Genomic DNA, 72089 nt, shown 5'->3' with positions numbered 1-72089 from the left:
CAGTAATCTCCCTGTTACTGCGTACACACTCCTCCAATCACCCAGCCAATCTCATGTCCTTATGTAATCATTGCGCCAAAACACAAGCACTTATAAATTCACCACGCACTCTCATTGCAGTACTCTAATCATGCAGTCAGTATTCATGCAATGACCCAGACACTAACTCATGCACTTCCACAATCCCTTGAGCACTACCTATACAGTGCAGTAATCTCCCTGTTACTACCTATGCATTCCTCCAATCACCCAGACAGTCTCATGTCCTTATCTAATTATTGCGCCAAAACCCAAGCACTTATAAATTCACCATGCACTCTCCTTGCCGTACTCTAATCATCCAGTCACTACCCATGTACTCATGCAATGACTCAGGCACTAACCAATGCACTTCCACAATCCCTTGAGCACTACCTATACAGTGCAGTAATCTCCCTGTTACTACCTATGCATTCCTCCAATCACAGAGCCAGTCTCATGTGCTTATCTAATCACTACGTCAAAACCCAAGCACTTATAAATTCACCATGCACTCTCCTTGCAGTACTCTAATCACCCGGTCACTGCTCATGCACTTCTACAATCCCTTGAGGACTACCTATACTGTTCAGTAATCTCCCTGTTACTACCTACACACTCCTCCAATCACCCAGCCAGTCTCATGTCCTTATGTAATCAATGCGCCAATACACAAGCACTTATAAATTCACCACGCACTCTCATTGCAGTACTCTAATCATGCAGTCAGTACCCATGCAATGACCCAGGCACTAACTCAAGCACTCCCACAATCCCTTGAGCACTACCTATACAGTTCAGTAATCTCCCTGTTACTACCTATGCATTCCTCCAATCACCCAGCCAGTCTCATGTCCTTATCTAATTACTGCGCCAAAACCCAAGCACTTATAAATTCACCATGCACTCTCCTTGCAGTACTCTAGTCATCCAGTCACTACCCATGCACTCATGCAATGACCCAGGCACTAACCAATTCACTTCTACAATCCCTTGAGCACTACCTATACAGTTCAGTAATCTCCCTGTTACTACCTATGCATTCCTCCAATCACCCAGCCAGTCTTATGTCCTTATGTAATCACTGCGCCAAAACACAAGCACTTATAAATTCACCATGCACTCTCCTTGCAGTACTCTAATCATCCAGTCACTACTCATGCAAGGACCCAGGCACTAACTCATGCACTTCTACAACCCCTTGAGCACTACCTATACAGTTCAGTAATTTCCCTGTTACTAGTTATGCACTCCTCCAATCACCCAGACAGTCCCATGTCCTTATCTAATTACTGCGCCAAAGCCCAAGCACTTATAAATTCACCATGCACTCTCCTTGCAGTACTCTAATCATCCAGTCACTACCCATGCAATGACCCAGGCACTAACTCATGAACTTCTACAATCCCTTGAGCACTACCCATGCAGTCCTCTAACCACCCAGACAGTGCTCATTCACAATCTTGCAATCACTCAACCATCACTTATATACTGCAATCACCCAGGCATTATCAATCCACTCATGCAATAACTCAGGGATTACAAATACACTTGTGCAATCATGCAGGCAGTACTCATGCACTCATACAATCACCATGCACTACCCATGCACTCTTTGAATAAATCTTGCTCTACACATATACTCCAGCAATCATCCAGACATTAGCATGCAGTTATTTCTCTTTTTAAACCAGAAAAGGTAGTTCTGAAAAGAACTCTTTTTTTACTTCTTTTTTGTTTTTACATTTTTTGGTGTTTTTGAAAACTATTTTGTAAATTTTTGGGGTGTTTTTAGAAAACCGAATAAAGCAACAGGCAAAAATCGTAACTTTTGGAATTGTAAAGTAATTCCCAAAAAATTTTTACAAAAATTGCAGCGATCGTTCCTTGCTGCAGAACAAATAGCATCCACAGATTGTTCGCCACAACATAGTATGGCTTTGCATTTTATGCATTGCTGTTTTAAGTTTGCAAATTCTGAGCGTATGTCCGGCCCTCGAGATGATGTAGTTGATGCTCCTGAAGTTCTGGGACCAGCTCCCTGGTCACCTTGCTGCATATTTGTTGTGCACGTTGCATCTGCTCTCATGCTAAATGTCTTAGATGTATTGTCTGGAAGTGTTTGTACATGCTGGATGTACCACAAGAGTATTTTTTGTCACTCCCTCTAGACAAAATCCGTGGACAGAGAGTACAGTTGACCTTCCTTGCATTCACTTTCTTTTCACCATCTGGGATGGTGAAAAACTTCCAGACGATGGATTATGGTCTCTTTTTGGGAGGTGGTTCTTCAATCTCTTCTTCATCAGATGTATGTTGTTACTCGGTATTGGAAGAAGCCCTTTCCAAAAATTTCAAATAAACACCCCAAAAATGTACAGACTAGCTGCAAAAACACAATAGGTGTCTCTCCAGTAAAGCTACAGAAAGAGTGACAAAAATGGGTGGGGTCCTTGAACTGCTAGAATGGGAAACCTTGTGAACCAATGAAATGCTTTCTTTAAAAGTCACATGGGAGTCGCGCATCCATCGCGCGACCAGCGCGCACCTGATGTTTATTACAAGATTAGATAATCTCTTGCTCTCAAATACACATTAAAGTTACATACATATAGTTTTAAAACATAAAAAAATAAGTTGCGGGAGTCGTGCACCCGGCGTGATCCTATACGCATATGACGTTACGCGGGGCCTGGCACTGCGCGCCAGTCGCATACCAAACGTGCACCTGCCGTGATACCATACGTATATGATGTTACTTCTGGGGCCGGGCACTGCACACCCGTCGCACACCAAACGTGCACCCTTCACGACTTTAGCAATATGGCGGTTTAAATCTGCACACCCAGCGAGATGGGTACACAATGGGTACGCGACTCCACTTTTTCCTAAAAAAAAAGAAATATATATATATTTTAGAACACACAAGACATTACATAATTTAAAAAACTAAATAAATAATAATTGAAGGACATTACAGTTCCAAAATATCACCAAAATATGACCCCAAAAAAATCAAATTACAGAAAAAAAGGTTTTATAAATATTATAAACTAAAATTCCAGTTTGAAAAACCTTTGAAATTCACTGAAAAAAACATAGGTTTCTGGGACGTTATAGTTAGAAAAATTTTCATTTAAAAAACCTTTGAAATGAACTGAAAAAACCATAGGTTTCAGGAACGTTATAGTTAGAAATTAGCATTTAAAAAAGGTTAGAAATTCACTGAAAAAAACATAGGTTTCAGGGACGTTATAATTAGTTGGACATTTCACTCTTACAAAACCATAGAAATTCCGCTGTTATAGTTAGTTCAGGTAACTAGAACTTGCTCCCCCACAATGCACTGCTGATCACGTCACATATTACATCAATCATGACATGGTTAGTGACATCACTGATGACATCACTGACGCATAAGCAAGAAGTACAGTCATATAACAAGCTCAAAAGGAAACATCTAAAAAGTACTAATGAATGAATATACCTAAGGATGGTTTGTGAGAGAGAAAAAGGTAATGGTGCATCTACATCTGCAGCTACTGTGGCTACCCCATCCACATCAGCCACCATAACTGTTCTTGCTTTGTGTCCTAATCTGGGACACATGACTACTCACTGCTTGCGATGCCACATGCCCGTTGGCCTCAATGTAACATCTGTTCAATAATACTTGCATGCAATCAGCAACCATTCATGCAAGACCTTTTGGGGTGGACTATTGCAGTTTGAAAGCCTCTTGCTTTCTGTAATGGTTATGTTTGTTTAGTTGTGCACCTGTTTTTTTTAATGGTGTCTTTGTCAGCAAAAAAAAATCAACCCAAAAAACAAAACTTGTTTATAAGAACGAAAAAAAAGTTATTTTTAGAACCACCCCATCGACTCATATGAAGAGCTGTGTTTGTCTTTTTATTTCATTGAAGTAAATTCGAAGTTTTCATAAATCACGTGGTGTTTAAATGCATACATGTGTTTCTGAATTGGTGTGTCAATATGTGCATCAGTGTATGCCTGGTTGTTCTAAAATATGCATCACTGTGTATCTGCTTGTGGCAGTATAGGGAACAGTGTGCACTTGACTATGTTAGTGTGTGCATGAGTGTTTATCTGGGTATGTAAGTGTATGCATGACGGTGTGCCTAGGTGTGTCAGTGTTTGTATCAGTGTGTGCCTCGGTGTCTCAGTGAATATGTGTCAGTATGTGCCTCTGTGTATCAGTATCTACATCAGTATGCCTGTGGGAATAATAGTGTATGTATTAGTGTGTTTGTGGGTATGTGATCATATGTATTAGCGTGTGCCTGGGTGTGTCACCATATGCATCAGTGTGTGCCTGGGTGTGTTACTGTTAAGGGTGGGCAGAATTTGCGAAATTGACTTTTGCAAGTTATCGCGAAATTGCACATCTCCGCGAGCATGCAAAACTTTCGCGAAGATGCGGAGATTGCTTTTCCTGTCCGTTCGCGATGTGTTTTTGCGTGCTCGCGGGGAAATATATCTCAAACTTGCCTGGGTATGTCAGTGTATGCATTACTCTGTGCCTGAGTGTGTTGTTGGATGCATTATTGTTTGGCTGGAGTCTCTGTTTGCACTACTGTATTCCTTGGTGTGTCAGTGCCTGTATCGGTATGTCCCTGTGTGTATCAGTGTATGCCTGGATTTCTTATTGGATGCATTAGTGTGTCGATGGGTGTGTCAGTGTCTGTATTGCTGTACGCCTGGCTGTGTCAGTGCCTGCATTGGTAAGTCTTTGGGTGTGTCTGTGTGTACATTAGTGTGTGCCTGGGTGAGTTACTGGATGCATTAGTTTTGAATGGCTGCATCAGTGTTTGCATTTCTGTATGTCTGAATTTGTCAGTGTCTGGATTGGTAAGTCTCAGTGTCTCTCAGTGTGTGCATCAGTGTATGCCTGGGTGTGTTCTTGGATGCAGTAGTGTTTGGATGGCTGTGTCAGTGTCTGCTTTGCTGTGTGCCTTGGCATGTGAATGTGAATGTCTGCATTGGTAAGTCCCTGGGTGTGCCACTATGTACCTGGGTGTGCTATTGAATGCATTAGTGTTTGGCTGAATGTGTCAGTGGCTGTATCAGTGTGAAGTTGGGTGTGACAGTAACTGTATCAAAGTGTGTCTAGGTGTGTCAGTGGCTGTATCAGTGTGAGCATGTGTATGTGAGTACCACTATCTGTGTGTATCTGGTTGTGTGAGTTGCTGTACTGATGTGTGCCTAGGTGTGCTAGTGACTGTAGCAGTCTTTCCTTGGGCTTCATCCTCAAAATCTAAAGTTATGGAACAACACTGCAAGAACTAATTAGTAAAGTACATTACCCCAATAGATGGTGCCATTGATCTGCATGAAAAGAAAAAAACTAAAATATTTCATAGTTTCACATTTAATAGAATTACAAAAGTAACTTACGATTTAAACAATGCATAAAGACAACATTCTAAGAAATAAGTAGACATTTATCATACTGTAAAGGTATGTATTAACATAAATAAGTCTTTAATTTTCAATTTGTTTAGGGGTCTCATCTACTTTACTCATACACAGTAAATGATGTACTTTTTAAGCAGTCATCATTGAACAGTGGGGACAGTGGGGAAAAAAGTGATTGCAAAGATTGCAGATAAAAAAAATAATTTGCACGATATCTCATTGCAAATAAGGAACACTGTACATTTAACTCACTACAAATAAACATAACGCAACTTATTTAACTATTTACAAATATGGCTTTATTTACAACCACGTAAAATACATTCAAGTATATCTTTACACCAGCAAGCACAAAAGAAACTGATGTCTACAAGAATTTTACAATAGCTTCAGAGGTAAAGATTACACCTAAATATGTGCAGTGTAATATTTGCAGAATCCAGTTACCTAGCATTACTGCCAAGTAGTGTTCACATGGAACAAGTTCCAAATGAATCAATGTGCAAATATAGGGGTTCCCCTGAAAATGAATGCAGTTCCTAAGCCAGGGTCAAAAGAGAAATTGTATTAAAAAATACTTAGGCAACTATACGTTTAAATGTACTCTTAAACAAGGGAGACTACAAATCTTTAATGGCCAGAGATGACTCAATACTAAAATTAATTTAGTAGGTTTACTGTTTCAAAAAAATAATAAATACATATGTATCACTCTATAGTGTATGATGCATGTGATTTAAAAATATATTATCATTGCTAATAGTAAGTCAAATCCGTTCATACATCCTCATTTATACTACATTGAATGATTAATTGTGTAGTATTACAGTATTATATCCTCATCATAATATGCTATTCCGTCATTTAGACATTTTTGATCTTTACATGCAAGGTATAGCCTCCTACATTTAATCCAATACGATTATTTATTCAATTTAACAGGTGTTTCATCATATATTCTTTAATGGAACAAATCTTTTTTATTGATTTAGTTGGTAGATGTCTCTTCATCTGCACACAGCCATTCGCCTTCAACCACAGGGGCCGGTGGCTAAAGGACAATGTATTGAGGGTATATATCTCCACCGCATTAATGCTGACATCCCGGAGAGTGGTAGCACTCAAAGTCACACCTACCAAATAGGAGTAGCATAAACTGTCAAAAACAATGCAGGTATCAGAACGCGAACCCACCATAAAGGGAGGACAACACATATAGTAAACCCACTCTCCCGACAGCCCCCCAAAGGAAAAGTGAAAACAGAGGGGGACCCGTACCAAGGTCTTTAGGAGTTGTATAGCGACCCGTACCACCCATCAAGCCCAGCCCCGGCCCTCTTGCTCGCTCAGATGGGACACTACTTATTCTGAAGCTGGAGGTATTAGACATAGCACTTGCAGGAGTTTGGGTAAGTGACCTCGCAGAGGTCCTTCGACAGCAGCATTATGAAAGGATCCCAAAGTTCTGCGTATTTCTCACCCTTCTGATCTTGACTCAGCGAGAGTCGTTCTATGGCAAGGGTCATCCAGAGCCTATGGAGCCAAGCTGTGTGATCCGGCACCATGGCAGTACCCCAAAGAACTAATATCACCTGCCGCGCTGCGAGCAATGCTAACGCCATCTGCCTGCCTCGTAGTGACCTCAATGGGAGAGTGAGTGGGTTCAAGAGCCCCAGCAGGGTGTAAGCTGGGAATCAAGGGATCTCAGTGTCAAATGCTGTGTCGCTGTCATAAAGCATCTGCTCCCAAAATCTCTCTAGCCTCGAGCAGTGCCAAAGAAGAAGCTCAAGGGAGCCTGACAGGCCGCAGCCTCGCCAACTGTCCTCCGTGTGATTCTTGTCCTAATGGTGTATCCTAGCTGGCATAAGATACCAATAGGATACGACCTTGAACCCGAATTTAGTCCCAGCAGTGTTGTATGCTGTGTGGTGAGCTCTGTAGTGGATGTTGTCCCATTCCTTGTCTGTGAAGCCCCTTCCCAGTTTTGCCTCCCAATCGGAGTTGACCGCGAGTGCGCTTCCCTATCGTGTGCACGGCAAGGAGAACATAAAAGGAAGGTCAAGGTCTTGGCGAATCCGCTCAAACGGGATGATGCCCTTGAGATCGAATAAATGGCCCAAGCGCTTACAACCAACTTCTCTCCATCTCAGGGCAACCACCATCCAGGTTGTCAACCATCGGCGTCATCAGGGAGGGGAAGGTAGTAAGGCCTCTCGAGAGTGCCACCGCATCCCACACTTTCATTGTAACTGCCGTGACTGGGGAAGAGTAAAGGCCCCATGAACGTGAGCGGCAGGGAAGCCCGATTTCCCGCCCGACATTCGCACAGGCTACCGCCTGGTCCATGAAGGTCCAGTGCTTTTCGGAAAGTGGACGGTTCCACTCCAGCACATAGCGAAGGTGCGCGGCCTGTAGGTATCTGTGGATTAGCGGCAGATTCACCCCTCTGTCACTTTTGGGACGCGACAGTTGCGCTAATAAGTGTCGTGCCTTCTTTTTGCCCCAAAGGAATTTGTTCATAGCAAGCTGCAAGGCTCGCAGGGCTTTAGGTGGTGGTGCTAACGGGAGGGTCTGGAACAGGTAGAGTATTCGCGGCAGGATCCTCATTTTAACCGTGACGATGCGCCCGAACCAAGATAAATTGTTTTTAGTCCACCCGTCCAGAGCCGTCCGCGTCTGAATCACTAAGGTCACGTAGTTCAACTCCAACGTGTGTGGGAGTGAGGGGGTCAGGAGGATGCCCAAATAGGGCATGGGGTTGCTAGACCAGTGCAGAGAGAGAGTCTGCTGGAGGGCTTCCACCTGTGCGTGTGCGGGAGGGACAAATTGAGGACCTGGGACTTGCCAAGGTTGACCTTGAAGCCAGAGAGCCATCCAAAAGACTTGAGTTCTCACACCAGCGTGGGGAGGGAGGTGAGAGGCTGCATGAGGGAAAGGATGACATCATCCGCATAGAGGCTGATCTTATGGATGTCGCCCCCGAACTTGAGACCCTGGATGCCCGGGTGATCACAAAAGTTCTGCGCGAGGGGTTCTATGTAAAGTGCAAATAAGAGAGGTGAGAGGGGACACCCTTGCCTTGTACCCCGGGCGATCTCAAAAGAGGACGAGGACATCCCAATAACTCTAACAAATGCCCGGGCAGCACAGTAGATGCACTGCACCCATTGGATAAAACAGGGGCCAAACCTGATGCCCAGTAAGACGTCAAAGAGATAGTTCCAGCAAACTCTATCAAAGGCCTTTTCGGCCTCAACGGAGAAGAGCACAGCTCCTACTTGGGAGTGATGAACACTGCCTAGAAGGTGGAGAAGGTGATTGGTATTGTCGCCGCCCTGGCGAGTGGGAATGAATCCCGCCTGGTCTGGATCAATAAGACCCACCATTAGGGGATTCAGCCGAGACGCCAGTATGCCCGTGAAGAGTTTCGCATCAAAGTTAAGCAGCGAGAGCGGGCGGTAGGAACTACATAGTCCTGGGTCTTTGTTAGGCTTAAGGATTACAGAAATTGCCGCCTCGGACATAGAGTCTGTAACCGCCCCACTGTCTAGGAAAGAGTTGAACAGACGGGTGAGGAGGGGAGCCAGTTCATGACAGAATGTTTTATAAAACAGAGCAGGATAGCCATCGGGCCCGGCGATTTGTCAAGTTTCAGCCGCAAGATGGCTGAGATCACCTCCTCTAATCAAATGGGATCTTCCAGGGGTTCCGCTTGCGTCTTAGGAAGGCGAGTAAAGTTGCTGAACTCCAGGTAGTCTGGTGCATCAGAGGGACTATGTGCATCCGCGCTATAGAGAGATTGGTAGAAGCGTTGGAATTCCTCCACAATCTGGGAGTCCATGTGGATCTCCTCACCTGTATGCCGCTTTAGGGAGAGGATATTCCCTGCCACTGCTCTGACACGTAATTTCTGTGCTATCATCCTCCCACATCTGTCACTACCCAGATAGAACTTATGTTGGAGGCGAAGCAAAGCATATTCCCCCCTATCAAGGTCCAAACGTTTAAGAAGCAACCGCTTCTTCTCTAATGACCGCCAAACCCTCGGGCCCCATGCGTTTATGTATCGCTTCCAGTTCAGTCACTTCCTTTTCAAGGCCCAGACGGGCTTCCTTACTTCACCGATTGTCTGCGAAGGAGATGGCCATAAATTCCCCGCGGATCACCGTTTTGAGGGTTTCCCAAACAGTAGCCAGGGATGTCTCGCCAGTGTCATTGTGTTGGAGGTATTCTAAGAGCTTGGCACGCACACTCTCTACAGTGTTAGGGGAGTGTAAAAGACCTACATGCAGCCGCCATCTAGCAGGGCATGCCCAACCCCTTTAGGTCACAAGGAAATAGAGATATGTGCATGGTCAGAGAGGGAGCCTGTGGCTATAGAGGTATCACTGATCCTGGGGAGAAACGTATTAGAGACCAAAAACATATCTAGACGTGCGTAGGATTTGTGCGCCGCTGAATAATGGGTGTATTCGCGCATGTCCGCATGCTTAAGGCGCCAGACATCGTGAAGGCCGCTCTCGGCCAGCCATTGCTTCCCTCCGGGGAAAGGGCTCCTACCTAAGTGTAGCGCTACCCAGAGCGGTCCCAGTCGTGGTCTATGACCAACTTTAGGTCCCCACCCACCACTAATGCAGAGTCCGGGAGGCCAGACCCTCTGCGATGTGCCGGCGAAGAAAGGGCTCTTGGTGTGCATTGGGTGCGTAAATATTAATTAAAGTGAGACTAGTAGACCCCCATTGAATCTGGAGAGCTAGGACCCTACCCTTGGACTCATAAAAAGTAGACAGAACCTTGCCCTCGAATTTAGCTCCTTAAAGGATGGCTATTCCATTCTTTTTTTTTGCCCCAGAGGACCATTATTGACGAGGGAAGCTCCGTGTGTACATGCAGCGAGTTTCTTTAGCAAGCAGATGGGTCACTTGAAGCAGACAGATATCTCCTTTGGGCTGCTTGAGTAGGGAGAGGATCACTGCGTCCTTCGTAGGGTGATTCAGGCCCGAACATTGAGGCTCACAATTTTCAGGTTTCTAGTCATAACAGATGGGGGTTAGCTAGCAAAGGCAACCATAGGATGGAGGGTGGGAAGCGCAAATGACAGGCCGGAAAGAGTGTGGGCTGATGAGTAGGAGATGAAAGCGCAGGGCCTGGTACAGGAAACCCCAAGAAAGAACACCAACAAGCACACATAAATAAACAACCCACAGTAACTCAACACCAGAAAGGAACAAAAGACCTAAGTCCGTCTGCAAGGAAAGACCAAAAGGGAGCATGATCCTGGCGGCAGACCACAGATCAGAGTACCTGGAGAACCCAGAACTGCAGAGGGGCATTCCGCTGCACCAGGAAAGGTAACCGTCCCATGTGACCCTCCGGCATCGCTCCGTGACATCCATCCCCTCGCTCTTGACTAGGGTGCTCAAGGGGAATACGAACGGTCTTGGGGATGAGAGAGAGAGGAGATCACAGCCTCCCGTTCCTTCACCATCTCCTCCGGGTCTGGTTTCGCAGAGGCCGAAGGCTTACCAACAGGTTGCCACCTTGGAAGCCTTCGAATCGCTCGGTCTTTTGGGCCTTCCCTCCGCTCCATGTCCACAGCTTTGTCCAACCCCAGCAGATCAAGAGCCTCAGCGAGTGAACGAATCTGTCGCAATTTTCCTTGATGTTTAAAGATGATGCAAATGAGATGGCCCCATGAGTACGGAACTCCATTGTCGCGAAAATAGGAGGTGACCACTCGGAATTCTCTCCTTTTGGTTAATGTGGACGCTGCAAGATCCTGAAAGAGGGCCGGTGAGTGCCCCTGGAATTGGATCGACTGAGCTGCTTGAGGTTTGCTTAGGATCTGCTCCTTGAGCTGGAAGTCGTGCACGCAAACTAGTATGTTGGGCGGGAGGGCCTTCCCTCCCCTGGGGAGACCCACATGGTGTACTCGGTCCATCTGAAGTTCTTGCGGGCTGTCGTCCCCCAGCACCTGACGGAAGAGAGACAGGACGTAGGATCGAAGGTCATCACCCTCTGCATGCGGATATTGTTCCTCCGTGAGCGTCTCTCTAGATCCTCCTTGTGGGCCTGTAGGTCTAGGTTTTGATCCCTCAGTCAGAGGACTTCCTGTTGTAGCTGGTGAAGGTCTTCTACTTGGTTCAGCTCATGCTCTCCAAGGACAGCCACCCATTTGCCCACTTCGTCTATGTCCTGCTGGACTTCCTTGAGATCTGCAGGGAGTTGACCCTTCAGGTCCAGAATGTCCTCTTTGATGGCGGAGAACAGCTCCATCATGAAGGCTTTCATGGCCGGTCCGTCCGCCCCCTCAAGTGACTCAGAGTGCCCCTGGTCCCGGGGTGCCACGTGCGCCACGTTGGATCCGCTGGACTGCTTCAGCAGCAGGTCTTTGAGGGTGTTCTCCCTTTTTGCTCGGGCCGAAGCAAGAGCGCCATGTTGAGGCCGAAGAGGTGGCTAGAGGAGGTCCAGAAATCAGTAACTCCATGGGCACACGGCACCCAGATACACCCCAGTTCCGGCCCCTTAGCTGGAATTAGCAAATAGGAGGTCAATGGCCTGCCAAAATGTGCCTGTGGTATACAGCGAGATGCGCCCAGGCCTACCTCTCTGCTGCGGCGGGATCTCGCACTGTCCAGGCCATATTTTGGGTCACAGAGATCCCAGCTCCTGTGGGGTAAAATGGCATGTGGAAAGGCCTAGGCAGCTCAAGCCCACAGCCAGATGGGGTGTTCATAGCAAGTATCGATGAAGGCGCATTTGTGCAGAGATGCACCAGCTGCATGTGGCCCCCCTCTGGAAACAGCTCAGTCGTGCAAAGGCAGCAAGCGCGGACCCTCAGTCTTCGCCCCTTATCAGATGACCAGAATGGGGCTCACCAGGCAGTCCGTAGTGTCGTTGGGCGCCAGTTCTTGCGCCAGGCTGGGCGGGTGCTAGGCCGGCTAAGAGGCCTCGGTCAGCTCTAACCGACAGCCGGACGAGGTGCCCAGACCTCAGTCCTTCATAGGCAACAGTCAAAAGTACTGTTGAAGGCGTGTTCATGCAGGGATGCACCAGCTGCATGTGGCCCCCCTCTGGTATCAGCTCAATCATGCAGAGGGAGCAAGCGCGGGCCCTCAGTCTTTGCCCCATATCAGATGGCCAGGGTGGGGCTCACCAGACAGTCAGTAGTGTTGTTGGGTGCCAATTCCTACGCCAGGCTGGGCGGGTTGCTAGGCCGGCAGAGAGGCCTCGGTCAGTTCTAGCCGACAGCCGGGTGGGGTGCTCAGAGCTGTCTTTCACAGGCCACAGGCGCAAGCCCACAGAAGTGGCCCTTATTAGCAGCGGGGGCCTGGGGGGATAGGGGGGCAACTCAGCTGGACTATTACCTCCGGAAAACGCCTGTCTTCCAGAGCAGCCACTGTAATGGTGGGCAGGAGTCAGGCAGGGTTGCTGATGGCATGTAGGTCCCACTCAACGGATATCAAGATGGCCAGTGCTAGGCTCACCAGACGGTCTTGAGCGTCGTTGGCCGCCAGTTCTTGCACCTGACTCGGGCTGATCGCTAGGCCGGCTGCTCTCCCGGACCTCGTGGATGGGAATCAGAAGGCTCCAGGCCCAGCGTCTCCTGTACACCGGCCCGGTCAGTGCAGGGAATAAGGCAAAATGGTGGGCACCCCGCAGACCTCCCTCCGGGCCACCACTATAGTTCACATCACGCTGTCAGTTCTCCAGCTGCGAAGCGCCGCAGGCTCCTCAGGCAGCTTCCGGCATTGTCGCTGGCTCCGGGACTCGCCCGCACAGCGCTGTCGCAAATCTCTCACGAGTCTCAGCAAAGGCACAGCCGTGTCCACCGCCGTGCTCATCGCAGTTCAGTTGCGTCCCGGCTGGGCACCCGGCCAGGAGCCCCGATGCGGCAGCCAGAGACCTCCACACCAGCCCCGAAGAAAGAGCAAGCCGATGCCAATCCGTGTTCGGCTATTTGGGGACCGGGGATAGGACTAATACAATGCTGAGAAACGGCGAGGCCGGAGGGATGGAGTTTCATGTCCTACCGTGCCACCATCTTGGATCATGTATACTGTTGCTGTCATTTTTAAATAAAGCTCTTCCAAATTGAGAGGAAAGTGAGAATAGATCTTTTATGAAACATCATGGCTGTGTGCTCCCATTTCCTATGCGCGTTTTGGCTAAAAAGTCTTCATCAGGAATCCATGTACAATGGAACAAATCCTATATAAACACATATAATAGAAAATTGGGTCAGCATCACGTAAAATGCTACTATTATTTAGTTTGTACATCCAGTTCATAATGTGCCACCTTATAATCCAAACCTGTGTAGTGAAAAAATTTTAATAAATAAAATGTGCATCTAAAAATGAGTCCTAATCCATGCTGGTGCATAACCTAAGAACGAAACTGGAGCCCCAGATGCAAGTGTTTTAGCCTAAGGTCTCCCAGGGCCCACAGTAGGCTCAGATATAAAGGACATATGCAAAATATTTAAAGGAGAACGGAAGCATACACCTACTACTGAGCCTTAATTTAATGAGGAAAACGACTTTTAAGAGAATGAGTTAGTGTATGCATTTGAATCAATTGGCCGATGTTATGAAGTGAAAGACAGTAGGCCCATTGCAAAAGAAGAGGTGATTGCTAGAGATGTAGACTAGGAGATACATGAAGAGGTATAAGGGAGGCGTAGACATGTTCCTGTGTATATATGGGAGTGCAGTAGTATTTGTAGTATTTTCCAGGATTAAATTGATACAGTAGGACGCCACCCATGTACTTGCAGTGCTGCTGTTTATTTACTTTACCTCTGCAAATTTGGGGATGAATGAGTATTGGTATCATCGTCATGTTGAGCTTAAGTGCATTTTGTGAAATTTAGGAATAACAAATTGGTTTCCAACCTTGAGATGTGCAGAATATCCATGGGATCACTTACATGACTTTCTGAGAGCAACAAACTCTAACATTAAATGTATCATCCACTGAGCTTCAGAAAGGGCTTAAAGGTGCAGCTGTGAATTTTCCTTTAGATGGCAAACACAATATTGAAACTGTGTGTGCAGAGAGAGATTTGGAAGAGCTGCTTGTAATTCTAGTGAATGATGTGCCCATGAAAACAAACAAATCTGGCAGGAGCTAGTTCATGTAAATAAGGTGAAGAAATCTACATTATATCTTAAAGACAATAATGTGTACTATAACCATGTAGATGTTGATTAAATGGAAGTTGCATGAAGGAAGAAATGTTGCCTACATTCAAAAGAAGTCAAGGGGGTTGCCATTGAACTGTATTAGATGAAAAAAGCTAAACGAACTCCAATAAGTGTCTGGAGAAATGTTTCTTTGAGTTGCTTCTTCTCAGTTCTCTGTGAAAAAAAAGAAAACGTATAAAACTGTTAGAAGCACCTTCTTAAAAAACAACAGTATTTTAAAGAAACATTTCAAAAGTACCCCACAAAATTCTCTCAGCAGTATTGACACAGTTTCTGAATAAACCTGAATTTCGATCTAAACTTCCCTGAGGTTAATTCATACTTAGTGACAAGGACCTCCTTTATAGTAGGATACCTCAACCTATTCCCCTTCTCTAGAGCCAGTATGTTGTCCCTCCAATCACAACAAATATGACTCCAAATGCACCTCTACAATCCTCCTCAGAGATCCTCTGTACCTCTACAGCTACTTCTTATGATAGAAACAACTTGCCTCTATCAAACCCCTCCTTTAAAACAGGCACCTCTGAACATATGAAATCTTTCTTCTGCATTGGACACAGTATTGGTGCTCACACCATTTTTTTTAAACTGTAACAGCTATTTGGCATTCCAGTACACTTCCTTGACACTGCAGCTAGCAAGACCATTTTCTCCTCCAAGGCTCTCTTAGCCTCATCTTTTTTCTCCTCTGATCCCAGCTAGGCCAGCTGCAGACTCTCAGCATGTCTGTCATTGAGGTCCTAAGGGGACCCCTCGCCCTAATTCTGAAATGGGGCCATGAATCTGAGGTCAACTACATTCAGGGTCTCCCCTTTCAAGAGTGCTGAAGTAGTACTCTTCAAACTGTGGTATAGTTTGAATTCTGCAGATGTCCCCCCAAGCTTTAACCCCTTCAGCGTGGCGCGGATTTCCGCGCTGTGCTGAAGGTTCGGAGCGCGCGTGGGGCCATGACGGAGCGGTTCCGTCATGCGCACAGCGCAACCGACGCGCATTACGGAACCGCTCCTTCGTGCGCATCGAAAGGGTTAAGGGTGAGCGTGGACTCAAACTTGGACTTACACATGAGTAAATGGGTGTATGAATGGTCTTATGGGTGTGTGAGTGAATGTGGCGGTCGCTGTCTGGCTATATGAGTAATGGGTACATAACTGTTTTTGTGATAGCGCAACTGGATCTGTAAGGGCCTCCCTGACTGTGTGAGCATGTGCAAATTACATACTATTGAATTACATACTATAAGCAAACACCCACCTCTATTTTCACATTAATTCATATTAGCATAATAAAATAAATATAGATTCAGTATAGCAATTTGTCTTTCTCCTTTCACTGCATTTTTAGTTAACATTCTCCTCTAGGCAGCTTTCTATTTTCCATTCTAGTATCTTGCCTAGAAGCTACACATTTTCTTTCACATTACATAGACTCACTATTTTTTTCTAAATATACTTTTATGTACTAAAACCTAATTAACATACCTGGCTCTATTCTCTCAGTTTTGTTTCTATGCCTGGTAACATCTGTTTTCATTTGAAACCTCCAGTCAGAACTCCTGCAAACCACCTACTCTCTTAGTTAGAAAAGCACGTAAAATGGCCACCCTCACATGTGCTTCTACTTATGCTGATCTAGTTAACAAACCACAGGCTTCCTTTCATCTTTCATTTTTTATATACCACTTCTAAAGGGTCAATGTTTTTTTTAATCATTTCAATGTTTCCTGCAAAGAAGCCTAATCAGGCTATTTTTTCCCACAAATCCATGAATCGACTGAGATACTCAGCACAGTCCCCATGTAACTTCGAGGTGAAATTTGTGGATTTACACAGGGCGCGCTGAGCCCTACACAGCTCCGCAATTCTCGTGAGTCACCACTAAACATGCTTTGACCTCATTTATAAAACACACAAGGTGTCAGGAACACTCTCACTCTCACTTGAACCCTTCAACTAGTATGCAAGCAACGGTTTAGCCCCAGGAGCCAGTTCTTGAGATATAAAATGGCAGCCGCAACTTTTCTATGAAGGTGCGGTCAGCCAATCAGGGCCTTCCTTAGGCCCGTGGAGCCGCAGATTCCCCACGTCCCTAGATATAGAAATTAGTTTTTCAGTTAATTTCTTTAAAACTACTGAACAGAATGTTACCAAATCACAAAAGGCATGCTTTCTGGACCAAGAGCTAGCTTTCTGACAAGTTTGATGTAATTCTATGGTAAATTGCAGGGAGAAAAAACATTTTTGGAGGCCCCCTTTTTCTAGGCCCTTGCTTCACAGATCACCACAAGAAACTTTCAACTCAGCAGCTGAAGTGAGCATCATTCTAATTTTTAAAATTTCATTACAATTCGTCAAACGGTGCCAAAGTTTTTGGCAAAACAAAAAATGCCTTTCCTAAGGAAACTAGGTCCTAACTACAACTATCTACTATATCGCTACCCTGCCCGCTTCTATTTTTTTTAACCATTTTTTCAGGACTGGAGACTCAGTCCCCGAAACCTAAAGTAGTTACCACATCTTTCTTGATGTGGTCGTAGACAATCAGATTTCATCTTTTGATCTTTCCGCTGATCATCTGCGGTATAAAATATACATACATTTGAAATATTAATTTCTCCAAAACTACTTTCCACATTTTTATCACATCACAGAAAGCATATTTTCTAGACACAGATCTAGCTTTCTGCCAAATTTGGTGTAAATCCGTTCAGCAGTTTTTACCTTATCTCTGTTCAGTTTTCCGATGGAAAAAATGAATAGGCAAAATGTGTTTTTGGATCACCCCATTTTCTCCACCATTCTTGATGGATCACACTGAAACTATCCAAGAAGGAGCTGAGGTGGATGACCGTTTGTTTAGAAAGTTTTATGAAGAGTCATCAAACATCTCAAAGTTATAGGCAAACTGAAAAATGCCTTTCCTATGGAAACACAGACTTAGTGATATCTTTATAGTTATATCTTAACGCAATAATTAAGCTTTCCCGAAAACGTAATATAACTGTCTCACTCCGGCACAGAGTGCTAGCCAGTCTAAATTATATGTATATATATATTCAATGAAAAAACCAAAGGTTTCACACATGTTATAGTTAGCTGGACATTTCACTCGTAAAAAACCAATGAAATTCCCCCGTTATAGTTAGTTCAGCTAACTATAACTCGCGCGCCCGCAATGCACTACTGATGACGTCACATATTACATCACTCATGACATGGTCACTGACATCACTCATGACATCACTGATGACATCTCAAATGACATCACTGATGACATCACTGATGACATCATCCTTGTGATAGAGTGGCAGACCTCCTCTTCCCCTAATATAACCTCTGATACACACATTCAAAAATAGAAACTAAAATTTTCAAAACAATGGACATACCAATATCAGTTACAACAACCTATTCAGTAATTCTAAGAACCACATACACATCCACTCATTCACCAACAGTCCTATACAGTCACTCATACATGCACTCACTCATCATATGTACTCATACACCTATACATCCTGTAACACAATGCCACTCATCCATAGAGTTACTCACACATACTCACTCATGCTAATAAGGAAACAAACATACATTCATTAGCTTATACAGTTATACACACACTACCACACTTACTTCTACGGAAACTTACACATACTTAGTCTTATAAACAATCACTTATAGAAACACATACTTATTCATACAGGAACTCTTTCAATCTCTCACTCTCACATATACTCACTTATATACACCAATAGTCACATATACTAGTTTAATAGATATGTAGTTACTCATAAAGACACTATTGAGACAGTCATTCACTCACTAACACACCCATGCACACACTCATCCACCCATACAGTCCTGCACACATGCTGTCTTCAACACATAGAAAGAGTGAATCACTCATTCATGCACCTATGCACTACATAATACCCCCCACCGAACCATACAGACACTCAGACTGATACTTAAAAAAACAACTAATAACCTATATAGACACCCATGAAGCTACTCACCAACCCATGCAGCCACTTATACACAAAGTGAGAGACTAATACAGATATTTTCTTATTTAAACATTACTCAGTAAGCCATGTATTCACTATGATACACTTAATCAGTCAGTTACACAAAAAAAATTTCAAAAACAAAGCATCCATTTAGACACTTATATACCCATTTATTCTTCCATTGACCTTGAGATATACATATATAAAACATATTTAATTTTCAGAAAAACACACATTCACTGGATGATGTCATCAGTGATGTCATCAGTGATGTCATTTGAGATGTCATCAGTGATGTCATGAGTGATGTCAGTGACCATGTCATGAGTGATGTAATATGTGACGTCATCAGTAGTGCATTGCGGGCGCGCGAGTTATAGTTAGCTGAACTAACTATAACGGGGGAATTTCATTGTTTTTTTACGAGTGAAATGTCCAGCTAACTATAACATGTGTGAAACCTTTGGTTTTTTCATTGAATTTCTAAGGTTTTTTAAATGCTAATTCCTAACTATAACGTGTGTGAAACCCATGTTTTTTTCAGTGAATTTGCAAGGTTTTTTAAATGCTAATTCCTAACTATAACGTGTGTGGAACCCATGGTTTTTTCAGTGAATTTGCAAGGTTTTTTAAATGCTAATTCTTTTTTTTTTTTTTCAATTTTTTTAACATATTTTTATTTTAATTTTCTATCCTTTTTTAAAGACTATGGTTAAATTTTAAAAATTCTACAATATCTTTTTTTTCCCATTTTTTTAAACTAAACAGGTAAGATTTATTAGTATAACATATTGGTTTTTTTTCCCCCTTTTTTTTTTTTTAAATTATTTTTTTAACGTGCGCGTACGGTAAGCGCACGTCTTGCTTTCATAACGTTAGATTTCTACGCTGTTTGCGTTCATTTACGCAATTTGCGTAGACGTACGTCACGCGCGCGCAGCGCGTAACGCGTACGCTGCACGCGCTTGTTACGCGGAAGTGAAGGGGTGTGCCTGTTTTGCGCATGCGCGCGAGCGCGTGTCTTTTTTACGCGCATGCGTACTTTTACCGTAAGCGCACCGTAAGCGTAACGTAAGCGTAACGTACGCGCACGGTGGGTCATGTGATCAAGAAACACAACTTTTGATTGGTTGAAACTACTTTCAGTTCTACAACTCTCCTACACCACACCCATTCCCCTCATTTCTGCTTGTGATCCCTTAGGAGAAGGAGGTGAGTTGTCTTTGTGATACGATGGCAGAACAGCAGAACTCTTCTGAGAGTGAGGCTAGCAGCACTACCTTGAGGCAGAGAAGGAGGAAACAAAAGAGCTCTTTCATATGGGAGTATTTTTCTTTTCCAGAGGACAAATAAAAGGTAAATGCACCCTTAGTGACTTGTAAGCTTTGTGGCCGTGTACTTTCAAGAGGGAATCCCAACAAGAAGTATTCCTTCGGGAATCACACCATGTTGAGACACCTTCAAGATGTACACGGTAGGACATTTGCTCGACATACTGAAGGTAACCCTTCAGTAAGTCAACCAAGCACATCCACAGCAGCTCAGCCTGGTCCATCATCTGCAGTGCCGAGTCCATCTTCGGCAGGTCAGCTGAGCCCTTCATCTGTGGGGGGAGCATCTCCTTTTTCTCGTCCTCTGGAAATCAACCATCGGTTTTCGAGGGTTTTAGTTCGGTGCGCCACTTGTCATAATCTAATTGCTCATAGGGAGACCAGTGTTGCCCTAGTGAACAATTTAATAGATCAGCACATTTGTCGTAGAGACTAATATTCCCACTCTTTCTTTCCTCTGTCCCTGCATGAACACAACGGCTCTTTTAAGAGCCAACCTTACCTTTTAACTTTTTTTATATATTTTTTTAAACTTTTTTTATTTTATTTTTTTACCGTACGCGTACGGTACGCGTAATTTTTTTTTCTTTTTTTTAAAAAACTCTAAAAATCAATTTTCACATTACAAGGTCCTTGAGAGACTACAATGAAAAACTGAAAATGTGATTGTGGAGAAGTGGAAAAAAGGGACCATGAAATTTTTGACTTACCATACCCACTCAAAAAATTATTTATTAATTTTAATTTAATTTTAATTGCTTTAAAAATGGTTCAAGTTTTCCAAAATTTTCTGTCTCAATCTGAAAAAAAAGAAAAAAGTATTAATATTTAATAAAACATTTTATAATACAGTACACATATTTACATATTTTCCCCAAAAATGTTTTGCCTTTTTTTTGCTGTTTTCAGAATATATTGCATTTCACTATAAATTGTGAAAGCAATTGCATTCATCATTTAACAGCGGGCAAAAAAAAAATAACAATCTCAAAGATTGTTTTAAAAAAGCCCAGAATCTCTTTTTGCATAAACATAACATTATAGAAATGCATAATATTTTTTAAAAATATCATCTAATATCAATACTTATTTCTTTTAAATACCGTCTGACAATTTTGTTTCAGAAGTATAATCCCAAAAATATTATATCTCAAATAACTCCACAATACATGTGGTTCCATTTCCTTTAGGCCAAATAGTTATTTTAAAATTCTTTTTTGATTAAATTTTCAATGGCAATCCAATAACATTCCAAAATTTAAATTGTACAGATCTCACTGATTGTCTGTAACATTTTGGTTTCCGAAAGATTAATTAATAATTAAATAAGTCCACAATACAATTGTTTACCTTTCCTCATGGCCAAATAGTAATTTTAAAAATCTTTTTTGAATAAATTTCCAATGGCAATCCAATAACATTCCAAAATTTAAATTGTGCAGATGTTACCGATTTTGTCTAAATTTTTGGTTTTCCAAAGTTTCATTAAAAATTTAAAAAGTCCACATTACAATTGGTTACCTTTCCATTAGGCCAAATGATAATTTGTAAAATCATTTTTTTTGAAAATTCCAATGGTAATCCAATAAAATGGTAAAATTGTTTTGTACAGATCTTGCCAAGTCTCTCTAAAATTTAGGTTTCAGGAAGATTAGATAGGAATTTGCTAAATCAAAAGGCAAACGTTGCTTGAAAGTCAATTGGGAATCATTACACAGTGTCCAGCCTTTTTCACATTTAAGATAAACTGTGTAATGTCCAGAAGTAACAGTAGGTCCTTCATGGAAAATTATTGCAACTGTTACAAAAGTTTTTCCTGAAATTGATAATTGCTGTCCTGTAAACTTCTTTATTAAAGTATCCAATTTTGAACCATCAGCTTTACATCGTTGCATCATTAAAATTACATATTGTCCGTATTCCTTTAAAATTAACGTTGAAAACATTTCAGATTTACACTCACCGCATTCCATGCTATGATTAGCATCTTTAACTAATTTAGCAAAAGTGACTGTTTTACTTTCTGGCAATGTTAAATAAATAAACCTTTCAGAATCGACATTAGAGCCACATATATTGTAACAGTTTTCACAACTATGTTCCCATTTATAAGAGAGACCAAATACATTTTCAATGGGAACCCCTTCTTCTTCCAGTACCTGAAGAAAAAACATCAAGAATTCCTGTGCGTCTTGCTGTACATTTTGAGAAAACTGTGTTCGTCCTGAACATACATCTAAAAGTTTTCTAATTTCAGTAACACTTTCTATTTGAGTCTTATCATTACTCAGCTTTTGAAAAAGGAGACTCAACTCAGAACAGAATCTTTTTCCCTGATTTACTATTATCTGCTCTTGCACACTTTCCAGATAAAATGCAACATTCAGCACTACATTAGCGTAGCAGTTGACACCAGAGCTATTTTCAAAATGACATCCTACAACCTCTTCTTCATTTTCCTTTTTCTTTTTGCTTGCAATTACATCACTCCTCTTTTTTTTCCTCCTCTCTACATCTTCATTACAGATATTCTCATTTCTCCTTTTACGAGAAACTACACGTTTCTCCAACACAGGATACTGACCTAAATGAGGAGCATAGGTTCTTCTTAATCTATTATACTCCTTTACACAATTTGTATCAGCACTAACTTTTGAGTCATCAAAGTCTATCATGAATAAACCAGATAATGTTTTCACTCGTGACAAAGCTACATAAGCCATACCTTCTTTGAACACAGTTGAACCAATGTTCACAAAAGCACAATCTACAGTCAATCCTTGAGACTTGTGAATAGTTACAGCATATGCTAGAGAAAACGGAAACTGCTTCCTACGTACATATAAGTCTTTCACAAGCATGAAACGAACTGAACAACGACAAATATCTTTAACTTCTTCTATCTGATCAAATTTTATTTTTAAACATTCAATTCCATCTTTTTTCTGATATTTAATAAAACCCACAACTCTTCCCATAGCTCCATTAACTAAACCTTTTTCAACATCCAAATTTCTCCTTAAAAATACTCTACAGTTCATGCAAACATATAGATTTTTTTCTAATCCAGCTGTTTTGGAAATGTTCTTCTCTAGTGAATCCAATTTATTTTTCAGTGTGCCTGTTAATGTGATAGTAATTCTTCCATGCTCAATTTTGTCCACTGCTTCCAATTTCCTGATATCTTCCTTTTCCAATTTTAAAAGCTCCTCATTGAATAATGAGCATTCACGTAGAGTTGGCATTAAGCAGATGACACTTTTCTTTTCTGCAATGTTCTTGTATATCTTCTCTGCAACTATTTCTTCCTTTGGAAATAAATTATGTAGCAGCCGACTCTGTAATGCTTTTTTGCCAACTTCTGTGAGTAGTCCAATCCTGATATCTTTCAGAATACTTCCATATTCTTCGTCGTTTGCTTGCCTCATATTAGTAGTAAGTTCCTTGTACTCAAAGAAGGACCAAATATTTGCATTACCGATGCTTCCCAATGACTTCTTTGTGTCTTCATGTGTCACAGTATTAAACACTGGTTGTCCTTTAACTGGAGTAAGCTGTAGAAGATCCCCAAAAACTATGACATGTTTTCCACCAAATAACATGTCATAGTCTGTCCTTAGAATTTGCTGCATTCTTAAATGCACAAAGGCAAGCATTAAGTTTGATACCATGCTCACCTCATCAATAATGAGAACTTGCATCTTCTTCAATACTCTTGAAACTTCCAAGCATGCTTCTCCAGTTAGCTTGTTGTATTGTATTTTGTTCTCATGCTCCACTGGTAACATTAGCAAACGATGTAAGGTGATTCCTTTTATGTTATATGCTGCTAACCCAGTTGGAGCAGTAACCACACAAGACAAAGTAGAATCCGTTTTTTGCTGTAGGTAGCTTCTGATGACTTTTATTAGGAAACGTTTTCCAGTTCCAGCTTGTCCGCTTACATACATCCTGATTGGATGAAATGATGTGCATGAGCACTCTTTTTTTTCATGTAGAAATCCGTGATCAATTTTGTTTCTGATCTCTTCATAAATTTGTTGCTGCTCTTTGTTCAGTTGTCTTTCCAAATTTTGTAAGTCTATAAATTCTTCTTGAGCTTGATTCATAGCCGTTTCCACTTCATTCATGGCTATTGATGCTTCATTTTCAACGATTGGTTGTCCTAGGGGATCTTGACTGAGTGTTCCTGAACTTTGGCTGTCCTGAGAACTGTCTCTAGCTATTTCTGCTGCAATTGTAGTTTCCTGTTCAATTTCTTCATTTAACATTTGCAGATAAGTTGTGAATGTACTGCATTGTATGCTGTCTTTGCAACCATTAAAAGAATCTTCATAGCTTTGAAATTCTCCCAGTAGTTCATCCTCTGAACGCCATGGTTTAAACAGCTGTAAAAGAGCCAAGTAGTAAAATTCCTTTTTGTCAGTAGTTTCACAACTGAGCTTCCTGTGATTAATCAAACTTCCTTTTGTTTGCTTCACCAAACATCCTTCCTCACCAATGACTTTATATTTTCCATTGTTGATGTCTTCTGCGGCTTTCCGTGAATAAATGTAGTTCTGCAGCACTTCATAGAGACACATGTTCTCCAGATGATGACTTCTTTTTGGATAATATATGTCCAACATGTTTGATTTCAAAATATCTGTACTTTCTGGGTCATTCTCGGCCAAATATTCAATTTCTCCAACAGATTTCAGTACTCGATTTCTCATTGCTGCAAGGCCTAAACTTGCCCAAATTATTCTTCTTGATTTCGAGTAGAGACTTGCAGAAGATAACCTATCTGAACATTCGTAGGATCCAATTTCTCGATGCGATAACATCTTTAAACTGAAACTGTACAGCTTCTTACTGACAGTCTTCTCGTGAGAAATCTCTTCCCACATTTCTTTCAATTCAGTTTTTTCAGATTTAGTAATGTAAGACGTTACATATCGAGCAACAGCAATAGAATTGTCAGCTACATACTGTATATCCATGTTAGCATTCCACATGGATAAAATGACTGGGTTGTAGTCATTTATATTTTTTGATTCTTCTTTTCTTTTTAGGTTGTAGGTATTCTTAGGTGATTTTCTTGTGATAGTATGTCTCACAGATGACATAAAACTGTTTACTCTTCCATTTGAAAGAACAGGTCTAGGAAATCCAAATCGACATTTAGTGTAGTATTTATCTTTGCTCTTGTATTTCCGTCGACAGTATTTTCCACACCGATGACTTTGGAAACGTAAAACTTGCTCCTTTAACTTTTTCTCTTCTGTGCTTTTTGGTATAGCACATGTTGCATATTCTTCAATGTAAGATAACACTGCTTCATCAGTATCTGTTCCAAACTTTGGGGCATCCTTAATCCACAACAGCATATGAATATGAGGAGCACCTCTTGCCTGGTACTCTTTTCTCCAAAAGAAATCCACTACTTCTCCTAGAGGTGGATTTTTTTTATTGCAGATGAAGGACATCATAGCCTCAAATCTATGATTGAAATATCTGCAAACATTAACCGGATCCAATGAGCATAGTTCTCCTGCTGTCTTGTATTCGATGTTTTTAATGTTTGAATTTGCCTCTCGTAGAAAATCCAGTAAATCATCCCAAGCGTACTCAGCACAGCTTAGGGTAAGGAACCATGTTGGTGTTCCTAAATTTCGTAACATGCATTTTAATTCACCATGGCGTCGGTACCAATATTCATTTGTCCCACGCTGACAAGCCATCAGATTGATCAGTTGTGTTTCCAAATGATCATCTCGGTGCTGCACTTTCTCCATAAAATCCTTAGCAGACACATTTTGTAAATGTACTCCACTTTTTAAAATGTGATTTACTGCATAAGATAGTGCAGACAAGTCGCTTTCAAATAAAAGATGGAACAAATAAGGAATACTTTGTCGAAATCTGGGATCTTCAGCATATAGTCTTGTAGTCCGATACTCAGAAGCTGGAATCTGTTCTGGACGTTCATCGTATCGTCCTCCTTTTCCTTTAGGAAACAGCTGGGGAAAATATCGAGCTTCCAAGCTCTCCTCCCATACACTCACGGGAGTTCCTTTTGCTTTCTTCATTTGAAACAGATCAATATTGTTTCCCATAACTTCTTTTGAATGAAGAGGATGTATGCTAAAATGTTCATAAATTTCTTCTTCCTTTGACTTGTCCACTTTTTCAATTTGTCCAGTTGGTGTTTCTGTGTCTTCTTGTAAATCTTCTTCTTCTTCTTCTATATAAATTGATTCATACCATTTGTTATTCCTTTTCAAATACAAATTTGCTCTTTGTACTTTCCGTACATCTACCAGCTCCTGCCAAATCTTCTTATTCTTTGTAGGTACACCATTAACCAGAATAACTAATGGTTCAGTTTCCAAAGTATCTGCATCAATAGTTTCCATATTTTTTTTCAAATCCAAGGGCAAATACACCACTCTACCTTTTAAACCTCTCAGTAAATCTGAAGGAGGTAATTTACCAGTTTTGGGCTCCATACGTACTATGGTCTGGAACGGATGAACACATTGAATAAGTATAGACTCATATGTATTTAATTCAGAAAGTTCAGCAGGAATAGCATCCAATTCTAAATTATTATGTACAGCTCTGGTCGGCATTCTATTTTCCTCTAACTTGTTGTAACAGTATTTACAAATACGCTGATCTTCACCCAATTCAAAACAATTTTCAAGAAATATATATGTGGCAAAATCCTTCCACTTATAATTATCTTCATTTTCACTCTTTCTGTAGAGATCAACATTCCTAGTTTGTTTTCTATAATGAGTTCTGCGGCAACAAATACAAGTCATATTTGGTCTTTCATTACAGATTATTGCAAATTTTGTTATGTGATCATTAAATGTCTTACTTACAGAGGGTTCTACATTCTCTTCCACTTCTTCCTCATTTACTGTGTCCTTTTCTGCACTGTTTTGTTCAGGACCAAAGTAACAAAACTGAATTTCATCAACAACCTTCTCTACATCTGATACCGATCCACGGAACAGAGCCCTATTCAATTCATCTAACTTTATTGCTGGACTTTTAGCAAAATACAACCGTCTCACAAACTTTCTCATTTCAGTATGATGAACAGCCAGCATCCTAAAATGATGGAAAACACTATTACACACTTTTCTAGATAGACAAGCCAGAGAATGACCCTGCAAACCAGTATTCTCTCTCACTCTGCATGGATCTAGACTTTGAAGCACCTTAATCTTCTGTTTTACACTTTTTTTACTATATTCTCTTAGAAACTCACGAAATTTATCAATAGATTCCTGACGCACAGTGCAAAAACTAATACAATTCCAAGTGTACACTGGGGCTTTAGGACGTCTCCCCATAGCCTCATCCGCCAACACTTGTACCTCATCTCTTGGAACCATTATCTCCTTCTCCATTATGCAACCATTTTTCACTTCATAAGCACGACCTCTGGTGTCAACTGCATGCAGCAAACTATTACTTTGAAAATAACTCTCTTCATTAAAAAAAGGTTCACTACTTGAACTATGCATCCATTTTCCTAAAAACACTTTACAAAAGTTTGTTCTGTTCACTACTCTTTTCCTTTTGCTTTGTGATTTCAGTACATTAACCATTTTATCTAATGTACGCATCCTATTCAAAATTTCCTTTTTAATTCTAATGCCTTTGCTGCAATGGCTTCAATTTCTTTTTTTCTCTTGTAATATTTTGCCTTTTGCTTATATTTCTTCACATCCTTTATCAAATTGGACATAACTCTTCTCTGAAACATTTTTCTACGTATCTCTTTAAACGCTGTTTTTCTGTTTAAGTTAATCTTTATTGTTGCAGAAGGTATATTTGCATTAACTAAATTCTCAATTTTTTCCTGTTTTTTTCTATTGAAAACATTCTTTCCAGTACAGACATTTTGTACATTTTTCCTTTTTTTGAATATGTTCTTTAAAAAATCTTTTGTCTGCTTACCAGAAGATTTTTTCTTTTTCCCAACATGAGCATCTCCAACTAACTTAGGTCCTCCAGTTGTCTTCAAATATAGGTTTTTTTTGTGGTCTTTCTTTAGTCTGGATTTTGTAGGCATCTTAAATTTTGTTCACTGCTCTTCAGCAATACCTGAAAAAAACTAAAAAAAAAATCCTGTATTTTATTTAAATATATTACTACATTTTTTATGATCTTTTGAAATCTTAAAATACTATAAACCCCTTTCCTATAAATGAAAATCCCAATAACACCTTCACAAATTAAATATCTAAAAACAATTCCTGTGTGCACACAGAGTCATGCTTTGAAATTAGGCAGAAAACGAAATTTCTTTGCCAATTGCAAAGCATACTTTCTACTACTTTTTTGGCAAGTGATAAGTACTTTTACAGTCTGACACATTTTGAATCCACTTTTCAGATTCTGAAAACAGCACATGTCCAAACAGCTTTTTGAGACCAGGAACATGTGTAACCTGGGTGACTGACTACATTCCAGCAAGGGCAACCAGCCTTAGTGATGCTGAATATATTTGCATTACTAAGTGCAACCTCAAACCCCACTCGGATGTGAATACTGTGCATGATTCCACAGGATAAGCAGCTGGGTGTGTGCTAAGAGTCTGCTTCTGCATAAAAAAATAGCTCCCCCTTTCCATCTATTGCAAATGTAAATTCACCAGAGCAATACGCAATAAATCTCTGCCTGTAATTCCTATTTGCACACAGAGTCATGTTTTCATATTAGTCTGAAAACGAAATTTCTTTGCCAATTTGAAAGCACACTTACTACTCTTTTTTTTGGCAAGTGATAAGTACTTTTACAGTCTGACACATTTTGAATCCACTTTTCAGATTCTTAAAAAAGCACATGTCCAAACTGCTTTTTCAGACCAGCAACATGTGTAACCTGGGTGACTGACTACACTCCAGCAAGGGCAACCAGCATAAGTGATGCTGAATGTATTTGCATTACTGATTAAAACCTCAAACCCCACTCGGTTGTGAATACTGTGCATGTTTCCACAGGATAAACAGCTGGTGTGTGCTAAGAGTTTGCTTCTGCACAAAAAAAATAGGTCCCCCTTTCCATCTAATGCAAATGTAAAATCACCAGAGCAATAGGCAATAAATCTCTGCCTGTAATTCCTCTTTGCACACAGAGTCATGTTTACATATTTGTCAGAAAACAAAATTTCTTTGCCAATTTGAAAGCACACTTACTACTCTTTTTTTTGGCAAGTGATAAACACTTTTACAATCTGACACATTATGAATCCACTTTTTAGATTCTTAAAAAAGCACATGTCGAAACAACATTTTCAGACCAGCAACATGTGTAACCTGGGTGACTGACTACACTCCAGCAAGGGCAACCAGCCTTAGTGATGCTGAATGTATTTGCATTACTGACTGAAACCTCAAACCCCACTCGGTTGTGAATACTGTGCTTGATTCCACAGGATAAGCAGCTGGTTGTGTGCTAAGAGTCTGCTTCTGCATAAAAAAATAACACCCCCTTTCCTTCTAATGCAAATGTAAAATCACCAGAGCAATACCAAACAGCTTTCTCTGACCAGCAACATGTGTAACCTGGGTGACTGACTACACTCCAGCAAGGGCAACCAGCGTTAGTGATGCTGAATATATTTGCATTACTAAGTGCAACCTCAAACCCCACTCGGATGTGAATACTGTGCATGATTCCACAGGATAAGCAGCTGGGTGTGTGCTAAGAGTCTGCTTCTGCATAAAAAAATAGCTCCCCCTTTCCATCTATTGCAAATGTAAAATCACCAAAGCAATACCAAACACCTTTCTGAGACCAGCAACATGTGTAACCTGGGTGACTGACTACACTCCGGCAAGGGCAACCAGCCTTACTGATGCTGAATGTATTTGCATTACTGACTGAAACCTCTAACCCCACTCGGTTGTCATTACTATGCATGATTCCACAGGATAAGCAGCTGGCTGTGTGCTAAGAGTCTGCTTCTGCACAAAAAAATGGCTCCCCCTTTACATCTAATGCAAATGTAAATTCACCAGAGCAATACCAAACACCTTTCTGAGACCAGCAACATGTGTAACCTGGGTGACTGACTACACTCCAGCAAGGGCAACCAGCCTTACTGATGCTGAATGTATTTGCATTACTGACTGAAACCTCAAACCCCACTCGGTTGTCATTACTATGCATGATTCCACAGGATAAGCAGCTGGCTGTGTGCTAAGAGTCTGCTTCTGCACAAAAAAATGGCTCCCCCTTTACATCTAATGCAAATGTAAATTCACCAGAGCAATACGCAATAAATCTCTGCCTGTAATTCCTATTTGCACACAGAGTCATGTTTTCATATTAGTCACAAAACGAAATAACATAGCCAAATTCAAAGCACACTTACTACTCTTTTTTTTGGCAAGTGATAAACACTTTTACAGACTGACACATTTTGAATCCACTTTTCAGATTCTTAAAAAAGCACATGTCCAAACTGCTTTTTCAGACCAGCACCATGTGTAACCTGGGTGACTGACTACACTCCAGCAAGGGCAACCAGCCTTAGTGATGCTGAATGTATTGGCATTACTGACTGAAACCTCAAACCCCACTCGTTTGTGAATACTGTGCATGATTCCACAGGATAAGCACCTGGGTGTGTGCTAAGAGTCTGCTTCTGCACAAAAAAATGGCTCCCCCTTTCCATCTAATGCAAATGTGAAATCACCAGAGCAATACGCAATAAATCTATGCCTGTAATTCCTATTTACACACAGAGTCATGTTTTCACATTAGTCACAAAACGAAATTTCTTTGCCAATTTGAAAGCACACTTACTACTCTTTTTTTTGGCAAGTGATAAGTACTTTTACATACTGACACATTATGAATCCACTTTTCAGATTCTGATAAAAGCACATGTCCAAACTGCTTTTTCAGACCAGCACCATGTGTAACCTGGGTGACTGACTACACTCCAGCAAGGGCAACCAGCCTTATTGATGCTGAATGTATTTGCATTACTGACTGAAACCTCAAACCCCACTCGGTTGTGAATACTGTGCATGATTCCACAGGATAAGCAGCTGGGTGTGTGCTAAGAGTCTGCTTCTGCACAAAAAAATGGCTCCCCCTTTCCATCTAATGAAAATGTAAAATCACCAGAGCAATACGCAATAAATCTCTGCCTGTAATTCCTATTTGCACACAGAGTCATGTTTTCATATTAGTCACAAAACGAAATTTCTTTGCCAATTTGAAAGCACACTTACTACTCTTTTTTTTGGCAAGTGATAAGTACTTTTACATACTGACACATTATGAATCCACTTTTCAGATTCTGATAAAAGCACATGTCCAAACTGCTTTTTCAGACCAGCACCATGTGTAACCTGGGTGACTGACTACACTCCAGCAAGGGCAACCAGCCTTATTGATGCTGAATGTATTTGCATTACTGACTGAAACCTCAAACCCCACTCGGTTGTGAATACTGTGCATGAGTCCACAGGATAAGCAGCTGGGTGTGTGCTAAGAGTCTGCTTCTGCACAAAAAAATGGCTCCCCCTTTCCATCTAATGCAAATGTAAAATCACCAGAGCAATACGCAATAAATCTCTGCCTGTAATTCCTATTTGCACACAGAGTCATGTTTTCATATTAGTCACAAAACGAAATTTCTTTGCCAATTTGAAAGCACACTTACTACTCTTTTTTTTGGCAATTGATAAGTACTTTTACATACTGACACATTATGAATCCACTTTTCAGATTCTGATAAAAGCACATGTCCAAACTGCTTTTTCAGACCAGCACCATGTGTAACCTGGGTGACTGACTACACTCCAGCAAGGGCAACCAGCCTTATTGATGCTGAATGTATTTGCATTACTGACTGAAACCTCAAACCCCACTTGGTTGTGAATACTGTGCATGATTCCACAGGATAAGCAGCTGGGTGTGCTAAGAGTCTGCTTCTGCACAAAAAAATGGCTCCCCCTTTCCATCTAATGCAAATGTAAAATCTCCAGAGCAATACGCAATAAATCTTTGCCTGTAATTCCTATTTACACACAGAGTCATGTTTTCACATTAGTCACAAAACGAAATTTCTTTGCCAATTTGAAAGCACATTTACTACTCTTTTTTTTGGCAAGTGATAAGTACTTTTACAGACTGACACATTATGAATCCACTTTTCAGATTCTGATAAAAGCACATGTCCAAACTGCTTTTTGAGACCAGCACCATGTGTAACCTGGGTGACTGACTACACTCCAGCAAGGGCAACCAGCCTTAGTGATGATGAATGTATTTGCATTACTGACTGAAACCTCAAACCCCACTCGGTTGTGAATACTATGCATGATTCCACAGGATAAGCAGCTGGCTGTGTGCTAAGAGTCTGCTTCTGCATACAAAAAAATAGCTCCCCCTTTCCTACTAATGCAACTGTAAAATCACCAGAGCAATACGCAATAAATCTCTGCCTGTAATTCCTATTTGCACACAGAGTCATGTTTTCATATTAGTCTGAAAACGAAATTTCTTTGCCAATTTGAAAGCACACTTACTACTCTTTTTTTTGGCAAGTGATAAGTACTTTTACAGTCTGACACATTTTGAATCCACTTTTCAGATTCTTAAAAAAGCACATGTCCAAACTGCTTTTTCAGACCAGCAACATGTGTAACCTGGGTGACTGACTACACTCCAGCAAGGGCAACCAGCATAAGTGATGCTGAATGTATTTGCATTACTGATTAAAACCTCAAACCCCACTCGGTTGTGAATACTGTGCATGTTTCCACAGGATAAGCAGCTGGCTGTGTGCTAAGAGTCTGCTTCTGCACAAAAAAATAACACCCCCTTTCCTTCTAATGCAAATGTAAAATCACCAGAGCAATACCAAACAGCTTTCTCTGACCAGCAACATGTGTAACCTGGGTGACTGACTACACTCCAGCAAGGGCAACCAGCGTTAGTGATGCTGAATATATTTGCATTACTAAGTGCAACCTCAAACCCCACTCGGTTGTGAATACTATGCATGATTCCACAGGATAAGCAGCTGGTGTGTGCTAAGAGTTTGCTTCTGCACAAAAAAAATAGGTCCCCCTTTCCATCTAATGCAAATGTAAAATCACCAGAGCAATACGCAATAAATCTCTGCCTGTAATTCCTCTTTGCACACAGAGTCATGTTTACATATTTGTCAGAAAACAAAATTTCTTTGCCAATTTGAAAGCACACTTACTACTCTTTTTTTTGGCAAGTGATAAACACTTTTACAATCTGACACATTATGAATCCACTTTTTAGATTCTTAAAAAAGCACATGTCGAAACAACATTTTCAGACCAGCAACATGTGTAACCTGGGTGACTGACTACACTCCGGCAAGGGCAACCAGCCTTACTGATGCTGAATGTATTTGCATTACTGACTGAAACCTCAAACCCCACTCGGTTGTCATTACTATGCATGATTCCACAGGATAAGCAGCTGGCTGTGTGCTAAGAGTCTGCTTCTGCACAAAAAAATAACACCCCCTTTCCTTCTAATGCAAATGTAAAATCACCAGAGCAATACCAAACAGCTTTCTCTGACCAGCAACATGTGTAACCTGGGTGACTGACTACACTCCAGCAAGGGCAACCAGCGTTAGTGATGCTGAATATATTTGCATTACTAAGTGCAACCTCAAACCCCACTCGGATGTGAATACTGTGCATGATTCCACAGGATAAGCAGCTGGGTGTGTGCTAAGAGTCTGCTTCTGCATAAAAAAATAGCTCCCCCTTTCCATCTATTGTAAATGTAAAATCACCAGAGCAATACCAAACACCTTTCTGAGACCAGCAACATGTGTAACCTGGGTGACTGACTACACTCCGGCAAGGGCAACCAGCCTTACTGATGCTGAATGTATTTGCATTACTGACTGAAACCTCAAACCCCACTCGGTTGTCATTACTATGCATGATTCCACAGGATAAGCAGCTGGTTGTGTGCTAAGAGTCTGCTTCTGCATAAAAAAATGGCTCCCCCTTTACATCTAATGCAAATGTAAATTCACCAGAGCAATACGCAATAAATCTCTGCCTGTAATTCCTATTTGCACACAGAGTCATGTTTTCATATTAGTCACAAAACGAAATTACATAGCCAAATTCAAAGCACACTTACTACTCTTTTTTTTGGCAAGTGATAAACACTTTTACAGACTGACACATTTTGAATCCACTTTTCAGATTCTTAAAAAAGCACATGTCCAAACTGCTTTTTCAGACCAGCACCATGTGTAACCTGGGTGACTGACTACACTCCAGCAAGGGCAACCAGCCTTAGTGATGCTGAATGTATTGGCATTACTGACTGAAACCTCAAACCCCACTCGTTTGTGAATACTGTGCATGATTCCACAGGATAAGCAGCTGGGTGTGTGCTAAGAGTCTGCTTCTGCATAAAAAAATAACACCCCCTTTCCTTCTAATGCAAATGTAAAATCACCAGAGCAATACCAAACAGCTTTCTCTGACCAGCAACATGTGTAACCTGGGTGACTGACTACACTCCAGCAAGGGCAACCAGCGTTAGTGATGCTGAATATATTTGCATTACTAAGTGCAACCTCAAACCCCACTCGGATGTGAATACTGTGCATGATTCCACAGGATAAGCAGCTGGGTGTGTGCTAAGAGTCTGCTTCTGCATAAAAAAATAGCTCCCCCTTTCCATCTATTGCAAATGTAAAATCACCAGAGCAATACCAAACACCTTTCTGAGACCAGCAACATGTGTAACCTGGGTGACTGACTACACTCCAGCAAGGGCAACCAGCCTTACTGATGCTGAATGTATTTGCATTACTGACCGAAACCTCAAACCCCACTCGGTTGTCATTACTATGCATGATTCCACAGGATAAGCAGCTGGCTGTGTGCTAAGAGTCTGCTTCTGCACAAAAAAATGGCTCCCCCTTTACATCTAATGCAAATGTAAATTCACCAGAGCAATACGCAATAAATCTCTGCCTGTAATTCCTATTTGCACACAGAGTCATGTTTTCATATTAGTCACAAAACGAAATTACATAGCCAAATTCAAAGCACACTTACCACTCTTTTTTTTGGCAAGTGATAAACACTTTTACAGACTGACACATTTTGAATCCACTTTTCAGATTCTTAAAAAAGCACATGTCCAAACTGCTTTTTCAGACCAGCACCATGTGTAACCTGGGTGACTGACTACACTCCAGCAAGGGCAACCAGCCTTAGTGATGCTGAATGTATTGGCATTACTGACTGAAACCTCAAACCCCACTCGTTTGTGAATACTGTGCATGATTCCACAGGATAAGCAGCTGGGTGTGTGCTAAGAGTCTGCTTCTGCACAAAAAAATGGCTCCCCCTTTCCATCTAATGCAAATGTGAAATCACCAGAGCAATACGCAATAAATCTATGCCTGTAATTCCTATTTACACACAGAGTCATGTTTTCACATTAGTCACAAAACCAAATTTCTTTGCCAATTTGAAAGCACACTTACTACTCTTTTTTTTGGCAAGTGATAAGTACTTTTACATACTGACACATTATGAATCCACTTTTCAGATTCTGATAAAATCACATGTCCAAACTGCTTTTTCAGACCAGCACCATGTGTAACCTGGGTGACTGACTACACTCCAGCAAGGGCAACCAGCCTTATTGATGCTGAATGTATTTGCATTACTGACTGAAACCTCAAACCCCACTCGGTTGTGAATACTGTGCATGATTCCACAGGATAAACAGCTGGTGTGTGCTAAGAGTTTGCTTCTGCACAAAAAAAATAGGTCCCCCTTTCCATCTAATGCAAATGTAAAATCACCAGAGCAATACGCAATAAATCTCTGCCTGTAATTCCTCTTTGCACACAGAGTCATGTTTACATATTTGTCAGAAAACAAAATTTCTTTGCCAATTTGAAAGCACACTTACTACTCTTTTTTTTGGCAAGTGATAAACACTTTTACAATCTGACACATTATGAATCCACTTTTTAGATTCTTAAAAAAGCACATGTCGAAACAACATTTTCAGACCAGCAACATGTGTAACCTGGGTGACTGACTACACTCCAGCAAGGGCAACCAGCCTTAGTGATGCTGAATGTATTTGCATTACTGACTGAAACCTCAAACCCCACTCGGTTGTGAATACTGTGCTTGATTCCACAGGATAAGCAGCTGGTTGTGTGCTAAGAGTCTGCTTCTGCATAAAAAAATAACACCCCCTTTCCTTCTAATGCAAATGTAAAATCACCAGAGCAATCCCAAACAGCTTTCTCTGACCAGCAACATGTGTAACCTGGGTGACTGACTACACTCCAGCAAGGGCAACCAGCGTTAGTGATGCTGAATATATTTGCATTACTAAGTGCAACCTCAAACCCCACTCGGATGTGAATACTGTGCATGATTCCACAGGATAAGCAGCTGGGTGTGTGCTAAGAGTCTGCTTCTGCATAAAAAAATAGCTCCCCCTTTCCATCTATTGCAAATGTAAAATCACCAAAGCAATACCAAACACCTTTCTGAGACCAGCAACATGTGTAACCTGGGTGACTGACTACACTCCGGCAAGGGCAACCAGCCTTACTGATGCTGAATGTATTTGCATTACTGACTGAAACCTCAAACCCCACTCGGTTGTCATTACTATGCATGATTCCACAGGATAAGCAGCTGGCTGTGTGCTAAGAGTCTGCTTCTGCACAAAAAAATGGCTCCCCCTTTACATCTAATGCAAATGTAAATTCACCAGAGCAATACGCAATAAATCTCTGCCTGTAATTCCTATTTGCACACAGAGTCATGTTTTCATATTAGTCACAAAACGAAATTACATAGCCAAATTCAAAGCACACTTACTACTCTTTTTTTTGGCAAGTGATAAACACTTTTACAGACTGACACATTTTGAATCCACTTTTCAGATTCTTAAAAAAGCACATGTCCAAACTGCTTTTTCAGACCAGCAACATGTGTAACCTGGGTGACTGACTACACTCCAGCAAGGGCAACCAGCCTTAGTGATGCTGAATGTATTGGCATTACTGACTGAAACCTCAAACCCCACTCGTTTGTGAATACTGTGCATGATTCCACAGGATAAGCAGCTGGGTGTGTGCTAAGAGTCTGCTTCTGCATAAAAAAATAACACCCCCTTTCCTTCTAATGCAAATGTAAAATCACCAGAGCAATACCAAACAGCTTTCTCTGACCAGCAACATGTGTAACCTGGGTGACTGACTACACTCCAGCAAGGGCAACCAGCGTTAGTGATGCTGAATATATTTGCATTACTAAGTGCAACCTCAAACCCCACTCGGATGTGAATACTGTGCATGATTCCACAGGATAAGCAGCTGGGTGTGTGCTAAGAGTCTGCTTCTGCATAAAAAAATAGCTCCCCCTTTCCATCTATTGCAAATGTAAAATCACCAGAGCAATACCAAACACCTTTCTGAGACCAGCAACATGTGTAACCTGGGTGACTGACTACACTCCAGCAAGGGCAACCAGCCTTACTGATGCTGAATGTATTTGCATTACTGACTGAAACCTCAAACCCCACTCGGTTGTCATTACTATGCATGATTCCACAGGATAAGCAGCTGGCTGTGTGCTAAGAGTCTGCTTCTGCACCAAAAAATGGCTCCCCCTTTCCATCTAATGCAAATGTGAAATCACCAGAGCAATACGCAATAAATCTATGCCTGTAATTCCTATTTACACACAGAGTCATGTTTTCACATTAGTCACAAAACGAAATTTCTTTGCCAATTTGAAAGCACACTTACTACTCTTTTTTTTGGCAAGTGATAAGTACTTTTACATACTGACACATTATGAATCCACTTTTCAGATTCTGATAAAAGCACATGTCCAAACTGCTTTTTCAGACCAGCACCATGTGTAACCTGGGTGACTGACTACACTCCAGCAAGGGCAACCAGCCTTATTGATGCTGAATGTATTTGCATTACTGACTGAAACCTCAAACCCCACTCGGTTGTGAATACTGTGCATGATTCCACAGGATAAGCAGCTGGGTGTGTGCTAAGAGTCTGCTTCTGCACAAAAAAATGGCTCCCCCTTTCCATCTAATGCAAATGTAAAATCACCAGAGCAATACGCAATAAATCTCTGCCTGTAATTCCTATTTGCACACAGAGTCATGTTTTCATATTAGTCACAAAACGAAATTTCTTTGCCAATTTGAAAGCACACTTACTACTCTTTTTTTGGCAAGTGATAAGTACTTTTACATACTGACACATTATGAATCCACTTTTCAGATTCTGATAAAAGCACATGTCCAAACTGCTTTTTCAGACCAGCACCATGTGTAACCTGGGTGACTGACTACACTCCAGCAAGGGCAACCAGCCTTATTGATGCTGAATGTATTTCCATTACTGACTGAAACCTCAAACCCCACTCGGTTGTGAATACTGTGCATGATTCCACAGGATAAGCAGCTGGGTGTGTGCTAAGAGTCTGCTTCTGCACAAAAAAATGGCTCCCCCTTTCCATCTAATGCAAATGTAAAATCACCAGAGCAATACGCAATAAATCTCTGCCTGTAATTCCTATTTGCACACAGAGTCATGTTTTCATATTAGTCACAAAACGAAATTTCTTTGCCAATTTGAAAGCACACTTACTACTCTTTTTTTTGGCAATTGATAAGTACTTTTACATACTGACACATTATGAATCCACTTTTCAGATTCTGATAAAAGCACATGTCCAAACTGCTTTTTCAGACCAGCACCATGTGTAACCTGGGTGACTGACTACACTCCAGCAAGGGCAACCAGCCTTATTGATGCTGAATGTATTTGCATTACTGACTGAAACCTCAAACCCCACTTGGTTGTGAATACTGTGCATGATTCCACAGGATAAGCAGCTGGGTGTGTGCTAAGAGTCTGCTTCTGCACAAAAAAATGGCTCCCCCTTTCCATCTAATGCAAATGTAAAATCTCCAGAGCAATGCGCAATAAATCTTTGCCTGTAATTCCTATTTACACACAGAGTCATGTTTTCACATTAGTCACAAAACGAAATTTCTTTGCCAATTTGAAAGCACATTTACTACTCTTTTTTTTGGCAAGTGATAAGTACTTTTACAGACTGACACATTATGAATCCACTTTTCAGATTCTGATAAAAGCACATGTCCAAACTGCTTTTTGAGACCAGCACCATGTGTAACCTGGGTGACTGACTACACTCCAGCAAGGGCAACCAGCCTTAGTGATGATGAATGTATTTGCATTACTGACTGAAACCTCAAACCCCACTCGGTTGTGAATACTATGCATGATTCCACAGGATAAGCAGCTGGCTGTGTGCTAAGAGTCTGCTTCTGCATACAAAAAAATAGCTCCCCCTTTCCTACTAATGCAACTGTAAAATCACCAGAGCAATACGCAATAAATCTCTGCCTGTAATTCCTATTTGCACACAGAGTCATGTTTTCATATTAGTCTGAAAACGAAATTTCTTTGCCAATTTGAAAGCACACTTACTACTCTTTTTTTTGGCAAGTGATAAGTACTTTTACAGTCTGACACATTTTGAATCCACTTTTCAGATTCTTAAAAAAGCACATGTCCAAACTGCTTTTTCAGACCAGCAACATGTGTAACCTGGGTGACTGACTACACTCCAGCAAGGGCAACCAGCATAAGTGATGCTGAATGTATTTGCATTACTGATTAAAACCTCAAACCCCACTCGGTTGTGAATACTGTGCATGTTTCCACAGGATAAACAGCTGGTGTGTGCTAAGAGTTTGCTTCTGCACAAAAAAAATAGGTCCCCCTTTCCATCTAATGCAAATGTAAAATCACCAGAGCAATACGCAATAAATCTCTGCCTGTAATTCCTCTTTGCACACAGAGTCATGTTTACATATTTGTCAGAAAACTAAATTTCTTTGCCAATTTGAAAGCACACTTACTACTCTTTTTTTTGGCAAGTGATAAACACTTTTACAATCTGACACATTATGAATCCACTTTTTAGATTCTTAAAAAAGCACATGTCGAAACAACATTTTCAGACCAGCAACATGTGTAACCTGGGTGACTGACTACACTCCGGCAAGGGCAACCAGCCTTACTGATGCTGAATGTATTTGCATTACTGACTGAAACCTCAAACCCCACTCGGTTGTCATTACTATGCATGATTCCACAGGATAAGCAGCTGGCTGTGTGCTAAGAGTCTGCTTCTGCACAAAAAAATAACACCCCCTTTCCTTCTAATGCAAATGTAAAATCACCAGAGCAATACCAAACAGCTTTCTCTGACCAGCAACATGTGTAACCTGGGTGACTGACTACACTCCAGCAAGGGCAACCAGCGTTAGTGATGCTGAATATATTTGCATTACTAAGTGCAACCTCAAACCCCACTCGGATGTGAATACTGTGCATGATTCCACAGGATAAGCAGCTGGGTGTGTGCTAAGAGTCTGCTTCTGCATAAAAAAATAGCTCCCCCTTTCCATCTATTGCAAATGTAAAATCACCAGAGCAATACCAAACACCTTTCTGAGACCAGCAACATGTGTAACCTGGGTGACTGACTACACTCCGGCAAGGGCAACCAGCCTTACTGATGCTGAATGTATTTGCATTACTGACTGAAACCTCAAACCCCACTCGGTTGTCATTACTATGCATGATTCCACAGGATAAGCAGCTGGCTGTGTGCTAAGAGTCTGCTTCTGCACAAAAACATGGCTCCCCCTTTACATCTAATGCAAATGTAAATTCACCAGAGCAATACGCAATAAATCTCTGCCTGTAATTCCTATTTGCACACAGAGTCATGTTTTCATATTAGTCACAAAACGAAATTACATAGCCAAATTCAAAGCACACTTACTACTCTTTTTTTTGGCAAGTGATAAACACTTTTACAGACTGACACATTTTGAATCCACTTTTCAGATTCTTAAAAAAGCACATGTCCAAACTGCTTTTTCAGACCAGCACCATGTGTAACCTGGGTGACTGACTACACTCCAGCAAGGGCAACCAGCCTTAGTGATGCTGAATGTATTGGCATTACTGACTGAAACCTCAAACCCCACTCGTTTGTGAATACTGTGCATGATTCCACAGGATAAGCACCTGGGTGTGTGCTAAGAGTCTGCTTCTGCACAAAAAAATGGCTCCCCCTTTCCATCTAATGCAAATGTGAAATCACCAGAGCAATACGCAATAAATCTATGCCTGTAATTCCTATTTACACACAGAGTCATGTTTTCACATTAGTCACAAAACCAAATTTCTTTGCCAATTTGAAAGCACACTTACTACTCTTTTTTTTTGGCAAGTGATAAGTACTTTTACATACTGACACATTATGAATCCACTTTTCAGATTCTGATAAAAGCACATGTCCAAACTGCTTTTTCAGACCAGCACCATGTGTAACCTGGGTGACTGACTACACTCCAGCAAGGGCAACCAGCCTTATTGATGCTGAATGTATTTGCATTACTGACTGAAACCTCAAACCCCACTCGGTTGTGAATACTGTGCATGATTCCACAGGATAAGCAGCTGGGTGTGTGCTAAGAGTCTGCTTCTGCACAAAAAAATGGCTCCCCCTTTCCATCTAATGCAAATGTAAAATCACCAGAGCAATACGCAATAAATCTCTGCCTGTAATTCCTATTTGCACACAGAGTCATGTTTTCATATTAGTCACAAAACGAAATTTCTTTGCCAATTTGAAAGCACACTTACTACTCTTTTTTTGGCAAGTGATAAGTACTTTTACATACTGACACATTATGAATCCACTTTTCAGATTCTGATAAAAGCACATGTCCAAACTGCTTTTTCAGACCAGCACCATGTGTAACCTGGGTGACTGACTACACTCCAGCAAGGGCAACCAGCCTTATTGATGCAGAATGTATTTCCATTACTGACTGAAACCTCAAACCCCACTCGGTTGTGAATACTGTGCATGATTCCACAGGATAAGCAGCTGGGTGTGTGCTAAGAGTCTGCTTCTGCACAAAAAAATGGCTCCCCCTTTCCATCTAATGCAAATGTAAAATCACCAGAGCAATACGCAATAAATCTCTGCCTGTAATTCCTATTTGCACACAGAGTCATGTTTTCATATTAGTCACAAAACGAAATTTCTTTGCCAATTTGAAAGCACACTTACTACTCTTTTTTTTGGCAATTGATAAGTACTTTTACATACTGACACATTATGAATCCACTTTTCAGATTCTGATAAAAGCACATGTCCAAACTGCTTTTTCAGACCAGCACCATGTGTAACCTGGGTGACTGACTACACTCCAGCAAGGGCAACCAGCCTTATTGATGCTGAATGTATTTGCATTACTGACTGAAACCTCAAACCCCACTTGGTTGTGAATACTGTGCATGATTCCACAGGATAAGCAGCTGGGTGTGTGCTAAGAGTCTGCTTCTGCACAAAAAAATGGCTCCCCCTTTCCATCTAATGCAAATGTAAAATCTCCAGAGCAATGCGCAATAAATCTTTGCCTGTAATTCCTATTTACACACAGAGTCATGTTTTCACATTAGTCACAAAACGAAATTTCTTTGCCAATTTGAAAGCACATTTACTAATCTTTTTTTTGGCAAGTGATAAGTACTTTTACAGACTGACACATTATGAATCCACTTTTCAGATTCTGATAAAAGCACATGTCCAAACTGCTTTTTGAGACCAGCACCATGTGTAACCTGGGTGACTGACTACACTCCAGCAAGGGCAACCAGCCTTAGTGATGATGAATGTATTTGCATTACTGACTGAAACCTCAAACCCCACTCGGTTGTGAATACTATGCATGATTCCACAGGATAAGCAGCTGGCTGTGTGCTAAGAGTCTGCTTCTGCATACAAAAAAATAGCTCCCCCTTTCCTACTAATGCAACTGTAAAATCACCAGAGCAATACGCAATAAATCTCTGCCTGTAATTCCTATTTGCACACAGAGTCATGTTTTCATATTAGTCTGAAAACGAAATTTCTTTGCCAATTTGAAAGCACACTTACTACTCTTTTTTTTGGCAAGTGATAAGTACTTTTACAGTCTGACACATTTTGAATCCACTTTTCAGATTCTTAAAAAAGCACATGTCCAAACTGCTTTTTCAGACCAGCAACATGTGTAACCTGGGTGACTGACTACACTCCAGCAAGGGCAACCAGCATAAGTGATGCTGAATGTATTTGCATTACTGATTAAAACCTCAAACCCCACTCGGTTGTGAATACTGTGCATGTTTCCACAGGATAAACAGCTGGTGTGTGCTAAGAGTTTGCTTCTGCACAAAAAAAATAGGTCCCCCTTTCCATCTAATGCAAATGTAAAATCACCAGAGCAATACGCAATAAATCTCTGCCTGTAATTCCTCTTTGCACACAGAGTCATGTTTACATATTTGTCAGAAAACAAAATTTCTTTGCCAATTTGAAAGCACACTTACTACTCTTTTTTTTGGCAAGTGATAAACACTTTTACAATCTGACACATTATGAATCCACTTTTTAGATTCTTAAAAAAGCACATGTCGAAACAACATTTTCAGACCAGCAACATGTGTAACCTGGGTGACTGACTACACTCCGGCAAGGGCAACCAGCCTTACTGATGCTGAATGTATTTGCATTACTGACTGAAACCTCAAACCCCACTCGGTTGTCATTACTATGCATGATTCCACAGGATAAGCAGCTGGCTGTGTGCTAAGAGTCTGCTTCTGCACAAAAAAATAACACCCCCTTTCCTTCTAATGCAAATGTAAAATCACCAGAGCAATACCAAACAGCTTTCTCTGACCAGCAACATGTGTAACCTGGGTGACTGACTACACTCCAGCAAGGGCAACCAGCGTTAGTGATGCTGAATATATTTGCATTACTAAGTGCAACCTCAAACCCCACTCGGATGTGAATACTGTGCATGATTCCACAGGATAAGCAGCTGGGTGTGTGCTAAGAGTCTGCTTCTGCATAAAAAAATAGCTCCCCCTTTCCATCTATTGCAAATGTAAAATCACCAGAGCAATACCAAACACCTTTCTGAGACCAGCAACATGTGTAACCTGGGTGACTGACTACACTCCGGCAAGGGCAACCAGCCTTACTGATGCTGAATGTATTTGCATTACTGACTGAAACCTCAAACCCCACTCGGTTGTCATTACTATGCATGATTCCACAGGATAAGCAGCTGGCTGTGTGCTAAGAGTCTGCTTCTGCACAAAAAAATGGCTCCCCCTTTACATCTAATGCAAATGTAAATTCACCAGAGCAATACGCAATAAATCTCTGCCTGTAATTCCTATTTGCACACAGAGTCATGTTTTCATATTAGTCACAAAACGAAATTACATAGCCAAATTCAAAGCACACTTACTACTCTTTTTTTTGGCAAGTGATAAACACTTTTACAGACTGACACATTTTGAATCCACTTTTCAGATTCTTAAAAAAGCACATGTCCAAACTGCTTTTTCAGACCAGCACCATGTGTAACCTGGGTGACTGACTACACTCCAGCAAGGGCAACCAGCCTTAGTGATGCTGAATGTATTGGCATTACTGACTGAAACCTCAAACCCCACTCGTTTGTGAATACTGTGCATGATTCCACAGGATAAGCAGCTGGGTGTGTGCTAAGAGTCTGCTTCTGCATAAAAAAATAACACCCCCTTTCCTTCTAATGCAAATGTAAAATCACCAGAGCAATACCAAACAGCTTTCTCTGACCAGCAACATGTGTAACCTGGGTGACTGACTACACTCCAGCAAGGGCAACCAGCGTTAGTGATGCTGAATATATTTGCATTACTAAGTGCAACCTCAAACCCCACTCGGATGTGAATACTGTGCATGATTCCACAGGATAAGCAGCTGGGTGTGTGCTAAGAGTCTGCTTCTGCATAAAAAAATAGCTCCCCCTTTCCATCTATTGCAAATGAAAAATCACCAGAGCAATACCAAACACCTTTCTGAGACCAGCAACATGTGTAACCTGGGTGACTGACTACACTCCAGCAAGGGCAACCAGCCTTACTGATGCTGAATGTATTTGCATTACTGACTGAAACCTCAAACCCCACTCGGTTGTCATTACTATGCATGATTCCACAGGATAAGCAGCTGGCTGTGTGCTAAGAGTCTGCTTCTGCACAAAAAAATGGCTCCCCCTTTACATCTAATGCAAATGTAAATTCACCAGAGCAATACGCAATAAATCTCTGCCTGTAATTCCTATTTGCACACAGAGTCATGTTTTCATATTAGTCACAAAACGAAATTACATAGCCAAATTCAAAGCACACTTACTACTCTTTTTTTTGGCAAGTGATAAACACTTTTACAGACTGACACATTTTGAATCCACTTTTCAGATTCTTAAAAAAGCACATGTCCAAACTGCTTTTTCAGACCAGCACCATGTGTAACCTGGGTGACTGACTACACTCCAGCAAGGGCAACCAGCCTTAGTGATGCTGAATGTATTGGCATTACTGACTGAAACCTCAAACCCCACTCGTTTGTGAATACTGTGCATGATTCCACAGGATAAGCAGCTGGGTGTGTGCTAAGAGTCTGCTTCTGCACAAAAAATGGCTCCCCCTTTCCATCTAATGCAAATGTGAAATCACCAGAGCAATACGCAATAAATCTATGCCTGTAATTCCTATTTACACACAGAGTCATGTTTTCACATTAGTCACAAAACCAAATTTCTTTGCCAATTTGAAAGCACACTTACTACTCTTTTTTTTGGCAAGTGATAAGTACTTTTACATACTGACACATTATGAATCCACTTTTCAGATTCTGATAAAATCACATGTCCAAACTGCTTTTTCAGACCAGCACCATGTGTAACCTGGGTGACTGACTACACTCCAGCAAGGGCAACCAGCCTTATTGATGCTGAATGTATTTGCATTACTGACTGAAACCTCAAACCCCACTCGGTTGTGAATACTGTGCATGATTCCACAGGATAAGCAGCTGGGTGTGTGCTAAGAGTCTGCTTCTGCACAAAAAAATGGCTCCCCCTTTCCATCTAATGCAAATGTAAAATCACCAGAGCAATACGCAATAAATCTCTGCCTGTAATTCCTATTTGCACACAGAGTCATGTTTTCATATTAGTCACAAAACGAAATTTCTTTGCCAATTTGAAAGCACACTTACTACTCTTTTTTTTGGCAAGTGATAAGTACTTTTACATACTGACACATTATGAATCCACTTTTCAGATTCTGATAAAAGCACATGTCCAAACTGCTTTTTCAGACCAGCACCATGTGTAACCTGGGTGACTGACTACACTCCAGCAAGGGCAACCAGCCTTATTGATGCTGAATGTATTTGCATTACTGACTGAAACCTCAAACCACACTCGGTTGTGAATACTGTGCATGATTCCACAGGATAAGCAGCTGGGTGTGTGCTAAGAGTCTGCTTCTGCACAAAAAAATGGCTCCCCCTTTCCACCTAATGCAAATGTAAAATCACCAGAGCAATACGCAATAAATCTCTGCCTGTAATTCCTATTTGCACACAGAGTCATGTTTTCATATTAGTCACAAAACGAAATTTCTTTGCCAATTTGAAAGCACACTTACTACTCTTTTTTTGGCAATTGATAAGTACTTTTACATACTGACACATTATGAATCCACTTTTCAGATTCTGATAAAAGCACATGTCCTAACTTCTTTTTCAGGCCAGCACCATGTGTAACCTGGGTGACTGACTACACTCCAGCAAGGGCAACCAGCCTTATTGATGCTGAATGTATTTGCATTACTGACTGAAACCTCAAACCCCACTTGGTTGTGAATACTGTGCATGATTCCACAGGATAAGCAGCTGGGTGTGTGCTAAGAGTCTGCTTCTGCACAAAAAAATGGCTCCCCCTTTCCATCTAATGCAAATGTAAAATCTCCAGAGCAATACGCAATAAATCTTTGCCTGTAATTCCTATTTACACACAGAGTCATGTTTTCACATTAGTCACAAAACGAAATTTCTTTGCCAATTTGAAAGCACATTTACTACTCTTTTTTTTGGCAAGTGATAAGTACTTTTACAGACTGACACATTATGAATCCACTTTTCAGATTCTGATAAAAGCACATGTCCAAACTGCTTTTTCAGACCAGCACCATGTGTAACCTGGGTGACTGACTACACTCCAGCAAGGGCAACCAGCCTTAGTGATGATGAATGTATTTGCATTACTGACTGAAACCTCAAACCCCACTCGGTTGTGAATACTATGCATGATTCCACAGGATAAGCAGCTGGCTGTGTGCTAAGAGTCTGCTTCTGCATACAAAAAAATAGCTCCCCCTTTCCTACTAATGCAACTGTAAAATCACCAGAGCAATACGCAATAAATCTCTGCCTGTAATTCCTATTTGCACACAGAGTCATGTTTTCATATTAGTCTGAAAACGAAATTTCTTTGCCAATTTGAAAGCACACTTACTACTCTTTTTTTTGGCAAGTGATAAGTACTTTTACAGTCTGACACATTTTGAATCCACTTTTCAGATTCTTAAAAAAGCACATGTCCAAACTGCTTTTTCAGACCAGCAACATGTGTAACCTGGGTGACTGACTACACTCCAGCAAGGGCAACCAGCATAAGTGATGCTGAATGTATTTGCATTACTGATTAAAACCTCAAACCCCACTCGGTTGTGAATACTGTGCATGTTTCCACAGGATAAACAGCTGGTGTGTGCTAAGAGTTTGCTTCTGCACAAAAAAAATAGGTCCCCCTTTCCATCTAATGCAAATGTAAAATCACCAGAGCAATACGCAATAAATCTCTGCCTGTAATTCCTCTTTGCACACAGAGTCATGTTTACATATTTGTCAGAAAACAAAATTTCTTTGCCAATTTGAAAGCACACTTACTACTCTTTTTTTGGCAAGTGATAAACACTTTTACAATCTGACACATTATGAATCCACTTTTTAGATTCTTAAAAAAGCACATGTCGAAACAACATTTTCAGACCAGCAACATGTGTAACCTGGGTGACTGACTACACTCCGGCAAGGGCAACCAGCCTTACTGATGCTGAATGTATTTGCATTACTGACTGAAACCTCAAACCCCACTCGGTTGTCATTACTATGCATGATTCCACAGGATAAGCAGCTGGCTGTGTGCTAAGAGTCTGCTTCTGCACAAAAAAATAACTCCCCCTTTACATCTAATGCAAATGTAAATTCACCAGAGCAATACGCAATAAATCCTTGCCTGTAATTCCTATTTGCACACAGAGTCATGTTTTCATATTAGTCACAAAACGAAATTACATAGCCAAATTCAAAGCACACTTACTACTCTTTTTTTTGGCAAGTGATAAACACTTTTACAGACTGACACATTTTGAATCCACTTTTCAGATTCTTAAAAAAGCACATGTCCAAACTGCTTTTTCAGACCAGCACCATGTGTAACCTGGGTGACTGACTACACTCCAGCAAGGGCAACCAGCCTTAGTGATGCTGAATGTATTGGCATTACTGACTGAAACCTCAAACCCCACTCGTTTGTGAATACTGTGCATGATTCCACAGGATAAGCAGCTGGGTGTGTGCTAAGAGTCTGCTTCTGCATAAAAAAATAACACCCCCTTTCCTTCTAATGCAAATGTAAAATCACCAGAGCAATACCAAACAGCTTTCTCTGACCAGCAACATGTGTAACCTGGGTGACTGACTACACTCCAGCAAGGGCAACCAGCGTTAGTGATGCTGAATATATTTGCATTACTAAGTGCAACCTCAAACCCCACTCGGATGTGAATACTGTGCATGATTCCACAGGATAAGCAGCTGGGTGTGTGCTAAGAGTCTGCTTCTGCATAAAAAAATAGCTCCCCCTTTCCATCTATTGCAAATGAAAAATCACCAGAGCAATACCAAACACCTTTCTGAGACCAGCAACATGTGTAACCTGGGTGACTGACTACACTCCAGCAAGGGCAACCAGCCTTACTGATGCTGAATGTATTTGCATTACTGACTGAAACCTCAAACCCCACTCGGTTGTCATTACTATGCATGATTCCACAGGATAAGCAGCTGGCTGTGTGCTAAGAGTCTGCTTCTGCACAAAAAAATGGCTCCCCCTTTACATCTAATGCAAATGTAAATTCACCAGAGCAATACGCAATAAATCTCTGCCTGTAATTCCTATTTGCACACAGAGTCATGTTTTCATATTAGTCACAAAACGAAATTACATAGCCAAATTCAAAGCACACTTACTACTCTTTTTTTTGGCAAGTGATAAACACTTTTACAGACTGACACATTTTGAATCCACTTTTCAGATTCTTAAAAAAGCACATGTCCAAACTGCTTTTTCAGACCAGCACCATGTGTAACCTGGGTGACTGACTACACTCCAGCAAGGGCAACCAGCCTTAGTGATGCTGAATGTATTGGCATTACTGACTGAAACCTCAAACCCCACTCGTTTGTGAATACTGTGCATGATTCCACAGGATAAGCAGCTGGGTGTGTGCTAAGAGTCTGCTTCTGCACAAAAAAATGGCTCCCCCTTTCCATCTAATGCAAATGTGAAATCACCAGAGCAATACGCAATAAATCTATGCCTGTAATTCCTATTTACACACAGAGTCATGTTTTCACATTAGTCACAAAACCAAATTTCTTTGCCAATTTGAAAGCACACTTACTACTCTTTTTTTTGGCAAGTGATAAGTACTTTTACATACTGACACATTATGAATCCACTTTTCAGATTCTGATAAAATCACATGTCCAAACTGCTTTTTCAGACCAGCACCATGTGTAACCTGGGTGACTGACTACACTCCAGCAAGGGCAACCAGCCTTATTGATGCTGAATGTATTTGCATTACTGACTGAAACCTCAAACCCCACTCGGTTGTGAATACTGTGCATGATTCCACAGGATAAGCAGCTGGGTGTGTGCTAAGAGTCTGCTTCTGCACAAAAAAATGGCTCCCCCTTTCCATCTAATGCAAATGTAAAATCACCAGAGCAATACGCAATAAATCTCTGCCTGTAATTCCTATTTGCACACAGAGTCATGTTTTCATATTAGTCACAAAACGAAATTTCTTTGCCAATTTGAAAGCACACTTACTACTCTTTTTTTTGGCAAGTGATAAGTACTTTTACATACTGACACATTATGAATCCACTTTTCAGATTCTGATAAAAGCACATGTCCAAACTGCTTTTTCAGACCAGCACCATGTGTAACCTGGGTGACTGACTACACTCCAGCAAGGGCAACCAGCCTTATAGATGCTGAATGTATTTGCATTACTGACTGAAACCTCAAACCACACTCGGTTGTGAATACTGTGCATGATTCCACAGGATAAGCAGCTGGGTGTGTGCTAAGAGTCTGCTTCTGCACAAAAAAATGGCTCCCCCTTTCCATCTAATGCAAATGTAAAATCTCCAGAGCAATACGCAATAAATCTTTGCCTGTAATTCCTATTTACACACAGAGTCATGTTTTCACATTAGTCACAAAACGAAATTTCTTTGCCAATTTGAAAGCACATTTACTACTCTTTTTTTTGGCAAGTGATAAGTACTTTTACAGACTGACACATTATGAATCCACTTTTCAGATTCTGATAAAAGCACATGTCCAAACTGCTTTTTCAGACCAGCACCATGTGTAACCTGGGTGACTGACTACACTCCAGCAAGGGCAACCAGCCTTAGTGATGATGAATGTATTTGCATTACTGACTGAAACCTCAAACCCCACTCGGTTGTGAATACTATGCATGATTCCACAGGATAAGCAGCTGGCTGTGTGCTAAGAGTCTGCTTCTGCATACAAAAAAATAGCTCCCCCTTTCCTACTAATGCAACTGTAAAATCACCAGAGCAATACGCAATAAATCTCTGCCTGTAATTCCTATTTGCACACAGAGTCATGTTTTCATATTAGTCACAAAACGAAATTTCTTTGCCAATTTGAAAGCACACTTACTACTCTTTTTTTTGGCAAGTGATAAACACTTTTACAGACTGACACATTTTGAATCCACTTTTCAGATTCTGAAAACAGCACATGTCCAAACTGCTTTTTGAGACCAGCACCATGTGTAACCTGGGTGACTGACTACACTCCAGCAAGGGCAACCAGCCTTACTGATGCTGTATGTATTTGCATTACTGAGTGCAACCTCAAACCCTTAAAGTATTCCTTATTTTTACCAGTACACCTTAATTTATCGTGAAAACATAGTCCATATTATTTTACATGTTCCTCACATTTAAATTTCTCCCAAAACAGAAAATAATAAACACAACTTCAACAAAAGGAATTCCAATTCTATTATTCATTTCTTAATTTACCATATACATCCCCTCTCAAACTCTAAACTCACCTTTAAAATTAGTTAGTTGTGAAAGAAATGTGGCACTCAAACAGCAGATTATCAGAGCCAGGATCTCTGTTCTGTACACCTCTCTCCTCTCAGCAGAACCAGATAATGGCAAACTTTCCCTCTTTTTTCCACACATATACATGTAAGTTTCAAATCTCAGTGCTTCCCCCTTTTTTTCAAATGTAATCACACATTTCTATTGGTTGAAAACCAACCCTTTTCCAAAAGTACCCTTCCCCCAACTTGACTTCTGCCTAGTACCCTTCCCCCAACTTGACTTCTGCCTGCTACCATAGCAACAGCTCTTGAAACACTGCTGTGCAGAGTTAGGTCAGAAGTTCACCAAACAATGTTTCATTTCCAAAGAGCAGGAGTGCTTGACTTTTCAAACCTAACAGCAAATCCATAGTACTGTTCTTTGGTAACACATTTTTCTGTACCAATACAAAACATGCTTCTATAAATTTACACATACAGCCTAGTTTTTATTCTAGAATGGTATGAAACAGCCAATCAGTTCTTTTTTTTATAAAAAAAATATGTATGCCTCCATTTCCAAACTGTCTTTCATTTCTTTTTACCATTCTACTGAATTACACCTCCTGAGTGCATCCAGTTCTCCTTTGAAGATGTTCACAGTGTGGATTGTAGGGCACAGCTATGTCTTCTGGAGTGAAAAGTATGCAGAGAAAACAGATATGGTGAGAGACATTGCTTTACCAAATGTAGACATTAAATGGATTGGTCAGAGAGGGTTAAAGTGGCACCAATTGATGCCATTGGTGAAATCCTTCATGCAAATCCAACACCCTGACCTCATAATAGTGCACTGTGGTGGCAATGACCTAGGCACTTTGACTGGGGTAGGTCTGGAAATGCTTATGAAGGACACCTTTGCACAACTGTTTTCACTTTTCCCTAAAACTGCCTTTGTGTTTTCTAACATATGCCAAAGGCAAAAATGGAACTGGTCCAATCATTTCTGTCCACAGATTGACAAAGCAAGAAAGCACGTCAACAAATCTGTTTCTGCTTTCCTCCGTGACTATGGTATGGGTTCCATTTACCACAACAACTTGCGTTACGACATGCAAGACATTTATAGAGGAGATGGTGTACACTTCACTGATGAAGGAAACAGAGTCTTCCTCTTGAACCTTAGACTCTGCATCGGTACTTACTTGTAGGTACCACTAAAAAAACACTTAATAAACACAACGGCTCTTTTTAGAGCCCCCTAATATCTAAACACTTAAATCTGAATTTTATTTCTTTTTTCATTTTTTTTCTACCGTACGCGTACGGTGAGCTTACCGTACGCGTACCCCACGATTTTTTTTAAAATCAATAAATGTTTTCTTTGTACTTTTCTGTCCTTCTTTGACCCCCTTACAAATGTTAGGGGGTCTGTAACTCTCTTCCTTGCCCCCTTTTCAAGTTATCACCCTTTGTTTTTCTGAGTGAAACACACGAAATGGCGGCCGCCGCTTCCTGGTTTCGACCGATTCGAATGTTTACTAAGATCTAAGAGCCAATCAGAATCGCGCTCGCGCACGTCACCGTACGCGTACGGTAAGCGCACCGTAAGCGCACCGTAAGCTGGCTCAGATATATATATTGATTTAAAGGCTATTTTCTCAGAATCTACTGAACAGATTTACACCAAACCTACAAAAGGCACTTCCTTGACCTGAGGACTACCTCTCTGCCAAATTTCAAGTAATTCTATTCAGCCGTTCGGGCTGTAGCTGTGTCTAAAGGTCCTATGGAAAAATGCATGGGAAAAACGCGTTTTGGGACCCCCCTTTTATCTCAGCCCCCGCTTGACGAATCCCCCCGAGACTTTCAGGGTAGGAGCGGAGCGTAGCGCCCCACCTATTTTGAAAAATTCGCGAGGATTCGTCAGCCAGCGCAAAAGTTATTCCAAATAGAATGTTGCGGATTTCCTATGGAAACAGGGTCCTAACTATAACTACCTACTGGCGACCGCCAGTAGGTAATATATATATATATATATATATATATATATATATATATATATATATATATATATATATATATATATCCAAAGCACAATTTTTTCCGTTCCGGAGCCCCCGACCCTACAGGGCGGCCTCATCAACAGGCACGGAACAGCCCATCATATTAACAAAAAAAGCACATTGAGGCCCATTGTTGGGGACGTAGGTTTATTCAGCGTCCAACAGCACAGCATGCTTCCTTTCCCTAACGTTTCGGCACAGGTGGCCTTGATCACAGCGGGAAGTAATTTCACAAAGTGCATTCACGCGCGCTTTAAAAGATGAAAGTCACATGACTGGAAAATGCAAACTTCAGCTCCCATAGTGCATTGTGAATTCATAGACTGAATACGATATGGAAGTCCTCATTTATAAAACATGTGTACAATTCTTACTTGGCACACGCAATATTCGCTTGGAGTCTTCTGTTGAAACCAGTCAGGTAAGTTGAAATTATTTCACAGTGATGTCGTTTTGTAGATGACCTGACAAAGCTTCGCTCCCCATCACGATCGTAGCAGAATGTTTTCCTGCTCGAATCCCTTCCTTTACGCACACACATTTTCACACCAGTGGCATTCCTCCATAGGCTGGGTGTGCGAAGTGGGACATGCTCCTCCTTAAAGTCCAAAGCACAATTTTTTCCGTTCCGGAGCCCCCGACCCTACAGGGCGGCCTCATCAACATACATTATTGCAGTGAGATTTTCCAATTCAGTTGTATGTTTAGAAGTGGTGTGTTATTAAAAAAAAGTGGTACAATTATTTGTAATATATTTTGGAACTCCCGTGTGGATTCGCAGTGCCACGGTTTCGGAGCACGGTGGAGTTGCGACTTCATAAAATTCCAGCAGCAGTTTGGGTTCAGTTAGAAGTCATTTGGCAAGGGCTGATATGTGTAACCAATAGAAATGTGTTTTAGAATTTGAAATAATCTAGGAAGCAATGTGATTTGTTATTTACATGTATATGTGTGGAGATAGAGAGGGGAACTTTGCAATTTTTGGTTTTGCTTTGCATTGGTGGGAGAAGTGCTATACATATTGATTGTGTGCATAAGTAAATCTTTTCTGAGTTTCTGATATTTCATAATCTACAAATCATTTTGAAAGGTGAGTTATAAATTTGTGAAGTGTATTATGTGTTGGCTTTGTTTTTAAAGGTAAAATATAAATCAAGAACTTTGACATGTTGTAATGTATTTAAATGTTGTTTGATATAGATTCTGTATAGTATTATGTGTATTTTAGAATATGGATTACTGATTATGGTAGTTTGTTTGAGTGTGAATATGTATCTTTGTAGTATACCGCATAATTTTAGGTGTTGCTTTCAAGTTGGTAGTGTATATGTTCAGTTAAATTAGTAATTAAACTAGTTTTTATAAGAGTTTAGAGAGGTATAGTTGAATTATACCACATAATTTTTAGTGTTTGATTTAAATTTGAAGTTTGTTCTGTGAATTTATGAGGTGTACATAGTGTTAAGGTATAGATATATCCATGCATGTTTTCAGGAATATGGTGTGACTTATAACAGAGACATGTGAACGGTTCCTGCTTTATATTTGGCTAGGTGTAGCATTAAAAGTAGTTGTAAAATGGTAAAGCAGCATCACAAAAGTGAGGTGTGAGATATGTTTGTAGAGATATTATCACTCAGGCACCTTGTATGCAGTACTGGCCCGTGGTGGGAGTGCTGCCGGGCGCTGACGTGGGGTGGGGGAGGGGCAAGGTGGGGTTAGTAAACAGGCACACAGAGGTAAGTACACAAACAAATAAATAAAATGAATTTCGTTTCGTGCGCTGCATCGCATTTGGTGATGCAGCGCGCACAACGAAATTCGTTTTATGGATTTGTTTATGTACTTACCTCTGTGCAGCCATATTCTTCAGTTTACTACCCCTCCCCTGCCCCACATCAGCGCCCGCCAGAACTCCCACCCCGGGCCGGTACTGTCCATGCAGACATCTAACCGGCTACATAGTACTACTGATTCACTCCTTTAGTTATCCAGGTATTACCTATGCAGTACAGCAATCCCCCTGTCATTCCCCATGCACTGCCCCAATCACCCATCGAGCAGCATGTAGTTTTACAATCACTCTGCCAATATCGAAGCACATATACATTCAGCATCTACTCTCTCTGCAGTATTATAATCATCCAGTCACTACTTATGTAGTCATGCAATGACTCAGGCACTGACATATGCAGTGCTACAATCCTCTATACACTATCCATGTAGGCCTCTAATCAGGTATACACTACTGATTCATTCCTCTAATTAACCAGATAGTAGTCATGCAGTCCAGCAAACCCCCTGTCACTCCCCATGCACTCCTCCAATTACACATCGAGCAGCATGTAGTTTTACAATCACGCCACCAATACGCAAGCACTTATAAATTCAGCATGTACTCTCTTTGCAGCACTGTTCTGATTCAGTCACTAGTTATGTAATCACGCAATGACCCAGACACTGACATATGCAGTGTACAATCCTCTCTGCACTCTCCATACAGGCCTCTAACCAGGTACACACTACTGATTCACTCCTCTAATTAACTAGGTAGTACTCATACAGTCCAGCAAACCCCCTGTCACTCCCCATGCACTCCTCCAATCACCCATCCAGTAGCATGTAGTTTTTCAAGAAGATCCAAGCACTTATAAACTCACCATGCACTGTTTTTCCAGCACTTTAATCATCCAGCCACTATCCATGTACTTATGCAATTAGTCAGGCAGTAATTTGTACACTGCTACAATCCTCAGTGCACTATCCATGCAGACCTCTAACCAGCTACACACTACTGATTCACCAATTACCCGGGTAGTAGCAATGCACTACTACAATTGTTCTGGCACTCCCCATGCACTCCTACAATCAGCCATCCAGCAGCATGTACTTATCCAAACATTCTGCCAATACCGAAGCAGTTATAAATTCACCATGCAGTCTCTTTGCAGTAGTGTAATCATCCACTCAGTATGCATGTACTCATGCATTGATTGAGGCACTAAATCATGGACTGCTATAATCCCCTAAGTACTCACCTTGCAGTGCAGTCATCACCCTGTCAGTACCCATGCACTCCTCAAATCACCCATCCAGCACCATGTAGTTTTCTAATCACTCCACCAATACCCAAGGAGTTATAAATTCACCATGCACTCATCATGCAGTATACTAATCATCCAGTCTGTACTCATGTAGTGATGCAATGGTCCAGGTACTAATATATACACTGTTACAATCCTTTGAGCACTATCCATACACTCCAGCCATCACTCTGTCACTATTCATGCACTCCTACAAATACTCAGCCAATGTCATGTAGTTATCCAGTCACTCTGACAATACCCAAGCACTTGTAAATTCACCATGCACTCGCCTTGCAGTACTGTAATCATCCAGGCAGTACCCGTGTACTCATGCAATGATCCAGGTACTAACCATGCACTTGTACAATCACCTGTGTACTATCCATGCTGTACTCTAATCTCCTACACACTACTCATGCACTCTTCCAATTACCCATGTAGTACCGTTCCACTGCTCTAATCATTGTGGTAGTATCAGTGTATATATTTTTATATTTAAACATGTGAATATTTCAATATAATTATTTTAATTATACTCAATGGTTCTTTAAACCTTTCTTTTTTATAGATATTTTGCATAATTATTAAGACAGAGTTACAATGACAAGAAAAGAGCGAACAAAAAGAAAACAAACAGAAGAGGCCTATGTAAAGAAAACAGGAAAGGAGCAATTAGATCAAGTACAACATGGATCCTTAAAGAAAAAGCCTTCTGGTAAGAGAAGTAAAGAATTTGTGAAAAATGTTTTAAAGAGTCTAACAAATTTTGAAAATAAAGAAGAGAGACACAAAAGATGTACAGTGAAACAAAAGGAAAAGACAAATGTACAAGAAAGTGCAAAATTGGTTTATCAGAAAAAAAAATATGTTGAAAGGAGGAAGAAACAATTTTTAGAGATTCAAAAAGATTATATAAAAAATGTGGTAAAAAAATGTAAAAAATCAAAAAGAGATCAGCATTTTACAAAAAACAAAAGGAGATTCTAAACGTGATTGAAAAAGCATTTGAATTGAAAAGAAAATTGTTTATCGTAGTTTAAACAGATTTAAAACTTTAAATACAATAAGGAAGTCTATGAAAGACAAATGTAAAAGAAAAAGAATTGTGAATAGAACTAACTTTTGTAAAATATTTTCTGGGGAATAGAAGCATACTTCTAGTACGGAACCTTTTTTAATGAGGAAAGCTATTTTCAACAAAGTACATTAGTTCATGCAGTTGATACCTGTGGTCGTTGTTACAAACTTAAAAATGGTTCTCCAATTGAAAAAGAAAAGATGGTTCCTAGAAATGTGGAAGAAGTAATAGCTGAGGAAGTGCAAGGAAGACGTAACCAGGCTCCAGTGTTTACATGGCATTGTAGTAGTATTTGTAGTTATAACAGGAATCTATTGATATATTACTAAATTTCTTAAGAGAATATGGGGAAAAAAACTGTGAAACAGAAGATTAAAATATTACAAGGACTGGATCCTTGCAAAGTGAGAACAAATGCAGGGTTGTAAGGTCATTCTCTGGCTTGTCTTTCTAGGAAATTGTGTCAAAGTAATTTTTACCATTTAAGAATGTTAGCTGTACATCATTCAGAAATTCGGAAGTTAGTTAGAAGATTATACTACTTGAAAAGTCCTTCATTATGTCTAAATTAAATTAATACAGCTCTTTTGCATGGTTCAGTGTTGATGTAAAAAACGTTTGTGATGATATAGAGTTACTTTTTTTGCTGGTCAAGAGGAGTGTAGAGAAAGTGAAAGTTTGATAAGTGTAGGTGTTGAAGAAGAGATGGAAGATAATACTGATGTGAAGTTTGAAAAAGAAATTACAAAGCTTAAAGTAGTTTCTGGTGAAATTCCCAACTATGTCTGTATTTTTTGCTGACGTAGTCACTATAAAATTCAAACTAGGAATGTAGATGTGTTTTTAAAAAGTGAAAAGGAAAACAATGATAAATGGAGGGTATTTGCTGTTTATTTGTTTGTGGAAGGTCGTTTTGAGTTGGGTAGTCAACAATGTATTTGTAAATATTGTTACAATAAATTAGAAGAGAAAAAAATGCCAGCTAGAGCTGTTCATAATGACCTAGTTAGTAGCTATACCTCCAGAACTTAAAGATTTAAATACATATGAGTCCATCCTTGTTCAACCTGTGCACCCTTTTCAGGCTATAATTCGTGTGGAGCCTAAAACAGGTAAGCTGCCTCCAACAGATCTACAATGAGGTTTAACCCCTTCGCTGCGGCGCGAATTCCGCCGCAGCGCTGGGGGGGTTTGGGGGGTTTGCGGCATGAGTCACGGGCGAGCTGTGCTCATGACGGCGTGGTTCCGTCATGACTCCACCCACTTGCGCTAATCGCCCGCACAGGCGGGGAATCAGCGCCGCGTGGGCGGAGCAGCCGCCAACGGCCGCAGCATGACGGAACCACTCCGTCATGAGCACACGGCGCCGTGGCTCATGACGGAGTGGTTCCGTCAGAAGCATGCAAGGGGTTAAAAGGAAGAGTTGTGTATTTACCTTTAGATTTTAAGAAAAAATTTGATACTGTTGGTGTAGAGAGAGAGGAAAGTGAACCTGTAGTCATTCTTGTTAATGGTGTACCTACAAAGAGTAGGAAAATAAGGCAAAAGTTAGTCGATGTCACCAAAGTCCAAAAGGCTACAATATCTCTGGTGCAAAACAATATTTACTATAAAACTGTAAATGTAGAAGAACAAGAAATAAGTTTAGAAGATGAAACAGACATTGCAAGTGGACAAATCGAAAATATTGAGAAGTCCAGAAAAGAAGAAATTTATGAACATTACACTATACACCCTCTACACTCAAAAGAAGTGTTAGGAGACGGTATTGAATTGTTCCAGATGAAAAAAGCAAAAGGAACTCCAATGAGTGTATGGGAAAAAAGTTTGGAAGCTCGTTGTTTTCCACAGCAGTTCCCTACTGGAAAACGTGAACGATATGATGAATGGCCTGTTCAGATCCCAGCTTCAGAATATCGTACCTTACGACTGTACTCAGAAGATGCAAGATTTAGACAATGTATTCCATATTTGTTTAATCTTTTATTTGAAAGCGACCTTTCTGCACTTTCATATGCAGTGAATCACATATTAAAAACAGGGATTCATTTTTTGGATTTTTCTGCAAAGCAATTCATGGACAAAGTTGAAGAAATAGATGAACATTTAGAAACATAGTTAATTAATTTGATGGCATGTCAATGAGGCACTAATGAATATTGGTATCGACGTCACAGGGAACTGAAATGCATGTTAAGGAATTTAGGAACCCCTACCTGGTTTGTTACACTTAGTTGCACTGAGTATGCATGGGATGATTTACTAGATTTTCTGCGAGAAGCAAATTCAAATATACAGGATATTGAATTGAAGACAGCTGGATAACTGTGTTCCCTGGATCCTGTAAATGTGTGCAGATCTTTTAATCATAGGTTTGAAGCTATGTTGTCTTTCAACTGTAATAAAAAGAATCCCCCTATTGGTGAAGTTATTTATTTCTTTTGAAGAAATGAATATGAAGCTAGAGGTGCACCTCATATTTATATGCTGTTATGGATCAACAATGCACCAACATTTGGAACTGACAGTGATGAGACTGTTTTGTCTTTTATTGAACGATATGTTACCTGTACGATACCAAAAGAAAAAGCAGGAAACAACTTGAGACAGCCAGTTTTACGGTTTCAAAATCATCGATGTGGAAAATATTGTCGACGGAAATACAAGTCAAAGGAAACATTTTACACAAAATGTCGATTTGGTTTTCCACGTCCAGTAATTTCCAAAGGAAGTGTGAACAGTTTTATGTCTGCAGTGAGGCATAATATTACTGGACAATCACCCAAAAATACTTATCCTATGAAAAGAACAAAAGAATCAAAGTACATTAATGATTATAATCCAGTAATTTTGACGATGTTGAATGCAAATATGGACATACAATATGTTGCAGATAACTCAATTGCTGTTCCCCAGTATGTTACATCATATATTACAAAATCTGAGAAGCCAGAATTGAAAGAAATGTGGGAAGACATTTCTCAAGAGAAGACACTTAGCAAAACATGATACGGCTTCAGCTTGAAGATGCTTTCACATCGAGAAATTAGTTCCTACGAATGTTTGGATCGATTGACATCTGCACGTTAATATTCAAAGTCAAGAGGAATCATCTGGATAAGTTTAGGTCTTGCTGCAACACGAAATCGAGTTTTGAAATCTGTACAAGAAATTGAATACTTAGCAATGAACGATCCAGAAAGTACAGATATTCTTAAAACAAATATGTTGGATACGTACTATCCAAATAGAGGTCCACACCTGGAAAAGATCTGTCTATATGAAGTACTGCAACATTACAGCTTTAAAAAAAATGTTACGGAAAATATAAATGAAGGAACATATGCTGTAATTGAATCTGAAGGATGTTTGGTAAAGCATGCAAAAGTAAATCTGATTAATCATAGGAAACTAAGTTGCGATACTCCAGATAAAATTGAGTTTTTCTATTTAGCTCTTCTGCAACTCTTCAAACCTTGGTGGAGTGAAATAGAATTACTTGGAGATTTTGACTGTTATGAAGATTATTTCAATGCATGTAAAGAAGGCATTGAATGTACAATTTTTCCAAATTATCTCCAAATGTTGAAAGAAGAGATTAATCAAGAAAGTACTATTGCAGCTGAAATAGCTAGAGATAGTTCTCAAGATAGTCAGAGTTCTGCTGCACAAAGTCAAGATCCACTAGGAGAAGCCATACTTGAAAAAGAAGCTGCAATAGCAATGAGTGAAGTGGAAACAGTGGTGCAACAAGCACAACAGGACCATATTGATTTGAAGAACTTAGAAGAACAACTGAATACTGAACAGGAAGAAATATATCACCAAGTTACACGACAAATAGAACACAGACTACTGCATGAAAAGAGTGTTTGCCAATGTACATCATTTAAACCTATTCTTATGTACATCAGTGGGCAAGCTGGAACAGGAAAACGTTTCTTGATTAAATGTTTGTTAAGTTATCTACAGAAAACAACGGATTCACATTTATCGTGTGTTGTAACTGCTCCAACTGGATTAGCAGCACACAATATCAAAGGGATTACATTACATCATTTACTTATGTTACCAGTAGAACATGAAAATAAGTTGGAATATCACAAGCTATCTGGAGAAGCTTGTTTCGAAGTTTCAAGAGTACTAAAGAAAATGAAACTTCTGATAATTGAAGAGGTAGGCATGGTTTCAAACTTAATGCTTGCGTTTGTACATTTGAGAATGCAGCAGATTTTAAAAACAAATTACGATGTTTTATTTGGAGGAAAAGATGTAATTGTATTCGGTGATCTGCTACAACTCACACGTGTGAAAGGACATCCAGTTTTTAACACCCCTCTTCATGAAGACACTAAAACATAATTGGGAAGTATTGGAAATGTGAACATTTGGACTTATTTTGAATATAAAGAACTTATCAAGAACATGCGACAAGCAAATGACGAAGATTATGGCAATATTCTCCAAAATATTAGAATTGGTGTCTTAACAAAGGATGGCAAAGAAACTTTAGAAAGTCGGCTACTAACACACTTGTTTCCAAAAGAAAATATTGCACCTGAAACTATCTATAAAAAATTGCAGAAAAGAACTCCATGATTTGCCTTATGCCAACACTGAAAGAATGCTGTACATTCAATGAAGAACTGTTGAAACTGGAGAAACAACCTATAATAAAAATGGTAGCTACTGATAAAATAGAACATGAAGAAGTAACTATTCTTCTGTCAGATAAATAACAGTTAAAATTAGTCTCTTTGGAAAAATCAATATCTAAGACTGCTGGTTTGGAAAAGACCTTGTATGTATCTGAAAACTGTCGGGTAATATTACGGCGCAATTTAGATGTTGAGGAAGGTTTAGTAAATGGAGCAATGGGGAAAGTTGTTGACTTTGTTAGTTATCCAAATAGAGATTTAATTGAACTTTTGAAAATTAAATTTGATCAGATTGAAGAGGTAAAACAGATTGGACGATGTGGTGTTTGTTTCTTGCTTGTAAAAGATTTGTATGCTCGTAGAAAACAGTTTCCTGTTTGTTTTTCATATGCAGTGACCATTCATAAATCTCAAGGTTTAAGTGTTGACAGTGCTTTGGTAAACATTGGAAGTTCTGTGTTTAAAGAGGGTATGGCATTGTCTTGAGTAAGAACGTTATCTGGATTGTGTTTGAATGATTTTGATGAGGAAAAAGTTAGTGCAGATGTAAATTGTGTAAAAGAATACAATAGGTTAAGAAGACTCTATGCTCCTAATTTAGGTGAATATCCTATTTATGAAAAACACTTGATACGTCCAAAATGCAAATATGACAAATATGATACTGAGGTTACAAAGAAGAAAAGAACTGAAAAGAATGATGAGGCTGGGAAGAAAATGGAAGTGGACATGGTTGCTAATATTGTAGGATATCAGTTAGAAAATAGTACAGGTATCAACTGCTATGCTAATGTAATCGTGAACGTTGTGTTTTTTTAGACAATCTACAGCATACAATTATGGAAAATCAAGGAAAAAGATTCTGTTCTTTGTTACATTATGTTTTTGAAAAGTTGAAAACTGATAAAATGAAAATTCATACTGCTTCAGGCGTGCGTATTCATCTGGATATATGTTCCGGTTCTTCACAATTCACACAGAATGTTCAGCAAGACGCTGAGGAATTTCTTATGTTTATGCTTGCAGTATTAGAAGATGAAGGAATACAAATTGAAAATATGTTTGGACTACGTTATAGATGGGATCATACATGTGACAGCTGTTCATTTTCATCTACCACTAAAATAGACACTGAACTATTTATATATTTGACAATACCAGATTGCAAAACAGTGTCTTTCAATGAATTCGTGAAATCAGCTAATCAAGATATGGAATGTACTCAGTGTAAATCGGAAATGTTGTCAACATTGTTTAGAGAAAAATTTGGACAATATATCATTTTAATGCTACAACATTGTAGAGCAGATGAAACAAAATTGGACACCAAAATACATTTTTTTTGTGGCAGGTCAAGTGTCAATTTCAGGAAGACCTATTGTTTTCCACGATGGACCTACTTCAACATCTGGACACTATACTGTGTATTTAAAATGCAATTAAGTATGGACACTTTGCAATGATACACATTTAGAGTTCAAATGTTGGTTGCCTAATGAACTACCAAATTCATATCTAATATTTTTGATGACAAAATTCTGAGAAGATGTCAACATAAATTACTGAGTATGTTTTGAATATTTTCACTACAAATAATGTCAGACACATCATTCGGCCTATTGGGAAGATGTCAATATGAATTCAGAAGTTTATCTTGGATATCCGTAATGGAAATGTTTTTAGAAACATCATTCGGCCTATTGGGAAGATGTCGAGAATTACGGTTTGAATGACTGATTCTGTTCTTTGATATTGCATTTGGAAAATTGTGTTCAAAAGAAGGTTCTGATATATTTGAATTTTGTATTATAAACAATGTTAAGGAGGATGTTCATTTGTGAAAATGTAAATAGATAGTTGATTTTCATGTAGATAGTTTGAACACAAATTTGTTTTTTTTTAACAATCTTATTGATTGTATTTTTCTGCCCGCTGTTAACTGATGATCAAAATTGAAATCACTGTGTATGGTGAAATTCAATAGAATCTGAAGACAGCAAAAAAGGCAATCTGAATATGTTATGTAATTGTAAAATAATGTTGTGTTCTTAAAACTATAACATTAAATGTAATAACAGGATTTGTTTCTTCTCATTTACAGGTTCTACTACTAAAGTTTAAAATATTTTAAATTTACATTACAAAAAAAGAAGTGAAAAAATATTTAAATCAGTTTTGTATCTACTTCAAAACAGGTAAGATTAGGTCACCCAAGCACTACCCAGGCACTGCTACAATCACCTGTACACTACCCATCAGTAGTGGCCAGTGGTGGGAGTGCTGCCGGGCACTGACATGGGGCGAGGGAGGGGCAGGGTGGGGGGTACTAAACTGCGAAATACAGCCGCACAGAGTTAAGTACACAAACAAATCCATAAATGTACACAAACAAATCCATAAAAGTTTTGTTGGACACGCTACATTGCCAAATGTACTCATGCAATGACCCATGCTCTAACACATGCACTGTTACAATAAACTGTGTACTACCCATGCAGATGTCTAACCACCTACGCACTACTTATTCACTCCTCCAATTACCCAAGTACTATCGTTGTTGTCAAAAATGTACTGTTACTTCCCATGCAGTCCTCCAATCACCCATCGAGCATCATGCACTTATGCAATCACTCCCAATGCCCAAGAAATTCTAAATTCTCCATGCACTCTCTTTGCAGTACTGTAATCATCCAGTCACTACCCATGTACTCACTACTTATTCACAGCTTCAATTACTCAGGTAGTACACATGCAGTCCAGAAATCCGCCTTTTAGTACCTATGCTCTCTTCTAGTCACCCATCTAGCACCATGTATTTACCCAATCACTCCGCCACAACACAAGCACTTATAAAATCACCATGTACTCTTCTTGCAGCACTTTAATCATGCAGTTAGTACCCATGTACTCATGCAATAACCTAGCCACTAACTCATGCGCAGGTATAATACTCCAAGCACTATCCATACAGACATCTAACCACTTACATACTACTAATTCACTCCTCCAATTATCGAACTTCTACCCACGCAGTCCAGGAATCCCCCTGTCAGTTCTCATGCCGTCCTCCAATCACCCATCCAGCACCATATACTTATCCAATCATTCCGCTAATAGTCAAGCACTTATAAAATTAATACGCACTCTCCTTGCAGCACTGTAATCATCCAGTCACTACCCATGTACCCATACAATCACCCACACACTAACACATGTAGTTCTACAATCACATATGCACTACCCATACAGTCCTCTAACCACCTACACACTGCTAATTTACACGTTCATATTCCTAGGTACTAACCATGCACTCCAGCAATCACACTGTCACTCTCCATGCACTCCTCCAATCACCCAGTCACTACCATGTACTAATCCAATCACTCCGTCAATACCCACACACTTTTAAACTCACTATGCAGTCTAATTGCAGTACTCTAAGCATCCAGTCAGTACCCATGTACTTATGCAATGACCCAAGCAGTAACACTTCACAGCTAGAATTACATGTGCACTATCCATGCAGTCCTGTAACCACATAGACACTGCTCATTCACACTCTTTCAATCACTCAACCACCACTTATATACTAATGCAATCATCCACGTATTATCCATCCACTCATGCAATAACTCACAGATTACAGATACACTTGTACAATAATGTAGGCAGTACTCATGCATTCATACAATTACCATGCGATACCCATGCAGTCTTTGAATCAATCATGCTGAAAACATATACTCCAGCAATCATGCAGACATTAGCATGCAGTTATTTCTGTTTTTAAACCAGATAATGTAGTTCTGAAAAGAACTCTTTTTTTTCTTCTTTTTTTGTGTGTTTTTGTAAACTATTTTGGAAATTGTTTTGGTGTTTTTCGAAAACTGAAAAAAGCAACAGGCTAAAGTCTTAACTTTTGGAATTGTAAAATCATTCCAAATTTTTTTTAGCAGCAATGGTTCTTTGCTACAGAACAAACAGCACCCACAGATTGTTCACCACAACATAGGATGGTGTTGTATTTTATGCATAGCTGTTTTAGGTTTCCAAACTCTGAGCGTATGTCTGGCCCTCGAGATGATGTACTTGACGTTCCTGAAGTACTGGGACCAGCTGCCTGGTCACCTTGTTGCATATTTTGTTGTGCACGTCGCATCTGCTCCCGTGTAAAATGTCTGGAGTGGATTGTCTGGAGGTGCTTGTACATGCTCGACGTGCCACAGAGTATTTTTTGTCACTACCTCTAGACAAAATCCGTGGACAGAGAGTACAACTGACCTTCCTTGTGTTGACTTTCTTTTCACCATCTGGGATAGGAGCAGACAGGAGCTGGACAAAAGTTTTGAAAATTTTGCGAAGATTCGTCAATCGGCACCAAATTTATTCCAAATAGAATGTTGCGGATTTCCCATGGCAAATAGGTCCTAACTATATCTACCTACTGGCGGTCGCTATAGTCACTAACTAATAACACCACTGAAATTCACCAGTTATACACATATAGTGTAAGGGCAGAAAAAAGATTCTAGAGCAAGAGTTTCTTTTCAATGCCTCATTGACAAAATCATAGTTGACAATGCAGGTTATACAATTTTATAAAATTCTGGTATTACTCCCTTTGGCTTCAATGGTATTGTAATGTTGAATTATGACATGTTGCTGCTTTTAATGAAGTGGTGGCACCCTGATATTGCCTGTAGGCCGCCTTCTTTATAATGACACCTCCTTATACTGTGATGTTGCATCTAATATAGATGGGATTTATTACAGTTATTGGGTTCAGTACCCAGTAAGGATGTAACATTATATAAAGGTATCAGCTGTCACAAAATGTGACTCCTGGCACCTTTATATTATGCTAGACACCTACTGGGGTTTAACCTGCTTTATCAACCATCATTTTAACAATGAAGAATTTAAATAAAATGCATGTTCTAGAATATTTTTTCAACTTTTACTATGCTGCTACTGCAGCTGTAGGGTTAACCAACAAGGGCATGTGCAGTCCCAAACCAAAGAGCAAACGCTTCAACTCAAGGAATGCCTTCAATAAATGGGAAACCACTTCAAGTGTTAGGGATTCAAACCCTTGGGAGAGGTAGGGCCAGTTAAGACAGGGCCAGTTTTTGTAAAAACATATTGGGAGCTGCTGCACTTCATAAAAGGTTATTATGGGGTGCTCCTTTGGCACGATCTCTGTTTATTTTATTAGTGACTTTTTGGCACAGGTGTTTTTGTGTGGCTTTGTGCCATGGTCCTTTTTCTTTTCCTCTTTGTTTATTTCTGAACTCTTTGTTTATTTCTGAATACACCTGTCCCACGTGTGGCACCTACAGCCTTGGTTTTCTTTCAGTGCTGCAAGTGGGGGCCCCAAGGCCCCTACAGCCTCAGCTGCTTAGCACCCTTGTTTCCTTTCTTGTGCTCAACCCTTCCTTGACTCCCAACTGCTGGTGAGAGCAATGCATTCTGCTCTGCCAGGGAGTCTGAGGGTTGGTGTGCCCCACAGCCCAGACATTGATACAAGGACAGGAAGTGTGCCCAGCAACATTACTCCTCTAATCCAGTATACACTTGTAGCGGGTCTTCGGAAATTGAATTAACTAGGTTAGTTGACTTGGTTAGTGGGCTCTACCCAAGTTCTACAATGAAAAAATTGAATATCAAGATTGCGTTGAGCCACAGGAACTTGGCCCTCTCCGGGGGAATTGTTGAAATTTCAGTGAAGGGCCACGCACTTCCTTAAACACGGATAATTTGGGCTGCATAGGGTCCATCGAGATACTGTTGGGTTTGTTGTGCTCCTGGGGATCATTACCACCTGCCAGGACCATTACCTTTATGTCTTCTGGCCTTCAAAGTGTGAGTGTTTGAAGCAAGCTTTATTTTCTAGCTACATGGTCAGGCCTGTCCTCTGCCTGAGCTCCTGATCCTCTCTCCTGCTTGGAGGTGGTCTCTCTAACAGCCCCTTTACAGCTAACAAGCAGAATCCACTCCATGCGGCTCTCTCCAGGCCCCATGCCCCCCTGGCCATCTTACAGGGCTACTGTGTGTCAGCAATGAAGTCATGGGCCAGTCCTCAGAAGGTCTATGAGAACCACCCATGATCCCCCAGCAAGACCAGTCTTTCAACTGTCCCTTAGGGAGCATTAGGGGGGCATCGTCACTGGAGCTAAGTGACTCATTATGGCCCTGTCAGCTGGAGTCAAAGTATCAAATTCCACCCTTGCAGAGCATCTGATGTATTGTGATTCCAGCTGGTCATCCTTTCACTGTTGTCACTCCCAGGTTCAGTGTATTCCCATCTGTATCTCTCCTGTGCACTAAAGTTAAGTGTGGGTGGAAAGGTCTGGAAGTCAGGCACCCTTGGCCAATTCTCGGATGCCACATCATCACCGGTCCCCTGTTCCAACCCATTTGCACACCATTCTGGAGCAATCGACTATGCAGACTTCAAGTTGTGTGTGAAATGAACTGGGTCAAGCATTGCTAATTTCTCTATTTTGTTGGATATTCTTTGATCATACTGCTGGTGAGCAAAATAAGAAACTTGGCCCAGTAGGGGGGCAAAGGTCTGGAATATATTTAGAGCTGAGCCAGACTAATATGGCACTTTTTAAAGTGTTATAAGGAATTCACGTAAGATGTTAGGGACTATAATTCTACACTCAGGGTATATGTTTATCTCTAAGTTGGTACCTCACTGAATCTAGTAGTCTAAGTAGCACAAATCTGTACATTAAGAAAGATTTCATCAACAATGTGTAATATAGTGTGAGAACTACAGACCTCCAGTAAGGACTATAGACCTACACTATAAATGCCCACTTACATTATAAGGCCTATCCTAGATCAGCACCAATTCTTAAAGAGTCCCTTTTGTGCCTGGCTTCCTATGTGCAGATTCAGGCTATGTAAAACAGTAGACTCAGCCTGCACATGTATGCACATACATGCACTCATGTGTTTACATGTAACCAGCCCAGAACCTCTTACCATAGTTGTGCAGCAGCGGTTTTATCTTAAAAGGCAGATACTGGTGGTTAGCAAGTTTATTTGTTGGGAATTTATAGTTAATTTAGGTAGTGAGACACTATCATAGTAAAAAACAAAAACTGGGTAGTCTAATGTGAAAAATCCTGCAGGACTAAATGGCAAGAACCCATTTGCGACACAAATCTACTAAGATATGACTCTGCTGCTCTCTTCCCCAGTTCTGGCACACAAATAAGCTGCCTTGTGCCATGCACACACCATCGCACTATAGTGAAAATTTGTGAATGTGACTTCTAGCATAGGTTTTGCACTGGAAAGGTACCATTCCAGTATAAAATACAATCCTTAGACTAATGTTTAACTTTTTCACACAATGGATGTGTGATGTGCAGTGCAGCACAAATGCAATATGTGAAACATTGAGAGAAATTAAATGATTTCTCCATCTTAGTGCCTCCCCCAAGGAGGTATTATTTTCTGGTGCAAAGTTTTATCTAAAATTTTTAGAAGATACGGCTTTGCATCAGTGGTTGCACCCATGTATCACCCAGGGGACGCCTCCTTGAAGCAAAGTACCACAAAGCAGTGCAAAGCGCTATTTGCATTACTTTAATGGCTACAGAGGAGGATTTTAGGATACACAGTATCAAAGGTTGAAGATAAATATGAAAGAATTTAGAGGCACTGGTTTAAATCAAAGACTTTTAGGGTATCATCTACTGCTTCCACTGTGGAGGCTCCAGTGTGGGGTCCCTTAAAAAAAAACGCTGAAAATATACTTGTTCACTTTCAAAAGCTTCTTAAGATGAGAAGTAAACAGTGTTTGATAATTTTTTTAGATATCTGAGGTGGAGGAACAGAATTCCTTTTTGGTCAGACAAATTTTATTGAGAAAGATGTTGTCAAATTCATCACATTTGTCTGTCCTTACAATTATGTTTACCATTCGAACAGATTTCTATGTTGGTTTGTAGCCTCATTCAGCTGAATATCAAAGTAGTTAGTTCTGGCCAGCAGACCATTTTTCTTGTGTTTAGTCCTGTTTTAATGTACGTCAGTGAATGGCAGTGCAGACATTCTTCTTTTGTCAGAATAACAGTACACCCATGTGTGGTCTTTTCACCTTCTTATTTTTTATTTTAAGGGGAACCATCTTGATAATGCAGGGTAATTGTAGCATTATAGTAGCTAGGAGGTAGGTGTGATCATAATTATGCCTGGGCGTACAACTCCGCTCCATTCATGGAGTTTGCGGAATTCAGCAACTCCACGTTTTGCGGAGAAAGCGAAGTTACCGTTACACTCTGCATCCGCAATGGAGCAGAGTTTTTTTTTGGGGTCCGCGCACTCCGAACCTCATTTTGTAGATGTGGGAGCAATTTGCCGGGTGATCACCCACGAAATTTTAGGGCCACTCCCGGGCGCCACGAGATAAGATAGCCGGTTAAATGCTCCCATGAGATTTTGCAGTTGCTAACAGGTCATTCGGGCGCTCCAGCGACTTCCGTTGGATGTTTTCTGCTGCATGTTATACTGAACGGGCAGGATCTACTGCAGCTGCAATCTGGGGAAGGTTCTCTCCCCGAGTAGCATCAAAATCTCACTGAACTGGCAATTTAGAGTTAAAAACCTCTTTGAATTGACATTTGGCTGTGGTTTTTTGTACAAGGAGTCTTTTTTAGTTGTTTTACTTTTTTTCAACTAGAAGGAAGTGCCACAGAGTCACCAACTTCCTGTTTCTGACCATCAGTCTCCTCCCAGGGCTTTGTCCATCTCCTGATCACTTTTCATTTGGATTTGGAGCTGGAAGTATCACTCTTTGTGTCTGCTCTGCTGCATATCCATTGGATATAAGGAATTTAAGATTTCACAAGTAAGTTGAAAAACTGCTGTTGTTTGATTAAGGCCATGCACCTGAATGTATTTGTACTGTTAATAGATTTTTAAAATGTATTGTGATGGGTGTGCTGTTGTTTCAGTAGGGGCCTAGTGATCACTGATTTATTTGCATTTTTGTCTTCTTTTGTGAAGGGAACATGTTTCACAGTTTACTACATTTTCTCCATTTATTTAGTATCTTTGAAATATTGATTAATTCACTATGTGGCCTAGTCTGCTAATTGACCTTCCAACCAGCAGGCCCAGTGCTACTAATGGGTTCATAACACAACACTTTCTGTGGTGTTTACGGCATTTAGGCCATGGATGGATTTAGATTGGAATATACAAATTGTGTTTTTTTTTGTAGTATTTCATGTTTTATCATGTAGACAGTGTATAAGACTAGGTGGGGTAATGCCTTTGAAGGATGTGTGTTGTTGTAAATGTTTTGTTTAGCCCAATAACTTTCGTTTTTGGCATTTCTGAATTAATGATGTTTTCTCTGTTTTACCATGACTCCTTTGTCTGGCCAGTGTGTGTGTTTGTGCGTTTGCCATAGGCCACCATTTGCCTTTGTTCCAGATACCATGTGGCCATTGGCCAGGGGACATTTTGTAAAGTTAGTGGACTGTCCCTAGTCCTGCAAATACTGTTTGTTTTTTCAGAGGCCTCCTGCTTCCTGTTGTTGTGAGTGACCATGTGGCTTCTGGCCATTTTGTGTAGGCAGCCAGTGTGCTTCTTTGCATTGAACAAACTTAATCTGGTGGACATGTTGATATGCTGAAAAAGGAGAAAATCTACCTAACAGATGCCAATTTCGACCCTTTCAACCGAT

This window comes from Triturus cristatus, chromosome 5_2 (assembly GCF_964204655.1).
Source record: "Triturus cristatus chromosome 5_2, aTriCri1.1, whole genome shotgun sequence".
Classification (NCBI taxonomy): domain Eukaryota; kingdom Metazoa; phylum Chordata; class Amphibia; order Caudata; family Salamandridae; genus Triturus; species Triturus cristatus.
This window is presented reverse-complemented; position numbering follows the sequence as displayed.